Source organism: Nicotiana tomentosiformis, chromosome 12 (assembly GCF_000390325.3).
Source record: "Nicotiana tomentosiformis chromosome 12, ASM39032v3, whole genome shotgun sequence".
Classification (NCBI taxonomy): Eukaryota; Viridiplantae; Streptophyta; class Magnoliopsida; order Solanales; family Solanaceae; genus Nicotiana; species Nicotiana tomentosiformis.
The window spans coordinates 118,719,925-118,791,790 of record NC_090823.1 but is presented as its reverse complement, the minus strand read 5'-3'; the positions used below and the strand labels follow the sequence as shown (position 1 = coordinate 118,791,790).

Sequence of the window (71,866 nt, the reverse complement as noted above, 5' to 3'; positions counted from 1 at the left end):
TTTCAGCAGAGGAGAGGCCATTGGCTTCAGATATTCAGTCCTTGGCCAACAAACTTGTGCGACTGGATATTTCAGAGCCCAGCCGAGTTCTTGCATGTATTGTAGCTCGGTCTTCACTATTTGATCAGCTCAAGGCTCGCCAGTATAATGATCCACACTTAATGGTTCTTCGAGAAACGGTACTACAGGGTGGAGCCTAGGAAGTTACTATTGGAGCGGATGGTGTGCTGCGACTCCAGGATCGTCTATGTCTTCCCTAATGTTGATGGACTAAGGAAAAAGATCCTAGAGGAGGCACATAATTCTCGATATTCTATTCATCCAGGTGCTATAAAGATGTATCGTGATCTGAGACAACATTATTGGTGGCGACGAATGAAAAAGGACATAGTTGAGTATGTGGCTAGGTGTCTAAATTGCCAGCAAGATAAATATGAGCACTAGAGGCCAGGCGGCTTACTTCAGCAGATGACTATACCAGAGTGGAAATTGGAACGCATCACTATGGACTTTGTAGTTGGGTTACCGCGGACCTTGTGGAAGTTTGATGCAGTTTGGGTCATTGTCGACAGGTTGACCAAGTCGGCATACTTCATTCCAGTTGTGACTACGTATACTTCAGAGAGGTTGGCTCAGATATATATTCAGGAGATAGTTCGGTTTCATGGTGTGCCAATTTCTATTATATCAGATAGAGGCCCTCAGTTTACTTCACATTTCTGGAGAGCAGTACAGGGTGAATTGGGACCCGTGTAGAGCTCAGCACATCCTTTCATCCACAGACCAATGGGCAATCAGAGAGGATAATTCAAATTTTAGAGGATATGCTCAGGGCATGTGTGATTGACTTTGGAGGTCAGTGGGATTGTTTCTTGCCTTTGGCCGAGTTTGCTTATAATAACATATACCAATCCAGCATCGAGATGGCTCCATTTGAGGCTTTATATGGTCGGTGATGTCGTTCGCCCATCAGGTGGTTTGATCCCGGTGAGGCTAAGTTATATGGTACTGATTTGGTGAAGGATGCCTTGAAAATGGTTAAGTTGATTCAGGAGCGACTTTGTACAGCGCAGTCCAGACAGAAGAGTTACGTAGATCAGAAAGCACGTGATTTATCCTTTATGATGGGCGAAAAAGTTCTCTTGAAGGTTTCGCCGATGAATGGAATCATGAGATTCGGGAAGAAGGGCAAGTTGAGCCCAAGGTTTATAGGCCCATTTGAGGTGTTGAGTTGAGTTGGGGAGGTTGCTTATGAGCTTGCATTGTCTCCCAGCCTATCGGGAGTTCATCCGATTTTCCATGTATCTATGCTCCGGAAGTATCATGCCGGCCTATCACATGTACTAGACTTCAGCACAGTTCAACAAGATAATAGTTTGGGCTATGAAGAAGAACCAGTTGCCATTGTTGATAAACAAGTTCTCCAGTTGAGTTCCAAGAGGATTTTTGTAGTAAAAGTCCAGTGGAGGGGTCAACCAGTCGAGGAAGCGACTTGGGAGGCCGAGGAAGACATGCGGAGCAGATATCCACACTTATTCAGCACTCCAGGTACAATTCTATACCCGTTCGAGGATGAACGTTTGTTTAAGAGGTGGAGAATGTAATGACCCAAATGGTTGTTTTGACTTTTAGAACCCCGTTCCCTACAATAAAACTTCTCATATGTGCATTTAATGATTTATGACTTGCGGGGATGGTTGGTTCAGGATTTGAAAGTGTTTGGGTTAAAATCGGAACACTTGGTTCTTTAAGTTAGCCTTAAAAGGCGAAGTTTGACTTCGGCCAACATTTTTAGAAAACGACCACGGTGACGGCTTGACGGTTCCAATAGCTCCGTATGGTGATTTTGGACTTAGGAGCGTGTTCGGAATTTTATTTGGAAGTCCGTAGTTAAATTAGGTTTGAAATGGCTAAAACAAGAATTTAAGTTTGGAAGTTTCACCAGGTAGTTGACTTTATGATATCGGGGTCGGAATCCAGTTCCTAAAATTTTCATAGCTCTGTTATGTCATTTATGACTTGTGTGCAAAATTTGAGGTCAATCGGACTTGATTTGATAGGTTTTGACATCGAATGTAGAAGTTGGAAATTCTAAGTTTCATTAAGCTTGAGTTGGAGCGTGATTCATGATTTTAGCTTCGTTTTATGTGATTTGAGGTTTCAAATAAGTTCGTATGATGTTTTAGGACTTGTTGGTATATTTGGCTGAGATCTCGAGGGCTTCGGGTGAGTTTCGGATGGTTAACGCCTCGACAGGATAGATGTATCTATGGATTATGCCGCACGTCCCTCGGCAGTGTACACGACACTCTGGATCGGGCCGTACAACCTCAGCAGAAATCGTGCTTAATAATAATAATTACACGATACTTTGATAGTTTATTGCAGCTTGTGAAGCTAATTGATAAATTAGAAATCTTTGGAATTTAAAGAATTATTATCTCTGCTTGTTAAGGAATTATTGTTATTCCTGTAAATGAGACAAATTGATAAATTGGAAATTTATTAGAATTGAAGGAATTTAATTATTTCTGCTGGTTAAATAAATTATTGTTATATTCTGTGAATCATGCCGATTTAGATATTCTAGTTTTATTTCAATTATTATTATTGACCCATAGTGAGTGTCAAAGTCGGCCATCTCGTCTCTACCACTTCGAGATTAGGCTTGATACTTACTGGGTACACGTTGTTTACGTACTCATACTACACTTGCTAAACTTTTTGTGCAGGACCTGAGGCAAGTACTAGTAGGGGACCTATCATCTTACACCCATGTTATTCAGGAGCATAGTGGTGAGCTGCCTTTCTGAGCCGTTCTGCAGCTACCAGTGTCTCTCCTTGTATTTTCATTCTGTCTATTTTTATTTCAGACAGTATTTGAGGTTTAGTATAATCTACTAGATGCTCATACACTTGTGACACCAGGCCTTGGCACACACTTTTTTAGAATTTTGAATTCGTATTATTTTCTTGAATTTAAATTAATCGGTATCTTAGAAAATTTTTCTGAAAATAATTGATATATGTTTAACTTATTAACTGGCTTGCCTAGCCGTAGTGTTGGGCATCATCACGACCTATAGGTGAAATTAGGTCGTGACACACATCATGAGAGATTGTCCCAGACTTGGGAGGGATGGATTTCATCACAACACTCAAGCTACAAGATTTATTCCAGTTAATACTCCATGTACACAGTCAGTTAGAGGTGGAGGACAGGCGAGTAGAGGGCGCCTAAGAGGTGGAGGCACGACCCGTTGATATAATTGATATGATTTGGCTGAGGCTGATACACTAGATGGTATCGTTACAGGTATGATCCCGATTGGTTATAAAAGAATATTTTCCCTTAGTTCGATTCGGATCTGAATATTGAGGTGAATCCTCCTATTATACTCCACTTATGGGTGAGCTTCGTAATTCTTGCAACCCACTTATATGTTTACCCATGTTGGGAGATTTGAAGATGTGAGTCCGTGTCTATCATTTTATTTTTGTACACCATTGAGGACTATAAGTCCAAAAAGTAATTTTTATTATTAATTACAGTGAGTTTAATGTGTTTCAGAATAATTGATTCCAATTTTTATGAATGATAGGCTCTACCGGTATCAGGGTTCATTATGTGTTGTGAAAACAGTTTATGAAATATATTGAAAAGAAGAAAGAAAGGAAATTGAAATTTCAGTTGCCACAATGTGCAAAATACTTGTGATTCGGAGTTGAGGACGAGATCCTCACATTTTTATATGATGTGAAATATTTAAACCGGACTACAAGCCGCGATGGAAGTTATATAAGGACGAGGTCCTTGTGGTGAAATATTTATGAGTTTAAAATTCTCCCTGTGTGAAATTTAATTTGTACAATAATATTAATAAGGAGTCATGCCTGTTAGGCTTATTTGATAATTCTTGTATATTTTCCGTACATATTCTGCTATTTTTGTGCTATAAACATTGAGTTTTAGCCTATGAGATGAGTGCCCAGGTGGCGTTAAATGTGATTCATTAATCCGAGTAAGTAATCATGAGGTCTTCATGCCTCACTTTCTGTTGTCAGTGTTGTGAAAATTCGAAATGAGGCGGTGGTTAATATGAGATTTATTGATGATGCTGGAATCAATTATGAACGACTTTTAAGACCAGAGATGTGGTGATGGGCATACATATGATGTGCTTCATGTCCTTATATCATTGTCATAATGCAGTGCTTGTAATGCTGAGATTAGTATTATTGATCTATACATTGTGGTGTTTTATTGGGTTGTGGATGTGTTGTTAGGAGTTGTTTTGGTGTTACTCTGGCAGGTGGTTAGGCCCAATTATAGGGGAGACTCTGCCGAAATTTCTGAAAAATTTGGGAGTTAGAAAAATTTGGGAGATTGATATGTGCGAAAGAAGAGATAAATTATGTTATGTGTTTGAGGGCGAATGATCCTAAGCGGGGAAAAATATAACACCCCAGAAAATTTTTGAAGTACTTCAATACTATCAAGAAAGTTGATGTGTGCGTAAGCACGAGTTGCTATAGCCAGTTGAGACTAATACCGTGTGGTGTTGTGAAAAATCAGTCCTTTTGAAAATGTTGGAGTGTAAGAAATTGATCTTAAAGTTTACAAATATGGATAAATGAAATAATCTCAAATGAGATGGTGTTGTCAGGCTTATTTCAAATGCGGTAACGGGAGATCAACTGTGAGTATATGTGTAAAAGTAAAATCATCAATTTGGTAACCTCAGATTATTCTTAGCATGTTCGAGGCCGAACGTTTGTTTAAGAGGTGAAGAATGTAACGACCCGACTTGTCGTTTCAAGAATTTATGTCCCGTTCGGCGGCATAAGGCCCTGATCAACTTCATATTATGTGTATTGACTTGCGTGCGTGATTGAATTCAGTTACCGGATGATTCGGCGTGATTTGGGACACTTGGTGCCTAAAACGGAAGCTTAAGTCTTAGGATTTTGACCGTAGTCGGAACTGTGTGAATACGACTCCGCAATGGAGTTTCGTCGGTTATGTTAGCTCCGCTGGGTGATTTTGTATTTAGGAGCGTGTCCGGACTGTGAATCTGAGGTTTGTAGGTGATTTAGGCTTGAAATGGCAAAAGTTGAATTTTTGGAGTTTTGGACCGGAAAAGGACTTTTTGATATCGGAGTCGGAATGAGATTCCGGGAGTTGGAACAACTCCGTTATATTATTTGGGACTTGCCTGTAAAATTTGACGTCATTCCGGATTGGTTTGCTATGTTTTGGCGCGAGTTTTAGGAGTTGGAAGATTTGAAAGTTCATAAGTTCGATTCATGGTGTGATCCGTAGTTTTGACGTTGTTTGATGTGATTTGAGACCTCGAGCGAGTCTGTGTTAGGTTATGGAACTTGTTTGTGTGTTTAGACGGGGTCCCGGGGGCCTCGGGTGTGTTTCGGATGGGCTACGGGCCAATTTCTTCTATTTTTGGACTGCTGCTTTCTGCCATCTGGTTTTCGCGTTCGCGTAGTGCAATTTGGGGAGAATGAATTATTGTTCTTCGCGTTTGTGTGATTCCATTCGCGATCGCGAAGGCCTCCTTTCCCCTTCTTGGCGTTCGCATTCCCTCCATCACGTTCGCATAGTAGAAACCTGGCCTTGAGCACTGGTACTCATTACTCTTCACGGTTGCATGACCTTGTTCGCGATCGCCGAAGTCTGTCTACTCCTTCTACACGATCGCATCTTCTGCTTCGCGATCGCGAAGTGTGGCTTTGGGCAGCAAATAATTCCTTCACTACGCGATCGCATAAGCCCTTCCGCGATCGCGTAGGACATTTTGGACAGTAACCATTTTCCTTCTACGTGATCGCATCATTTCTTCCATGATCGCGATGTACAAATACCTGGGCAGGCAGAATAAATTGTCAAATCGAGGGTCCCATTTTGTATCACATTTTGACTTGTAGAGCTCGGTTTTGAGCGATTCCTTGTGGGTTTTATCAAGCAAATCGATTGGGTAAGTGTTCTTCACCTAGAATTTATTTATTTCCATGATTCTATCTTTATTTTTATCATTTAATTTGTGTTTTGAGTTGAGAAAAATGGTGATTTTTGAAGAAAATTTCAAAGTGGAAAAAATCACGATTTGAGGGACGAAATTGTATCGTAATTTGATAATTTTAGTATGGTTAAAGTGAATGAGTTATCGTATTTTGTAACTTTTGTCGGGTTCCGAGACGTGGGTCCCATAGGCGATTTTTGGGTTAAATTTAAGATGTTTGTAGAAAATTTGTATTCTTATATGGAATTTATTCCTACAATTTGTATTGATTGAATCGAATTAATTATGCCTAGATTCGAGCAGATCGGAGTCGAAAAATCGAGGAAAGGGCATACTACTTGACTGATTGAGCAAAGTTTGAGATAAGTGTCTTGCCTAACCTCGAGTGAGGGAATTACCCCTTAGGCATCGAGTCTGATGTGCCATATTGTGTAATTGAAAACCATGTACGTGAGGTGACGAGTACGTACTTGGTTTATATGTGCAAATTATATCGGTTGAAATTCGTAGACGCTCTTAAGTATTAAGTTGGAAAATTGTTGTAACTTATTAAATCCCTTATTTGTCATGCCTCATTCCTTGTTTGCCGAGGTTGTTTTTATATGATAATTTGGTGTGATTTCTACTTGACTTTTATGTGAACTCTGTGTTTGTTTGAGTTGCCATTTTTATGGAAAACACTTTCATTATTGATTTTACCTACAAATAATTTAAATGAAAAATTTAATTAATAAGATGAATTACTTTTCAGTTCACGTTGTTGAAAATTTGGTATTGAATTATAAAGGTCGTGAATCATATTGAGGCAAAGTGCCAAATTGTGAAATATTATTCGGTTGAGTTGTTCACTCCCGAACATTTTGTTAAGATATTGTGCACATTATGATCGAGTCGTGGCTCCTTATTGTGGAAAAATAATATGTTATAATATTTGAGCACTTGATGTGGAATTTGTGATATGTTGTAATATTTGAGGACTTGATGTGCAATTTATGATATGTTGTAATATTTGATGGGCAAATTGTGATATGTTGTAATATTTGAGCACTTGATGTGCAATTTGTGATATGTGGTAATATTTGGGTACTTGAGGTGCAAGTTGTATTATGCTGTGATATTTGGGCACTTAAGGTGCGATTTGTGAAATATTGTGATATTGATACGCATGCGGTGAGATAAGGGTGGCTTGAAACACGTGGCTAGTAGGGGAACTACTAGAAGTCATGCGGTGTGATAAGGGTGGCTAAAACGCGGGATGCTATTTCGGGAAAAAAATGATTTCTTTAAAATTTAATGTGAAGGCTCCCGCGGTGATATAAGGAAATGAAAGATTGTGAATTTATTTATGATTTAGGACTACGAGGCGGTACCTCGGGAGTACCCTTTTGTTGATATTTCTCTATGGTTATACTTGCCTTTGGTTATTTTGTTTTTGCGTAGTTTGTAAATTCTTGTGTTCTCCATGATGTATTATTTCACTTAATATTAAGTGATTTATATTTCTTGATGTATTGTGTTGACCTTGACGTTTCGTACGAGACTTTGAGGATTTGTATTTTTGGGTTGTACTTATTTTGATGATTGAGTTGTTTTAAGTGAAAGAAACATTGTAGTATGTTTTAATTTAATAAATTTATATCCAAATCAGTAGTTCATCTGATGTTTTATTTTAATAAAAATGTCATTTTCTTCACTCAAACGATTTCTAAAATAAACTTACCCTTTTGTTGATTTCTTACTTGATTTAAAGATTTTTACCTTACTTTATTGAAAATAAATTGATCCTGCATTTCTTATATGCAATGATGATAATAATATTGGCACGTGAACTGTTCGTGCAGCTGTGATATGAAAAGTGGGCATGAGGTGCCGGAAAAATATGATGATTTATTTATGGGCATGAAGTGCCATGGAAATATGAAAATGGGCTCAGACCCGTATTTACGAAAAATATGAAAATGGACTGAGACCCGTATTTTTATAATTATGAAATGAGGTGTCACATGGTGACTATTTAATTGAAAAAATTATATTCAAAATATTTATTTAGAAGGAATTTGATTCAAAAAGAATTATATTTGTAGAGATTTAGTGAAAATATTTTATATTCGAAAGATGTTTATTTGAGAAAATTATATTTGAAAAAGAGTTTTATTTGTAAGAATTATACGTGAAACTTATTTAATTGAAGAACTTGATTTAACTGGGTGTAATTGTATTTATCAATTGTTGAGCAATATTAATGGTGATTTTATTGTCTTACTGTGCATATCACTGGTTGTTTTATGTTGCCCTTATTGTTATTTGTTTCCTATTATTTTGTATATCATATTGCACATGTTATTAGACTAGTGAGTATCTTGACTGTACCTCGTCTCTACTCCATTGAGGTTAGTCTTGATACCTACTGGGTACCGACCGTGGGGTACTCATACTATACTTCTGCACATTTTTGTGCAGAGCCAGGTATTGGAGATATCGGACTTGGGCAGAGTTTAAGCGGGATCATAAGAATTCAAGGTAGAGTTGCTTGGTCATCGTAGTTCCTTGGAGTCTTTTTATTTCATTGTACTGTTAATTTTTAATCAAACGGTATTGTATATTCGGTCCTCGTGATTATCCCATGTATTCAGTTAGAGTTCGTGACTCAGTACTACCAGTCTTGGGAGGTTGTTACATTCATATTTGTTTCTCTATTAGTATTGATTACCTTTTTAATTTTAAAAAAATGGCTTGAAATGTACTTATAATCGGCTTACCTAGTCTTAGAGACTAGGTGCCATCACGATGCCTGTGGTGGGATTTTGGTTTGTGACACGCGTGGAGCTGTGATATAGCAACAAGTGGTATTCTCAATTAATAGAATTAATTGAGCGAGGAAGGCACGGGAGAAACACCCACGAGACAGTACATAGAAGAGAACCGGACCTGACAGTTGTGAAAGAAGAATCGAGGACAGAATGAATAAGGATAAAAAATAAGGGAAGATACATGAACCAAAAGTAAATAAGGAAGGAGAATCGGAACAGTTATAAGGCATTTATAGCGATATATATGCTAGTTACGACTATCTGTGGTAATGGGAAACTAATACAATTAATGCCCATAAATAATTCAAATTATGAGAGAAAACCGTTATGATTGTACACTCCTATATAAGGATACATAATTTTATTTGTAAGGAGAGATTCCAAGTACTATTGAAATACATTCTATACTTCTCTGCTTTATCGACGTTTTCAGCCTTGATTTTAGACATTGACTATCGTCTCATTCCTTATTTCTCTTTGTCAATTTTCTCTACCGCTTTTATTATTTTCCTAAATATTATTGTGAAAGTGAAGTATAACTTGGTTATCCGTAACTCGTTTTCTTCTAAACATAGACTTTGACTAAGAAATCTATTTTTTTGGTTAAACAAATTGGTTCCGTTACAGGGAAACTGATAATCTTTTCACTTTCCAAATTCTTTTTCTCACAACCGACTATGTCAACTGTTAACGAAAATAACCAGCTGAACCCAGAGGAAGGAGCAACTCCACCACTTCTCTCTCCACAAGGATCTCCTGAACAGTTCCGTGAGGGGTCACCTCAAAGATCTACTTCACACGCGAATGATCAACAAGGAGACGAACAGATTGTCGAACAAGACGCTTTAAGCAATTGATTACATAACACGTGAACAGTGCTCTTCAAGCCTTTGTTAGGGGATTGCCAACTGCGCCACAAACTCCCCCACCAGCCAATACCGCAACCTTGGAAAACCCACGCTCGGGGCTTGACAATTCTGGGAGTGGAGGAACTCCCAATGAATCTCGTGATGGAAGGTCAAGTACGCCAAATAGTTCTGATTTACAAAGTTTGGTACTAACTTTGTAGAAACAGTTGAAAGAGCAAAATGATCGCATAGAGCAAATACCCGGCGTACCTCCTGTGATTAAAGGGGTAGATATTGATAAATATTCACAACAACCCTGGAATCCAAGTGCAACACCTTTGTCGATTCCAAAAAAGTTTAAAATGCCTCATATTCCAAAATATGATGGAACAACTGACCCTCGAGATCACGTAATCGCATTCACAACTGGCGTGAAGGGCAATGATTTAACCAAGCAGGAAATCGAATTAGTTTTGGTTAATAAGATTGGTGAAACACTCATGAAAGGAGCATTAATGTGATAATCTCTTTTACCTGAAAATTCTATTGATTCTTTTGCTGAGCTTGCAGATTCATTCATAAAAGCACATTCGGGAGCTCAGAAAGTTGAAAAACGGATGGAAGACACCTTTAAGGTAAAATAAGAAAACACAGAATTACTCAGGGAGTTTGTGGATAGATTCCAACGGGAGAGGATGATATTACTACGAGTACCTTACAACTGGGCAGCCATGGCATTCGCTAGGAATCTAAACGAGAAAAGTTCAGAAGCCATGAGGAGACTACATGAAAGTTTGCAAGAATTTCCAGCAATAACTTGGAATAACGTGTACAACAGATATAGCACGAAGCTGCGGATAGAAGAAGATACGGTTGCACAGCCAATGGTTGATAAAAGAGCAGGATCGAGACGTTCAGAATCAGAAAAAAGGATTGGAAAAAATTGGTACGAGCCTTACATGGGTCTTACAGGTCGAGATTCTTAGTCCAAATAAGAAAACATACGATCTGAATCGAGATCAAGTAAAAAAGAAGCGAGTTCTTCATCTAGATTCAGAAATGAACGGGATGTACGAGGCAACGACTCCAATACACATGCGAGGGTTGGAGATTACAGTTTTAATGTTAGTACCTCCGAGTTGGTAGCTGTTTTAAGAGGTATAGGATATAAGGTACGGTGGCCTAAAGAAATGAGGCCAGATCCGAGCAAAAGAAATCCAGATTTCTAGTGTGAATTTCACAACGATAATGGCCATAAAACAACAGATTGCAGGTTACTACAGGGAGAAGTCGAGCATTTGTTGAAGCAAGGTTATCTAACTGACCTGTTGAGTGAGAAAGGTAGACAATCATATATGAAGAACAGACAAAAACCCCTGAAACCCCCATCTCCAAAAAGAACAGTTAATGTAATAACCAGGGGAGATGAGGTCAATGGTGTGACATATACAACTTCAAAAAAGACGTCAAAAGTCACAGTCACTAATGGGAAGCGAGTTCGCCAAGTATTGGATAGAAATAGTATAACATTTGATGACGAAGAAGCGGACGACTTGATGATTCCTCATAATGACGCACATGTAATATCTCTACTTATACACGATACTAACGTAAAACTAGTTTTGATTGATCCAGGTAGTTCCGTGAATATAATTTTACTAAGGGTGGTGAATGAAATTGTCACGACCCAAAATCCCACCACAGGCGTCGTGATGGCACATAGTCTCTAAGACTAAGTAAGCCGATTATAATTACTAAGAATACTCCCCCATCACTTCTGGGATCAAACTTACCTAGGGAGTATTTTCCATTATTGTGCACAAAGCACTTGCATCCGAATGCCCTAAGATGGAATATATTTGGTTTTCTCCCTTAAGTTACTCATAGGGAGTCTTCTCAACAAGAGATCTAAGCATGCACCTATTTATGATGTAGCATGTAATGTTCACACCTATTTCCATTTTGGGGTAATTTACTAGCAAGTAGCATAGTCCTATCCATTTTCTCCATTGTCCTATTCTTTCTTTCAACTACTCCATTTTGTTATGGAGTCCTAGAAGTAGAAAAATTATGATATATGCCATGCTCATCACAAAATTCAGCAAATTTAGCATTTTCAAATTCAGTACCATGATCAGACCTAATTGATGCAAGTTGATTACCTAGTTGTTTCTGAGTTTTTCTAACAAATAAAGTGAACATATCAAATGCTTCATCTTAAGATGTTAAAAATAGTGTTCAAGTAAACCTAGAGTAATCATCAACAAGCACCATAACATATCTTTTACCACTTCTGCTCAATGTTCTCATTGGTCCACAAAGATCCATATGGACCAGTTCCATCGTCCTGGTAGTACTTACCATTTTCTTGCTTTTAAAAGAGGATCTTACATGCTTCCCCATTGCACAAGCCTCACAAACTTTATCTTCCTTGAACTTAATATTAGGCATCCTTATCATTGAGTCCTTGGAGACTAGTTTGTTGAGTTGGCTTAGACTGGCATGTCCAAGTCTCTTGTGCCAAAGGGGGGATCATTATCCAACACGCTTAAGCAAGTGAGTTCATTATCTGAAAGTGTAGACAGATCCACAACATATATATTGTTCACTCTTTGTCCTTGCAAAACTATCTTGTCAGTTGTAAGATTAATCACAAAGCATTTTGTAGAGGTGAAGGCTACCATGTTACCTCTATCACACAATTGTGATACACTTATTAGACTATACTTCAGTCTATCTGTCAAGAGGATATTCTCAATATAATGAGAATCAGTCTTGCCTACCTTTCCAACTCCAATGATCTCACCTTTCTTTCCATTTCCAAAGGAGACATTACCTCCTTTAAGGTCCTCAAGTGAAAGGAATTGGTTCTTGCTTCCTGTCATGTGTTTTGAGCAGCCATTATCCATGTACCATATTTGGATGCTCCCCTTCACTTGGACCTACAAAAAGAAATCAGGGATTAGTCTTAGGAACCCAAACTAATTTGGATCATTTCTATAGGCATAAGGTTAAATCACATTCTTTTTATCCTAACTTGGCAGCCTATTTTTCCCTAGAATAAATTTTTTGTTCTTTGACTTGCCTTCTCTTTTGCAATGCATTCACTTTTATAGTGACCATTGTTATCACAGTGTGTGCAAATCTTATTCTCAGGGAGTGTGAGGTACTTTCTTTTGGGATACCACTTAGGTGCAGAGTTCCCAAAGCCAAGTCCTCTTCTGTTGCTACTATGATGTTCTTGTAGCCATGAAAGTGCATCAGAGGATCTGTTCCATTTATAAGTTCTGTCTAGCTCATGCTTGACCTTGTTCAGATCCTCCGTTAGGACTCTTACCTGTTCATCCCTCTTATATAGCTCATCTTTTACCTTTCCTAAATCTTTTTCTAGTGTGAGTTGTGTGACACTAGCTATTTCTTTACTTGTTCCTAACTTCAATTTCAGATTATCAGATCTAAGTTCTAAGACAGTTGTGTCAAGCGCATGAACCTGGTTCTTCAAAATAATATTTTCTTTTTCAGTTTCACAAGCCCTAATTTCCAGGTTTTTGCACTTTACTTTTAAAAATTTACACTCTTTTGACAATTGTTCTTTTTCAGAACTTATATTCTTAGATTCATCAATTAAAGTTAGCAATAGTTCTGATAGTCTATCTTTAGAAAGGAACTTAATTTTATCCTTTTGGTCCAGAAGACTTATCTCAGATTCTTCATCAGGTTCATCTTCTGATTCTTGAATTACTATAAGAGCTCGTTCAGTATCAGCATCATCATCAATGTCCTCATCAGAACATTTTTCCCAGGCAGCAACCATTGCTTTGGATGGACCTTTGTTGTATTTCTTCTTATCATGAACATGTTTCTTCTTTTAGATCTTTCCTTAATCCACTCGACTTCCCACATAGGACAATTCTTGATCATGTGGTTCTTTTACCACATTTGAAAAATCCATTAGTCATCTGCAAGTGATCTATTCTCCTCTCATTCCATAAGCAATAGTAGTGATCATTGGATAGTGGTGGCCTAGTGGTGGATTGCTCTTTACAATTTTCAGGTAGTGCACTCATATTGATCTATTCCTAAGGTATTAGCCTTTTCAAGGATAACCTTCTCTGATACTAATTGATATTTTGTACTTCAATACTACATAAGAGGGGGGGATGATTTGTGTGGTGCCTGATTTTCAAGTGCACTAGATTATCGAAGGACCTAGTTCTTCTATGTATTCCTTACACTACAATTGCGAAATAAATAATGCAGAAACTAAAGAACACAAGGATTTTTACGTGGAAAATACCCGGTTCAAAAGGTAAAAAAATTACGACCTACTACCCAGTAGGATTTTTCCCAAACACTTCACTACAAATCTGAGACAACAACAAAGTTTACAAACTCTTGCAAACCTAAGAATTACCTCTAACCCTTGTAGCAACCACCCAAGGTTGTTGCGACTACTTCAAGTTAACTCTAACTTGAAAGATATAACTCAGGTACCTAGTACAATCTGCTTCTTGGAAAGCTGAAAGTTATAACTCAAAATGCCTACTACAATTTGAAATAGAAATAAATAAAGACACATAAAACTTTTTATGGAGTTGGTTCTTCAATCTGGTTTATGTAGCTTCAGGATCACACTCTTAAATTTCACAAGAATTGCTCACAAAATGCCTTGCTATTTTGCTCTCAATTCGTGCTTAACTTTAGTATGTGTGCATCACCTGTAAAAGAGAACAAAACTGATATTTATAGAGTTAGTAGAATAAGGATTAACTAGAAGTCTAATGCTTTACTCTTTCTTGGTGGAAGAATTCTAGTTATTTTCAACTTCTAACTCTTTCCTTATCTTGGATAGAATTCTCTTCAAGTAAGGAGTCCTGCTCCTTATCAAATATGCAACATTTTCGTTCAGAGATTATCAGAAATAACCACTTATACTTATCTCTTTCACGTACATGCCTTTTGCTTGATTATGCCCGTCACATGTGTACACTGTCTATGGACCTGGTTCATGCATGTGTTCCTTTGTCAATCATCAAAACCAAAACTGTTCAGGACAACAAATTTTCTATTTTTGATGATGACAAACTCAATGCTTTTCATAAGCATGGAACGTGTTTCAACTCAGCTCAACATCAACACAATGTTAGAATACTTTTCATTTAAAGTCACAAATCATCAAAGACCAGGTTCATTAGGTTATAAACATCACAGTCCAAAGCAAAAACACACCTTATATGCTGGAAGTTCATACACAGGTGCTCCAATCTCCAGTATATTATGCTGAAACTTTCCATGTACTATGCATAATATGCTGGAAGTTCATACACACATGCACCAATCTCCAGTATATTATGCTGAAACTTTCCGTTTTGCAGCAAAATAGAGATTATTTTTTAATAATTTTGCAAACGTTGGTTATTTTTCAATTACTAGTCCGAAAACTGGCTACCCGTGCTATTTTCACATGTTGGTCCCATTATATCTTGACCCGAATAGTTCAGTTGTACATCCATTTCAAAGAGAGGTTAAGCGCCGCAAACGGACTGTCCAGTTTGTTCGCAGCCCAGGTACTAGGATCTTGTTTCTGGCTATATCCCCACCGACAATCCCATGTAATGATGTAAACCCAGCCATTTGAATCTTTAAGGAATTTCAGTTTTGTGATAAAGATTTATGTTGTATATATATCAGCGGAGCAAAATAATTTTTCAAATGTCAACATAATTGGCCGGCATTAATATGTAACGTGTTTTCTTCCACTTCTATTTTTCATGCTATTGGACCACATTTACTGTAGACGATTATTTGTTGTTAGTATTTAAGTAACATGATAAACTATTAATATAAAAATATTAAATCCGATAGGTAAATAAGGATCTTCTTTTTTCTAGGACAAGGAGCCATCCTCTGTATATTTCCCGCTTAATGTGGCAACAATGAAAATTTTGTTAGCTGCTTAGTTTGTTATTTAAAAACGTAGTCGCAAGTGGCGGAGTCATGAATTTTAGTAAGGGATTCCAAAATATAAAAGAAGCAAAACTATGAAGAAACCAAGTAGATTCAATAAAATATTTTTGACCTAGTATAATTTTTTGGCGAATATGAATCCCTTCTATCCTTGGCGCCGCCCATGGACGTGGCAACGACTTACGGACACAGTAGCATCAAGGTATATTTATAACTTTAGTATCCCAATTTTTCCTTTGGTCAAGATTATTGATTCGCTCCAAAAGAGAAATACCAGAGAAAATCTAAACTTAAACGCTAGAGATCTACACAATCAAAGAATTCAAAGATATTGTAGTAGTTGAAGAGACTGATGATTGATGCTGCAGTACACGAAAATGGTTTTGTACACATAGAAGTCCATTTCGTGCGTGTGAAACTACTTGTTTCATCAATGTAGCTCGTTCTAACCATTTAGTGATTTCTATGATTACAACTTAGAAAATGATGTACCCAAGTTAAGTTTTTCAATGCTGAAAGATCACCAGTGACGGTGTGAAACCAGAATTTTAAATATGGTTCTTAATTCTAGAAGATGTAGCTTATTGGTTCTTAATAAATTATATATACATATTCGGTAAATTTCTAAATACAAATATAGGATTTTGGACAAAGCTAATGAGCTATGCTGAATCCGTAACTAAAACTCTAGCTCCGTCGTCAATAATATATTATCCTAAATTTGAAACTATGGTGACAGATGACCGCCTAATGGAGGATATGGTCGGTCCGAGAAGTGAACTGCATTGCTATTAGGATTGTGTTTACCCGTACAATGGTACAGTGAATTTATACGTGATTTTTAGAAAAGTGAACTAATTTGATCCTGAAATAATGCAATAATTGAAGAAATGTACAATACTTTGCCTTAAAACGTAGATGAAACAACAGAGATGACAATTCCGGAACAAGGTTTCTGGGCACAACAATGATGAGATCAAAAAGCGAAAAAGTAAGATTGTATTAAGCTTTGTATAGAATGTAGTGTAAGTTTAGCTAGAAAATTCGTATACTTTATAATGATAATTGGGCTCACTATTTATAGTTGTGTCTAGGGAAGGAGGTCCAAGGATCGTGCCCTCATTTAATGTCAATTATGAGGGTCATTGATAAATATGTAACGGTGAACATAAATGTTAAATTCTCTGTAACGGGTTGTCGCTCATAATGCTGCAGAATATTCCTTATTAAATGCTACCGGGCACAGAGCATTTAATACACATTTATGAACGTTATCCCTTCTGGTGACAAGCGGAATGGTTGCGTTCGGTCTTCGGCTATCCCCGTCTTGGGTTCCACATGTCTTTTCTTTAGATGACCACGTGTCATATCATATTTCACCCTATACCGATAGTCCCCCTGCGTTCCGGTGACATAACTTTGTGTTACCGGAAAGTTGGTAGAAATACTCTTTTGGCGGGAATTACTATAACTCCCTCTGAAGGCTTCTGACGGTTGATTAGATGTATGTCTCTCCGTATTTAATGCCCCGAACATGCGTTATCCCACGATTCAGCAAAACTTTTGCCGATTGTCGAGGTAATCATGGCCATGAATTTAGCCGCCAAAATTTTACTTATACGCATCACTCATTTCCTTTGCACTTCATAATTTCTCGAGCTTCTCATTTGCATCTTTGTTCTCCATCCTTTCTCTAATTCTCTTCAAACAAAAACCTTTTACTTCTTCTTATTCAATGTCTTCTTCCTCCAAGCATGCCGGTTCTTCAAAGAACAATAACAAAACCGAGGAATCTGCTCCTCCAACGGTGGGTTCCATCATCCCAAGAAGACTCAGTTACCACAAAGGACTTTGAAGAGAAATTCCCTACTGCTAACCCTCGTACATGGGATGTTAGTAGGTACCCTTCTTCCATTCGTTCTTCCAGTATTCCTGTTGTAAAAGAAGTTTGTCGCTGCCATGAATTGGATATTATTGCTCTTGATCTATCGGAGCGAGTGACCCTTCCCAAGGAAGGCTTTACCTACTTTTACACGTATCCCTTTACTTTAGGTGCGTTTTCTTTAAGTGGAGAGCTTGATTCCATGATTGTGGAGTTTTGCCTTCGCTACCAGGTGTGTTTGGCATAGGTAAGTCCTTCAGTATGGAGGACAATCGCTTGCCTTCGACGCTTGTGCCAGGAGATTGGAGAAGAGCTAACATTCGCTCGTATGATGAATCTCTACTCTCCCAAAACTTTCCGTGGGGGTATGATAAACCTCTGCAAACGTGGTCACTATGCTCTGTTGACTAGCATAGATGATGATAACGACCGTGGGTGGACGGAATGGTTTGTTGCAGTTGCCACCAATAATATCATTCCGACAATAGCTTCATCCTTTCCGGCTGCTTGGAACCGCACTCGTAAGATCTTTATTTAATATATTTTCTTTCACTAAATATTCTTCTATGGCCGTATCGACTCTTCACCCTTCGCATGTTTCAGCAACTCGATGGATCCCACCAGTGGTGGAAAGCTTGGACCGGTGGGTTCAGAAGATCTTGGACGTCATAACGCCCGAAACTTGCTTGTGGAAAGAACTGGCCCTTAAATACGGGTGGAAGGCCAAAAATTATGGTAATTTTAACTTACCTTGCTTCCATTTTTTTGTATATGGAGAACTTGGTCAAACCCTTCTGACTTATTCACGAAATTAGGTCTACCTGTGGGCTCTGTTGTTGTCCCTAAGGAGGACGTCTTGGCTGACCCTGCTGATGCAGCGAGGATGCTTCATTAGGCACTTACTCGAACGTGTATCTCTGGGCCTATTTCGGGCGCTAACACTTCTTTATGGAGTCCCCGGCCAAAGGATAAACAACCGAAGAGAAGACGTTCCTCCGCAGCTGGGGAAAAGAATAAGAGGGCAAAAACCGATGCCCCTGAGTCATCTCCGGTGGCGATGGTGACTGGTCCTCCTTCCAGGTCGGCCATAGACATCGTGATGATTGATGATGATGATGAAGCTAGTGATGAGGGAGCTTTTCTACATATAAGGCGACGATCCCCATCATCTCAATAGGATGCTTGACCTGTTGATGTAGTTACACCAATCGTGGATGATGTCTCGACACTTTGGGGAGAATTTGATTTGGTGGATAATGCCAACTCCCGTTTTCGGGCCCCAAGTGTTGTGTCTGGTACTGCGGGGATGAGTACCGGGCCCATGTCATCTTTGGTTGGCGATCATCCATCCACCAGCACTGCATTTGATGCAACTACTTCTCACCCTTTGACTACATCAACTTCATCTCCACCTTCACCAACACCAGCAACTGCTACATCATCTCTGACGGCCGCACCTAACCATGGAGAGGGTGTTCCTCTTCCCCAGACCCCAATTCATGATAATTTGGGGGAAAATTATGCTGCCCCTTCTGAAGATCCACAAAGAAGGAGGAATGTTACCCTTTCAGTCTCTACCAAGTAACCTACTCTCCTGGCCGGTAGAGCTTGCTAACTATCTGAAGCCTTTGGCTTCAGAAAAAGATTGGGAAAAAATTCAAGCACTTTCGAGGGAGTGTTTGTTGAACAATGCCATGCACAATACCGCAGCGGTGCGTTCCTTTCTTCCTTTGTTATTTCTTCTACTTTTGTATGAATGTATTCTATGTTTTACTTCTTCTTGTTTTGTAGGCCAACTTTCTTACTTCTAAGGGACTTCAAAGGTTGACTCGTGAGAAGGAGGAATTTACTTCTGAACGGAATCAGCTTTTAGTGGAGCGGGACGAAACTGTTCTCCGCCTCTGGGAACTAGAAACCAAAGCTACTGAGGCCGTTGTTTTGGAGGGTCGTTTGTAGCAAAGCAAGCAAGAAGTGGTAACCTTTAGCCAAGAAATTACCCCACTGAGGGTTAGATTTGATGATTCCAAGGCCATATGGGCTGAAGTCCAGGACGTCGTTCTTGCTGCAACCGAGGCGAGGTTGCTACTGCCAAAACAATGACTGACTTAGAAGCAGCCTTGAACTCCAAAATCGAAGAGTTTGCTACTGTGGGGGCTAAACATGCCCAGTTAGAAGAGAAGTACAAGATAACTACCAAGCACAATATTCTCTTAAGTTCTACCGTCTGTGACCTTGATGTTAGCCTTAGATCTGCTAGGTCCGCTTAGGAAAGCCTTTCTGTCGAGGTTATCCAACTCAAAGTATAACTTAAGCGCCGAGCGGCTTCCCTCGTTGTTGAAAAAACTTATGCCATGTACAACATGAGGAGAAACACATTGGAATAGGCCAAAGCTGGTATCATTGACTTTGATGCCGAAATTGCTAAGGCCCGAGAGCTTGAGTTGGCTGCTAAAAATAGACTCCCATCGCAGTTTGATGCTCCTAGTTCTTCTGGTTTCGGTTCTGAGTTTTCGGGAACAGAAGAGGGATCGGAGGGTGACGATGCTAAAGACCAGATTGGGGAAAACATCGAGCCATCAGTGGACCCACCTACTTCTCCCGGGGATGCGGACACTTCTCTTCCTCCTAGTTCCGGAGACACTGCAGTTTAGATTTTCTTTTCTTTTTCCCATTTTTTACTTTTACCGTTTTGGCACGTTCTTGTAAATAAAGACATATTTTTGTTTAAGTAATGTTTGAGTATTACTTTCATTTGAACATCCATGCAAGTCTTTAACCTTTGCATTTGCTTAAGAATTCTACGCACGTTTTTCTGTTTGCGCTTTACTATGTGTAGTTTCGGATGTATTTTCCTCGAAGCACATTGGTTCCCAGCATTATCCCTTTTACGTGAGGGTTTCTATAAGTATTTGTTTAAGTTTACTTTTTGCGTCCTTTCGTGTATGTCTTCGGGTGCATTTTTCTGTCACGATCCAAAATCTCACTTGTCGTGATGGCGCCTATCTCCATACTAGGCAAGCCGACAATCTTAATAAACTCCCATATCTTTTATTTTTAAAAACAAAGTGATTAAATTCAGCGAAAGAAAATTCAAAAATATATATATAAACACTCACAAAACCCGGTGTCACTAAGTACATGAGCATCTAAATGAATACAAAGTCTAACTGGTAAAAATCACTATCTGAAATATAGAACAGTACAATAACTAAACATGAAGGGAATCAAGTCTGCGGTCTTCAAGCAGCTACCTTGAGAGTCTCCAACGGAAAGAACTCTGAATTCTAACAATCGTCGTATCCGGGAGCACCTGGATCTGCACACGAGGTGCAGAGTGTAGTATGAGTACAACTAACTCAATAAGTAACAAGACTAACCTCTGGGCTAAAAGAAATGATGAGCTCCGCAGGTACAGTCCAGTATAACTAATGGTACAGAAATGTAGGCATGCTTTCAAGTTCAACCGTCAAACTCAGTATAAGTGAAATAGATCAATACTGTATGATATGAGGAATATGACATCTCAGTAGAAAGACCTCATGTAAATACTGGTCACAAATTATCCAGTCACTCGGTACGGTTTATGGCCAATCCAGCCCAGAGTGTTCCAGCCCGTATATTAATACACATCGACTGATAGTCAGTCACCCAGTACCGTATAAGGCCAATCCAGCCTTGGGATAATTTTATCCCCAAATATAACTAATATAGACAAGATCCATGTCCAGGTAAACTAATTACAATACAAATAAGTAAGGCAAGTTCATGCCCTGGGAAATCCATCCTGAATATATATAATCAGTAAGTAAGGCAAGTACATGCCCTGGGAAGTCCATCACGAATATATATAATCATCTACGCTCACTGGGGGGTGTACAGACTCCGGAGGGGCTCCTTCAGCCCAAGCGTAATACAAAGCCAATGTGGCCTACTGCAAGCGAGCAATCCCGATCTGTATAATAACAAAGCCTATAAGGCCTGTTACAGGCGGGCAGCCCGGATCCATAAAATAGTAAAGCCAATAAGGCCTGTTGCAGGCGAGCAGCCACGATCCGGAACAATAATAATGTATAAAGCCATTCTGGCATGCTGCAGGTGGGCAGCCCCGATCCATATAATAATGATGTATAAAGCCATTATGGCATGCTGCATTGCGTAGCTCAATCCCATCACAAGACACTATGTGGCCCAAGAATGACACTAAATCAAGCTAGAATTCACACTTAGAAAATTTTGCATACAATTTCTTCTCCCTCAAAGTCTGAAGCACGGTCCTCAGGTGCTGCTCATGATCTTCCCAAGACCGGGAATATACCAGGATGTCGTCAATAAACACAATGAAGAAGGAATCAAGATAAGGACGGAATACACTATGCATCAAATGCATAAAGGTTGCTGGTGCATTGGTCAGCCCAAATGACATGACAAGAAACTCATAGTGACCATATCGTGTCCTGAAAGCAGTCTTCGGAATATCCGGTTCCCGAATCTTCAACTGATGATAGCCAGAACGCAAGTCAATCTTGGAAAACACCCTGGCACCCTGTAACTGGTCAAATAAGTCATCAATACGAGGCAATGGATACATGTTCTTCACTGTAACCTTGTTCAACTGCCGATAATCAATACACATACGCATAGAATCATCCTTCTTCTTCACAAATAAGACAGGAGCACCCCAAGGTGACATACTGGGCCGAATAAAACCCTTATCAAGAAACTCCTGGAACTGCTCATTCAACTCCTTTAATTCAGGAGGAGCCATACGATATGGAGGAATAGAGATGGGCTGAGTGCCCGGCAACAAATCAATGCCAAAATCAATATCTCTATCGGGCGACATGCCTGGAAGATCAGCTGTAAACACATCTGGGAAGTCCCTCGCTACTAGAACTAACTCAACTATAGGGGTATCAATACTGACATCTCTCACATATTCCAAATATGCATCACACCCCTTCTCAACCATTCGATGAGCCTTAAGAAATGAAATGACTCTGCGGGGAGTATACTCTAAGGTACCTCTCCACTCTAATCTCGGCAAGCCTGGCATAGCCAGCGTCACGATCTTAGCGTGACAATCAAGAATAGCTTAATGAGGCAACAACCAGTCTATGCCCAAGATAACATCAAAATCTACCATACTGAGTAATAACAAATTGGCTCTGGTCTCAAAACAACTAAGAGCAATCAAACATGACCGATATACGCGGTCCACAATGAGAGAATCTCCCACAGGAGTAGATACATAAATAGGGGAACTCAAAGAATCCCGAGATATCCCCAAATGTGGAGCAAAATAAGAAGACACATATGAATACGTAGAGTGTGGGTCAAATAATACTGATGCATCCCTATGACAGGCAGGGACGATACCTATGATGACTGAATTTGAAGAAACGGCCTCTGAACGTGCTGGAAGGGCATAGTACCTGGCCTGGCCTCCCCCTCTAGGGCAACCTCGACCTCCCCGACCTCCACCTCGAGCTGGCTGAGGAGGTGGGGTGGCAGCTAGGGCTGAAAGAATGGCCGGAGGACCCGGTGGAGCACGCAGAGGCTGATAAGTCTGTGGAGGTGCACCCCTTCTGGCTCTGGGGAAATCTCTAACCAGGTGACAATGTCACCACACTCAAAACAACCTCTCGGAGGACGCGGCGGCTGAGACTGACTCGGACCTGGCCTGCTGGACTGGCCGGTAATAGCACCTCGAGTAGGAGGCATACTGGATACTGGCGGTTCATAATAGGGCTCCTGAGGTCTAGGAGGAGCTGGGACACCGCTGGCTACTGGAAGAGCTGAATGAATAGAGCGACTCGTAAAACCCCTACCATAGCGTGCTGCTGGTGCACGAGCTCCTGAATAATGACCAGTCTCTCGAGACCACTTGGCCTCTCTCTCCTCTCTGTCCCAGGCGAACATGCCCTCCACTCTCTTGGCAATGCTCATTGCCTACTGATAAGTGATGCCCATCTCCAACTCCATGGCCATACTAGTCTGAATACTGGAGTGGAGGCCCTCAATGAAGCGACAAACCCTCTCTCTGACTGTAGCAACCAGAGCCGGTGCATGGCGGGCTAACTCACTGAAATGAACTGCATACTCCGACACAGTCATAGCACCCTGACACAACTGCTCAAACTCTGCGCGCCAAGCATCCCTAAGGCTCTGAGAAATATACTCACGCAAGAACATCTCTGAAAACTGAGTCCAAGTGAGTGAGGTTGCCTCGTCCGGACTACTCAGCTCATAGGCACGCCACCACTGATATGCTGCTCCCCTCAGTTGGAAAGCGGTGAAAGAAACCCCACTCGTCTCCACAATGCCCATAGTACGGAAAATACGATGACACTCCTCAAGAAAACCCAGAGCATCATCTGAAGCTAGTCCGCTGAAAGTAGGTGGGTGGTACTTCTTGTACCTCTCAAGTCTGAGTTGCTCTGCCTCAGAAGCAGCTACCCTGATCTCATGCTGAACCGGAGCCACTGGGGGAATAGGAATATATTCTGGGGCCTGATTAACCTGAACCCTCTGCTCAGGAGTGCGGCCTGCGGGAGTCTGTGCCCCTCCCTCGGCCTGAGATGTAGCGGGAGCTATCGAAAATAGTCCAGCTTGAGCCAGAGTGCTGAACATGCTCAAGAACTGAACTAAAGTCTCCTGGAGGGCTGGAGTAGCAATAGGGATCTCCAGCGCTGGCCCTCCAGCTAAGCTGCTGGGGGCTCCTCTGACACAGCTCTCGCAGGTGCTCGGGCTGCACCACGTGGTCATCCTCTACCCCGACCCCGGCCTTTGGCGGCTCTGGCAGGGGGCTCGGGTGCCTGATCGTCGGTCCTCCCATTGTGGGTCCTCACCATCTGTGAGAAAGAACAGAATAGAATCTTAGAATTTTTTTGGTGTCAATAACTCATGCGACAAGGAAATCAAAGAAATATGATTGTTCTTAACAGTTACATAGCCTCCCGAAGATAAGTACGGACATCTCCGCACCGATCCGCGAGACTCTAATAAACCAATTTGGGACTCGCGACTCCTATGAACCTAGTGATCTGATACCAACTTGTCACGACCCAAATTAACCCTCTGTAAGGTGTCGTGATGGCACCTAGTCTTTACAACTTAGTAAGCCTAATATTATGAAAAATATTTAAAAAAATATAACATTTTAAAGATAAACAACATATTATAAATAGCCAAGAGTAGCACCACTCGGCATATACAAAATAATTTCCCAAGACCCGGAATATCACTAAGTCACAAGCTGCTATAATCTAAGTAGCTCTATACAAAAGTCTGAATATAATAAAGAAAGTCTCTAGGTGAGGGAGTAGAAGGGGACTCCAAAGATCTGCGGACGCAAGCAGTGGTACCTTGAAGCCTCCTAAAATCAGCAGCACGTACTAACCCCGAGGTTGATAGCTCGCACCTGGATCTGCACACGAAAACATGTGCAGGGAAGGGCATGAGTACACCACAATGGTACCCAGTAAGTGCCAAGCCTAGCCTCGGTCGAGTAGTATCGAGGTCAGGTCAAGGCCTTACCGGAGTAGATATAATAATTTAAACAGTAAAAGATATAAGTAAAATTTATGGTGACACAGTTAAAGAGATTTTAGAAAATTTAACAGTTAAGTGAGCCCTCGGCTCAAAATAAGGTAAACATAGTGGGAAATCTCTTGGGATACTGTCCCGTAGTTCCGAATAAATATGCAGTGCAGGGGAGGATCTCCTGGAATACGTCTGTAGTCCTAAAGTAAATATGCGGTGCTGGAGGATCTCCCGGAATACGTCTGTAGTCCCAAAGTAAATATGCAGTGCTGGGGGATCTCCCGGAATACGTCTGTAGTCCCAAAATAAATATGCAACACAAGATGAAATGGCAGGTATGGCATCGAGTTATATAGTTTAGACTGAACACAGATAAGTAAAATAGGGATTTAACTAAGCATGACACACAGAATGTCAAATAGGCCGTAAAAACACGTAAGCATGCCTTTCTAGTCTAAACTATACAACTAAACATATTAGTACACTTTAATAAGAGAAGCAATTTATGAGTTAAAAGGATAAACAGGATTTTTGCAATAATAGCCTGTGTATGTACTCGTCACCTCACGTACACGGCGCCCACACACCAAATAATATCAAGATATCATAAGGGGGAAGTCCCCAACACAAGGTTAGGCAAGCCACTTACCTCGAACCGTTCAAATCAACTCGATATCACATTCTTGCCACGAGTATCCGACTCCAAATTGCCCGAATCTGTTCAAAACAGTACAATACCATCAATACGCGCTAATGGAATGAATCCCACAAGAAAAACTACAAAATTAGGCCAAAATCCGAAATTGGCTCAAACCCGGCCTCGGGCCCACATCTCGAAACCCGACAAAATTCACGAAACTAGAAAGTTCATTCACTCACGAGTCTAACCATATCAAATTTACTAAAATCCGACACCAAATGGTCCTCCAATCCATAATTCAAACTTCCAAATCTCTAGCCTCCAACTTCCAATTTCCACCTTAAATACACATTAACTAGATGGGAAAATACATGGCAAGGCAAGATTATTGACCAAAAATAAGCACAAGGAACTTACCTCAAGAAATGCCTCAAAATTATCTCAAAAATTTCCCTAACCCGAGTTTGCAAAGCCAAAAAAGATAAAAATCGCGAAGCCCTTTGGTTTTAATCACTGCACAGGTATTTTCGCACCTGCGGAACCTGGGCTCGCACTTGTGGGTGCGCTTGTGCAGAGAACGTGCGCATCTTCGCAATTCACTTTCCCCCCTCTACCTTCGCACCTGCGATAAAAGGGCCGCACTTGCACGCGCGCGCCTGCGGACATCCCTTCCGCTTCTGCTCATCTTGCGCATTTGCGAACAGCCTTGAGCATTTGCGGGCATCGCATATGCGGAACTTCCTCGCACCTGCGACCCCAAGCCAACTCCAGCTCTTCTCGAATCTGCGCCTCCATCTTCGCGTGTGCGGCTCGCGCACCTGTGGTCTCTTTTCCGCAGGTGCAAAACACCAGAACCAGCAAAGACACCAAATTTTCTAAGTCCAAATTTCTTCCCGTTAAGCGTCTGAAATACACCCGAGGCCCCCCGGGACCTCAACCAAACATACCAACCACTCCTAAAATACCCTACGAACTTAGTCGAGCCTTTAAACCACGTCGAACAACACCCAAATCATGAATTAAGCACGGATTCAAGCCTAAGAATTTAAAATTTTCCAAATTCTACAAATGATGCTGAACCACATCAAATCAAGTCCGAATGACCTTAAATTTTACACACAGGTCACAAATGACACTACGAACCTACAGCCACTTTCGGAATTCAATTCCGAGCTCAATATCAAAATTTTCACTATCGGCTGAAATCGCCGAAAAACTAACTTTCGCCAATTCAAGTCTAAATCTACTACAGACCTCCAAAACACATTCCGGACGCGCTCCTAATCCCAAAATCACTCAACGGAGCTAACGGAGTCTACGGAATTCTATTCCGTATCCGTCTTCACACAGTTCCGACTACGGTCCAAACTCTAAGGCTTAAACTCATAACTAGGGACTAAGTGTCCCATAACTCCCCGAATTCCATAACCAAACACTCCGGCAAATCCCAAAAGCAGAAAAAAATATGGGGAAAGTAGATATTAGGGGATCGGGGCTCTAATTCTCAAAACGACCTGCCGGGTCATTATAAAAAATCACTCAGAGTTTCATCATCCTCGATGTTAAACTCAGCATAACAAGCAACCCCTTTGCGGAGTGACAGAATACGGATATCTTCTTGTTACTTTAAGGTTCACCGAACGTTTGCTTGCACTCATTTTTTTTTACATAATAACGATACTAATCTATCATACTCCATTGTAAGTGGAATTTAACATGACACTATGGAGATAAACTATAGCTTACTGAGTTATTCGCCACCACAACCTCACCCCCCCCCTCTCCCCCACACACACAATATAATGAAACCCTAATTCTTCACTCTTCAGACATTATGACAAAATGCAAAACAACTTAACGAAGAAAAATTTAACAAGACTTGAGAATTTTTCTAAATGGATTTTTATAAAATCCTTAACGTTTTTAAATAAGGCAATGCCCAATCCAGGGGTCGCATATTTTGAGGTATAGCGCCTTAAATAAGGGTGCTATACCCATTTGAATTATTGTTATATCAGTTAAGCGCAGAATAATTATTGGTGGGCCCACAAAATATGTATAGCGCCTTAATAAATGGCGCTATACCTGGCCGTCTTTTCATATTCAAATATAGCGCCCTTTAAAAGGGCGCTATATGTATTTTGGTCATTAACTTTTTTTCTATCTATTTTTGTGCCTTGAGTCCAAAAATGCATTATGTTGGTTCCGGACTCCACTCAACGTTCGAAAGAATAGTGCTTAGGTAAATAAATTTTGTGACTTTGATCTCGTTAGCATCTCTTTTATTTAGAGTTCATTTCTTCTTCTTCTTCTGGAAATTACATTTACTAATGTGAATTGTTCTTTCAATCAAAAGCTATTTATCATATATGTACTTGGTTATTTTAATAATGCAATTGTTTACTACAAGAAAAATTTATGGAAAATGTTATTAGTAATACTACAATTATGTTCTAGGTCTAAAGCAATTGAGTATGATTAGTTATAAGTGATCTTGAGTTTATCAGTAGTTATCTTTAAAATGTTCTAAATATGCATAGGTGTGAAGATTAACCTTCTATTTTATATATTTCATATATTTTCTGACCTTTAGTTGTAGATTATAGTATCCGTTAGTTCCTTTATTTTATTTCTTCACCAGTTTTGCGACCTTTAGTGGTAGATTATATTTCGGTAATTCTTTTATTTCTGTCGCTTGTTTTCGGGATAGTGTTGTGTAGTGACTCCTAGATTATAGTGGCTTTGGTGAACGATGGTAGGGTAAGGTCTTGTCCTCGGGGGTGTCAGCGCGGGGGAAGGGGTGCGGGGAGTAAGGGGTAAGAGGACTAAGGGAGATACTAGGCTGAGAGTGGGGTCTTGGAACATAGGAACTTTGACTGAAAAATATGTAGAGTTAGCGAATATTCTCGAGAAAAGGAAGATTAATATAGCTTGTGTACAGGAGACTAGGTGAGTAGGAGATAAGGCGCAGGATGTGGGCAGTTTCAAACTTTGGTATTCTGGGAGTGTGGGGGAAGAAACGGGGTAGGTATCTTGGTTGACAAGGACCTCCGTGAACTAGTGGTGGAGGTTAGGAGTGTGAATGACAGGTTGATGACTATTAAGCTAGTTGTTGGAGGTTTTACTTTGAACATAATCAGTGTGTACGCACCCCAAGCAAGCTTGGATGAGGAAGTCAAGAGGCGTTTCTGGGAGGATTTGGATGAGATGGTGTATGGTATCCCGCATACCGAGAATCTTTTCATATGAGGAGATTTTAATGGCCACATTGGAGCGACGTCTAGGGGGTATGATGATGTGCATGGTGGCTTTGGGTTTGGAGATAGAAACGGAGGAGGAACGTCTCTGTTGGACTTTGCTAGAACATTTGATTTGGTGATAGCAAACTCGAGTTTCCTGAAGAAGAAGGAGCACTTGGTCTCCTTACGGAGTTTGGTGGCCGAGACTCAAATTGATTATTTACTCTGCAGGAAGTCTGATAGAGGTCTTTACAGGGATTGCAAGTCATCCCGAGTGAGAACATCTAAACCCTTCATAGGCTCCTGGTCATGGACCTTGAGATCACAAGGAAGAGGAGGAAGAGGGCGATGTATAGCCAATATAGGATAAAGTGGGGAGCCTTGACGGAAGCTAAAGCGCAGGAGTTAGGGGTCAAGATGGTGACTATGGGGGCTTGGAGGAGTAGTGGTGACACAAACGCTATGTGGAACACGACTGTGCAATGCATTAGGGAAGCCGCGAGAGAGGTATTAGGGGTCTCAAAGGGTTACTCTGGGGGTCATAAGGGAGACTGGTGGTGGAATAGAGAGGTTCAAGAAAAAGTAAAAACCAAGAAAGCAACGTATCTGAAGCTAGTGGAAAGTGTAGACGAGGAGGAGAAGAGGGCAAATGGGGAGCATTATAAGTTTGCTAAGAAAGAGGCAAAACTAGCAGTTACGGAGACTGCAGATTTTAGTCGTATGTATGAGGAACTCGAGGGCTGAGGTGGGGATAAGAGGTTGTTCAGGTTAGCCAAGGCACGAGAAAGGAAGGCGCGTGACTTGGACCAAGTGAAGAACATCAAGGATGAAGAAGGTAGAGTTTTGTTGGATGAGGGACTTATCCATCGGAGATGGTAGACCTACTTATAAAGTCTCTTGAACGAGGAGGGGGACATGAGCATTGTACTGGGTGATTTGGAACTCTTCGGGAGTCGTTGTGACTTTAGGTATTATAGGCGGATTAGAGTTGATGAAGTTGAGGGGGCTATACGTAAGATGAGCAGGGGCAAAGTGACTGGGCCGGATGAAATCCCAGTGGAGTTTTGGAAGAGCACGGGCAAGGCAGGCTTGGAGTAGCTCACTAGGTTATTTAATGTCATTTTTAGAATGAATAAGATGCTCAAAGAGTAGAGGTGGAGAACGATGGTTACTGTATACAAAAACAAGGGTGATATCCGAAATTGCAATAACTATCGGGGTATCAAGCTGCTTAGCCATACTATGAAAGTCTCGGAGAGAATGGTAGAGCTAAGGGTGAGGAGGAGTGTGTCTATTTCCGAGAATCAGCTCGGGTTTATGCCAGGGCGTTCGACTACAGAAGCCATCCACCTTGTTAGGAGATTGATGGAGCAGTATAGGGAGAGAAATAAGGACTTACATATGGTGTTCATCAAATTAGAAAAGGCATACGATAAAGTTTCGAGAGAGGTTTTGTGGAGATGTTTGGAGGCTAGAGGTTTATCGGTTGCCTACGCTAGGTTGATTAGGGACATGTATAATGGAGTAAAAACCCGAGTGAAGACGGTGCGTGGGCACTCGGACCATTTTCCGGTTATGATGGGGTTGCATTAGGGGTCGACACTCGGCCCTTTTTTGTTTGCTCTAGTGATGGACGTACTGACGTGCCACATCCAAGGGGAGGTGTCGTGATGCATGCTATTTGCAGATGATATTGTATTGATTGATGAGACGTGAGACAGTGTGAATGCGCAATTAGAGGTATGGAGGCAGACCTTGTAATCTAAAGGTTTCAAGTTGAGCAGGACCAAGATAGAATACTTGGAGTGTAAGTTCAGTGGAGAGACTCAAGGGGGGAAGGGGAGTTGAGGCTATACTCGCAGGTCATCCCTAGGAGAGGGAGTTTTAAGTACCTTGGGTCTATTATTCAGGGGGATGGGGAGATTGATGAAGATGTCACCCATCATATTGGGGTGCGATGGATGAAATGGAGACTCACTTCCGGTGTTTTGTGTGACAAAAAGGTGCTATCAAAACTTAAGGGTAAGTTTTACAGAATGGTGGTTAGACCAACGATGTTGTATGGGACTGAGTATTGGCCAGTCAAGATCGCTCATGTCCAGAAGATGAAGGTAGCAGAGATGAGGATGTTGAGATGAATGTGCGGGCATACCATGTTAGATAGGATCAGAAATGAGGTTATTCGCGATAAGGTGGGTGTGGCCCTTATTGAGGACAATATGCGGAAAACGCAGCTTAGGTGGTTTGGTCATGTGAGGAGGAGAACACATACGCCCCGGTAAGGAGGTGTGAGAGGTTGACATTGGAGGGCCTACTGAGACGTAGAGGTAGGCCAAAGAAGAGGTGGGGAGAGGTGATTACGCAAGATATGGCGCAGCTTCAGCTGACCGAGGACATGACCCTTGATAGGAAGGTATGGAGGTCAAGGATTAGGGTAGTAGAGTAGGTAGTCTAGAGTGTTCATAACAGTAGTATTGGCACGCAGTCTCGCAATCTGTTGGTAGTACGTTTTTTATGACTAACCGTTGTTTTCTTTCATTATTGATCACCTTACTGTCTTGTTATTTTTATTCTGCTTTTATATATCTTTTTGCTATTGTCTCTTCTTGTCTATATTTTCATTAATGTGGTGCTTATATTTTCCTAAGCTGAGGGTCTATTGGAAATAACCTATATATCCTCACAAGGTAGGGGTAAGGTCTGCGTACACACTACCCTCCCCAGACTCTATGGTGTGGGATAATACTGGGTATGTTATTGTTATTGTAAATAGTTGGAATTCCTAACCTCAAGAATAGAGCAAAAGGGCCATTATCAATTAAAACAATATAATAGACTTTCCATTTGTCCACACATGAAAATCATTCATGAATAGCTCAAAGGTATCGATAGAACAAAAGAATAAAAGTCGAATACCCAAACCCTTAAAATCACAAAAAGAGAAATTGCAACGAGTTTAGGTAATCAATAATGGAAACTCATACCATTATCATCACCTCTGTTTTAAAAGGTGTTTCTGGGGCGAGCCCCGGGGCGAGGCGTACCAAAAATGCTCCGGGGCGATGGTGTGGGGCGAAAGTCTCAAGAGGCGTACGCCCAGCAATTTGGGGCGTACGCCCGGACGTTCGGGGCGCGTTTTTTAGTAAGGAGTAAGCCCCAGAGACTTTTTCAAATTAAAATAAAATTTGTTGAATTAGCCCTTCATATAATACCAAAATTCTCAAAAGTCAGTTTGGTAATTACTCAAAAGGTTTAAAAAGGAACTCAAAAGTATTAAATTTAAAAGTAAAGACCTTTTTTATTGATTTAAGCCCTAATTCATGGGTTTTCCAAATTTTTATCTTGTCTGCTAGTCTGCTAATATCTCTCAAAAGCAACGAATATTTAATTTTTTTTATAAATACAAAGAGAACTACATTTTTCTTCATAGCAGCAAATTCAAAGTTCAAATTGCAGGTTAATCATCCTTTTGTTTCTCCATATAGAAAACTTTATTCTTTTAGACTCAAATTACTTGTGCTTGTAAGTAAGGTATAATAGATTGTTTTGATTAGTTTTTTGTGGGGATGGAGCGCACATATATATAGTTTTCTTCAATTTTTATGTAATTTTACATGTTTATAAATATTAACTGTCATTATATTATTTTATAAAATATTAAAAATTAAATACATATGGGGCTTACGTCCCGCTGAGACATATATAAAATGCCCCGCTTTACACCCTCGCCTTTTAAAACACTGATCATCACTATAAGAATATACAGAACAAAACCTAAATATTCTTTCATTAAAAATCAGTTTGAAAAATGAAAGCAACTACCTAACACGACCTGAGCTCCCTAAAGATTATTCCTTATCTCCATCCAGCAGGCCACATATATCTCATTATTATTAAACCCTAATTTTCCAATATATTAAACAGATATACAGAATTCTAATTAAGTCCACCTCAATTCTTATCCACACATTTTAAATAAATCCAACAAAACGGATCAAACAACCCCATTCTATTTGTCCATGGTCGGCCAGTTCACTTTGTGTGGACCAAACCCCATTAGTGTTTCCCTCGTATTCGCATTTTGAGTTTATGAATTTTCTATTCTAAGAAAAAGCTGCTTATTAGATTTTGAATAATAAGAATTAACTTACATAGTCACTTATTCAAACATTTAAACTTATAATAATCATCGAATATATAATATATTTATAATTCATGTATAATCGAGTATAATCATAATATAATCTATATATAGTAATTAGACAAAATAAACCGTGAATTCCACGACCGTTTGTGTTAAGATCTCTTTGAATAAATTATTTATATATATTATATTAATTTTATAATACGAATATAAATTTAGGACTAAAATTATTGGATTTGGTGAAGGAACTGTAGCTCCGTTTGCACTTATCAACTCCATTTTCTAATTATTATTTTATTCACAAGGGACCTCCCATGACCTACCACAATGTCTTAGTAACGGTCGGCGCACATGGATAGATTGTTGACTATCTTCTAGACATTTCCATAAAGAGCATGTTATTGACAGCTAGGAATGTAAGAAAAAGAATTGATTGGATGTGTATGGCCACATATACACTATTCCCCTTATCTTCTTTGTAAGGAGGAAGATACCCATACAGTGAAAAACACATTATGTGCATTAATTAACTTAACAATATAATATCTGTGTGTTACTATTATATATAACTGACAAAGAAAGGGCTCTTCTTGTCATCAGAAAACATTGTCTCTGTTTCTATTTTCCTTTAATTCTTAGGATCAATTTAATTAGTTTTCTGAAAATGCCTGCCATAGCTTTTGGTCGTTTCGATGATTCATTTAGCTTAGGGTCTATTAAGGCCTACATTGCTGAATTCATCTCTACATTGCTCTTTGTCTTCGCTGGAGTTGGTTCAGCCATTGCTTACAGTTAATAACACTTCCTCTTTTTTCCTTATACTATATAATTACAACATGCACTCGAATAATTTTATTCTCATTTACGTACCATACTTATAAGTAACTAAATGAATTTGCTGCTTACAGTTTCATAATGAAAAAGTTAACCGCAACTGACAGTAATGCATGAATTAATTTACGTACGTAGCTAGTAATCCATGCAAGTAAGTGGAACAACTCGTCTTAAGCAGATCTAGAGTACTGTGTTCAACGGGTTCAACTAAATCCACCACTTTCGGTTAAATCATCATTTATACAATTTAGTTTAAATATATACCGCCGAATACATATATTCTGAACTCGTTGGCTCTAAATTCTAAATTTACCTTTGTGTTCTATTTAGTTTCCGTTGGATTATATATGATTCTAAACTTACTATTGCATTGGATATGCAGACAAGTTGACAGCAGATGCTGCTCTTGATCCGTCGGGGCTTGTAGCGGTTGCAGTTTGCCATGGGTTCGCTCTGTTCGTGGCAGTTTCAGTCGGGGCTAACATCTCCGGTGGTCACGTCAACCCTGCCGTTACTTTCGGATTAGCTCTTGGTGGCCAAATTACTCTTCTTACTGGCCTCTTCTACTGGATTGCTCAACTTTTGGGCGCCACTGTTGCCTCTTACCTCCTCAAAGTTGTCACCGGAGGATTGGTAAGTCCCTATCTCTCAAACGAAAATTAAGTTATATACATTGTCTGGTATAATTTTTTTTATATTGTCGGTATAATTTAAGTTGTTACATGCTATGTCTTACTAATTAACCATGTATATAATTAGTGTAGACACTAACTTACAATTGGATTTTTATGTATTCTAATAATATAAATATTTTTTACATCATAAATACATTAAATTTTATCGAGCTTTCTTATGAAAGTGGAAGCATCCTTCCTAGACTTCTCAATCTACATAAAACAATTTAATTCCCATGGCTATACCTGGGAGCGGATTCAGGATTTAAAAGTTGGATTCAACCAAAATTTGTTTTGTATATAAGATGTCCATTACGTAATATATCACTATTTTTTAAAGACATATATATGTATGTATAAAAAATTTGTCAAATTTTATAGGTGTTGGTGACCCGTCTCGGTCTAACATAGGTCCGCCTCTGGCTATACCAGAGGCGAATCTAGGATTAAAGCCGGTACTTTCAGAATGAGCATGATCTTATTACATTTTTATACATTTTATTTTATATTCTTGCATATGTTTATATAGTTCCAGCTGAAAATAGTAAATCTATATATAGAACTGATTCTAGATCTGCCTCTAACTATAATTCAGTTTTTAGCCATATTTTGACATCTAACTTATTTTCTTTTGTTTTTTTCCTTAGGCTGTTCCAATCCACAGTGTAGCAGCTGGAGTAGGAGCTGTTGAAGGAGTAGTGATGGAAATTATCATCACATTTGCATTGGTTTACACAGTGTACGCCACAGCAGCTGACCCAAAGAAGGGTTCATTGGGCACCATTGCACCCATTGCCATTGGTTTCATTGTTGGTGCCAACATCTTGGCTGCTGGCCCGTTCTCTGGTGGTTCAATGAACCCAGCTCGGTCCTTTGGACCTGCAGTGGCTAGTGGTAACTTCGCCGGTCACTGGATTTACTGGGTTGGACCCCTTGTTGGTGGTGGTTTGGCTGGTCTTATTTACAGTAATGTGTTCATGAACCATGACCATGCCCCTCTATCCACCGATTTTTAAGTTTTAATTAATTTCTATGTTGTTAGAATTTGATTATTGTGTTTGAAAATGTATTTTGCATTATTTTCTTTGTAATAAAAGGAAGAAAAAAGCAATATTTTGCTCTTTCTTTCTTTTGTAGTAGTACCTTTTGTTTTTTGTTTTTTGTTTTTTGTCTCTTTGTAGCTTTTGGTTTGCAGCTGTACACATTTGGTGACATGTTGTTGTCGAATTGATTTTATGGATTTGGTGAGATCGAAGGGCCATCATATTCATTGATGTTGTTGTGCTTTTATCTTTTTGAAATTTCATTGTTCCCCTTTCGCTCTCGTTGGTGGTGGATATTGTGGTTTTCCTTCCTGCCGAATATATATTTGATTTAAAATTGAAAATTAAAAATAATTTTTGGACATATATTTTATTTGAAAAAATTTAAAAGTTTTGTGAGTGCAATAGTAAATTTTATCCAAAAACTGCCATAAACCAGATTTTTGAAAATTTGAAAAAAAAAAAAAATATTTTTAAAAATGATCATATTCCATGAACAAATAATATTTCAAAAAAAAACTGAAAAAAATTTGCCAAAATCTATATCAAAACGGGAGTTTTATCTCTCGTCTCAAAAAGATAAAGTAAATTATCACCACCTCCTCGTTGATTTGGCAATGAAAAGCTAAATGAATGATTAAATTAAGCCGACAAAAAAATAAAAATGCTCACATTTAAAAAGACAGTGCAATCTCATCATGGTTTTTGGATGTAAGACTAGCTACTACTATCATTTTTATCACTAATTACCTTTCACGTGCATCTACTGTTTAATTCGTTAGAGATTAAAATGTCAGTCCAAGTACTAATTACAATTTATATTAGATCAGCAAGTGTAAGTCCAATTAATTTCACCAAAGGCTCCTTTTTCTTCCTTCCATTCCTTTTTAAACTAGCCAAACACTGCCAATAAAGAAAATGGAAAAAAGGAAAAAATAAATAAAAACTGTTGACTTATGGATTAATGATTGATTATCTTGCCAAGAATGCCTTGTCCTAAAGAATATCTCTGTTGTCCCTCATCTTGATGAAAGATGTAGTTTATGGTGCCACGTGTTATTGACGAGTTAAAAATATTTTGTTATTGTTTTGCATCACTTTAATAGGTGTACCTTATATGTACAACTATTAGTTCCCGCTAATTTGTTCTATTCGAATAGTGGGTTGATCTAGTGGTGAACACCCTTCACTTTCATTTAAAAAATTGTAAGTTTGAGTCACCCCAAGAGCAAGATGGGGAGTTCTTGGAGGGAGGGAACCGAGGGTCTATCGGAAACAGGCTCGCTACCTCAAGGTAGGGGTAAGATCTGCGTACACATTATCCTTCTCAGACCCCACTAGTAAAATTATACAGGGTTACTGTTGTTGTTGTTGTAATTTGTTCTAGACATCGTGTAAAAACACTTTGAACTACTATTTTAAAAACAAAATACTAGAAAGAGCTTTTTAAGATCATAGTCCATTCTGCCAAGTCTTTTATGTCCCAAAAAAACTTATAAATAGTTGTGCATGCAGCTTTGCCAAACCGGCTGAAATATAAATAATTTAATAAGATAAGTAGAATAAAGATGACGCGAATTTTTTTTTTCAATCCGATAGAACTTGTGAACAGTTATGCCAAAGTTATGCATACCAGTCGTAACTTGTGAACTAGGCAAGTTTTATTCATCCAAATTTATAATTTGCCTTTAACATAACTTGTGACTAAGTTGTACCAAAGTTCATGTCAGCCATAACTTGTGAACAAAGAAGGTTTTACCTATTTGAATCCAATAAATTTTTTGAACAATTTGTACCAAAGTATGTAACACCAAGCAAGTTGTGAAATTGTAATTTTTTTGCCATACATAAGTCATAACTTGTGAAAAAGTTATGACCCACCAAATTGTTGCAAAAATATCTTAAACGGAAATAAAATTGTTGGGATACCATTAGTTCAATGTTTGGGCCGCTTAAGCCTGTATAAGGTAGTGGCACCCTGAGGAGGAAGCATCTAAGGGAAATGATGTTTGGGCCATGAAAGTTATGTAAACTACAAAAAAAAAAAGAAAACCGCTAGAAGGAGGGGTTGAACCTCCGACCTTGTGGTTAACAGCCACACGCTCTAACCAACTGAGCTATTCCAGCTTCTTGTGAATGCCCGTCAGACGTATTTTATTTAAATGTTGCACGTCTTTTCTTCAACTTTAATACTTCTTGTTTTTAGTAAAACTTATATTTAGAATTAAAATGCTAAAAGAAATTGTATAAGTAGAAGAATACTCTAGTTGACAAACTCAATTAGGTAAAAAGAGTTAATTCAATTACCGTTAATAGTTTCTATATCAGTTACCTCGGTTGAAAAAGTTTTTCAAAACTAAATCAATAAAGCTCGACATGATAATAGAAGAGATATTAAAGTTAGACATTGGCAATAATTAAAACTGATTATAACTTCTTTAGATTTCGATAAATTATAAGAATAAAAAAAAAAATTAAAACCTCACTTTTTATTTTTCGACTTAGGCCCATATTATGTCGAGTAGCCCCTGGGCTAAATCAACAAAAATAGGTATGACATTTGTCAATACATCAACTTAATCAAAATGGCTATTGTCGGGGGTGACTCAAGCACATACAAGGCCTAAAGTCAAAGTTTAATATGAGGCCTAAATTTCTAAAAGAAAGTTATAAGATATGTTTTTATTTGAAGTCGATTTTATCTAATAATGCTTGCTCGGTTGATAATACCTCCAACTTATTTAATCTTTCTTGAGATATTATTGATCTTGGATAAGATTTTACAAAGCAATAGAAGTATAGAACTATTGGAAGTTTAAAAGTATTGCTGAATACTTGAACTAGTGAAATCTTGAAGAAAGAAGGTGGGTAATGAACTATTGGAGAAAGAAGTGAGTAAGAATATCAAAAAGAAACATAAAAAAATATTTAGGGTTTTCTAAAATATGAAGAGATTGGAAGAAAAGAAAGATTGACTTGGACAAATTAAGAAAGATGGAACAATTTTTGTAATGAAAAGTAAAAAATAGAAAACTAAAAGGTATGAAAACTATTCATCTACATATTTTTAAGTAAGTAAAATAATTATTTTATTTATATATCTAGAAAGTTTCTTTCCTTTATATTAAAAACTTTAGTTTTGTATTTAAAATATTAAATATTATTTTTAAAAATACCTATGAACCTATTATTTTTAAAATATGGGCCCATAAATTTGGGGGCCCAAGGCACAAGCCTTGGCCCATATAAAGTTGGAGCCGGCCCTGGCTATTGTAATCGCACCTCTAGTACTAGTTTCACTGTATGTGACATTATTACTCTTTTGAAAGTCAAATAAAATTTTATACCATATATTTTTAAATATTTTAAGTTATTAACTATTACTATCACTTATAATATTTTTTATATAGATTTATTTCAAAAAGTTTGAAAATTTTCACATAGTATTTCATTATAAAAAGTGAAGGTAAGTATTTTTGTTACTTTTTGAGTTCTGCAGTTGCATAGCAGTTCCCAAAACATAGGGAGGTCGCCACTTGCCAATGGGGAAGAAGAAGAACAAAAGAAGGGCCGAGGGTAACGATAATAACGATAGGCCGAAGAAGAACCCTAAACCCAAAGACCAAAACAAGTCCAGTGGTGGTAATGGAAAGGCATACGTACAGGTACTGAAGGGCTTCAGAATATGATGCTCAAAATCATCTAGTTTTTGCTTTCAATCTTAACGTTGTTTTGTAATTTAAAAAGCTCACCTTTTTTTCTTCTTTTGCCTCCTATTATCCCTCTTTTACTATATTAAACTAATTGGGTGTTACTCAAAATAGTTCTCCATTACAATTTGTATGAAATTGGTATTTTGAAGTTCTTTTTCTAATAAAGTTTTCTGCGTTCTAATTCTATTAGAGTATTAGAGTTGTAGGTTAGGAGTTAGTTGAGTTACTTCGTAACATTGTGGGACTAGCGAATACGGGTTTTGTGTGACATAGCTACTAGGTAGTGACAATGTTGTGTCTTACTATTTCGCTTTTTAGTGTAGGTCCTATTTACCATGGTGTTCTTATTTTTACTATGATTGCTGTGGTGATACTAATATTGTCTCCTTGTTGTTGTTGTTGTTGCGTTCTGTTAGTTTTGTGTTTTAACATTATTATTATGTCTTGTATTCCTTATTTGTGTCAAAAGATTCAGTGATTCATAAGAGCATAAACCCTGGCAATCAAAATATAGTACTCCCTTTCGTCCCAATTTATTTGGAGCGTTCGAATTTCGAGAGTCAAACGAGTTTTTCTTTGATGGTTATTTTTTCGTATGCCTTTTAGATATCTTTAGTTGTTAATTATTGTGACTTACACTACTTTTTGCGTAGTTTTCAAATATATAAAATTTGTTTTAAGAAACTTAAAGATTCTATGTCCGAATTCACGGTCAAAATTAAGAAGTTTGACTCTCGAAGCTCGAGCCCCGCCACATAAATTGGGACAGAGGGAGTACTGACAATTATACGCAAGTGGTATTTTGGTGAACTTTTTTTTTTGCCCTGAGAAAAGGCAAAGCACAAAGGTTTCTCCTTTCTATTAATTTTGCATGATAGCATTCTATGATTCTGTCAGAATATTCACGGAGAGAATTAACCTATCACTTTGCACAGTAAAGGCATATGTGCTTATAAAAGCATACGTGTACATTAATCTAATCGAATTTGTCATTTGACTCCCTTGCTTTTTCACACCTCAGAAAAAATTAGCTTATTTTGATTCTTTGAATTTCTCACAGATCCTGGGAAATGGCATGGATACTCAAGATACATCACCCTCTGTCCTCCTCTTTTTTGACAACCGGAGATTTTTATTTAATGTTGGAGAAGTAAGTATTTTTCAAGTTTCCAGATGTAAATCTATGTTGCGCGGACTCTCCAAAATAGCTGTCGCATCTGTGTCGGATCCTCCAAAAATACACTATTTTTGAAGGATCCGACACGCACCCATCGATATTTTTGGAGAGTCCGAACAACATAGATGTAAATAACTCTTAGCGGGTCATTTAGTTCGCGGACTAGTTATGCAACAGTAATATGTGTGTGGACTATTATATTGTGAATTGTTATGCGATGAATAATAATGAGGGAATTAGTAGTCAAAGATTGAGCTAACCAAGTAAGCTTAATCCTGTTATTGCTAAAAACATAATCTTATTCCACATTCTATCTTGTATAAAATAATTCATAAATTTCCATATAAGTTGCATCTGTATTAGTTATGCAGAATTTTATTACGGTAACCTACTGGTTGTATTACTAATGCGGAATTTTTTATCGGACACCAAACATTGTAGTATTAATTATGCAGTGCTTAACTATGATTAGTTTTTCTTATACAACAAAACAGGCGAGCCCCAAGTGTCTAATTGTTCCTGCTGATACTAAAAGGATAGCTTAGTTCTATTGTGATTCCATTTTGTTAGTTTGGCAATACATCTCATGTCTATTTAATTGAGTGTTAGGGTCATTGTCTTGATTGGGTTTGTGAAATATATAGACTAACATGCCCTAAAAAAGGAGATACCTTGTTTGCATTTTAGGTATAGTATATACCACTGTTCCTTTTCAAGTCATTATCCGTGATCTTACCTATTGTCGATTTTCCAGAATAAACGTTTAGTAGATGAGTGAGGACGCATGATGATCCAATAATGTCTTTACCATTGTTCTAGTAGGTTTCCTCTTCATAGAAATGTTCTACAGACTACTTTCCACCTTTGTCCTTCTTGCTCTTTGTTGGTTCTTGTTTCCTTTGTTAAAAAGGGATTTATGAAGATAAATTGGAAAAACAAAAAATGTATATTTGAACTTATTTCTCAGCATGTTTTTATGTTCTTCTGCTCCCAGGGATTGCAACGCTTCTTAACAGAGAATAAACTTACATTGTCAAAGGTATTCAGATACAGAATCTAACTGTTCTAAACCTAGTCTATAGTGTATGTTACTGTGTTCTTGATCTAGGGGAATATACATAAAAGTCTTTTTTTTTCAGATTGATGACATACTTTTATCACGTGTCTGCTCAGAAACCGCTGGTGGACTCCCAGGTTGGTTATTATTGAGCACAATATGAACATTGTTAACTTTTTGAGAGCCTGGATTGAATTAAGCCTCGAGAAGATTCTGCCTTATTTATTGCAGTTGATTAAGAACCACCAAAGAAATTCAATCGTTTTACTTGCAGGTCTCTTATTGACTTTGGCGGGGATGGGAAAAGAACGGATGTCTGTGAGTGTCACATTAGCTTATTTTGCTTGCTATATATTCATCACAAAATTTCTTGAACTATAAATGGTGCTTGAAATCTTGATACAAATTGCAGCATCTGTTTGCAGGTCAATGTATGGGGTCCTCCTGATCTCGATCAGTTGGTTGAAGCAATGAAATCGTTCGTCCCTAATGCTGCCATGGTTCATACGCATAGTGTTCTCTCAACGCATGGATCAAATGAAGTTGCTAGTGCTGATTCAATGAAGTTTGATCATCTTTATGTTCCCATTGTTGATGAAGTTGTCAAAATATGTGCTATTCCCTTGCGACCACGTTGCTCGAAAGTGTGTGACCCAATGAAGGAAGGATCCTCCAAGCTAAATGCTCCACTAGTTGACGACTACCATTTTGCAGAAGACCTTCAAGCTCAAATGAAGAATTCCACAGCTGAAGATGCATTAGATCCAGGTGATATTTCGGTGGTTTATATTTGTGAGTTTCCGGAGATTAAAGGGAAGCTCGATCGAGATAAGGCTGCTGAGCTTGGGTTGGAAAGTGGGCCAAAATATGGTGAATTGAAACGTGGGAATCCAGTGAAGTCAGATCACCTAGATAGAACAGTGAGTTAGAAGAATTCTTTTCAAACTTTACCAAGGAATTTATAGTCTATCTCATGAAGTTCTCAATTCTTTGCTTGCATGGTTATGCTGTGCAGATTCACCCTTGTGATGTTATGGAGCCTTCCTTTCCCGGTCCTATTGTGCTCCTCGTTGACTGCCCAACACTCTCTCATTTGCAAGAGCTGTCATCTTTGCAGTCTCTTACTCTGTATTACTCAAATACATCCGAACAACCTGTTGAAATGTGCAAAAAAGTAAATTGTTTAATACACCTTAGCCCTGCATCTGTAACAAATACAACTGCATATGAGCAATGGATGACCAGATTTGGTGAAGCCCAGCACATAATGGCAGGACACGAGCCGTAAGTAACCTTTTTCTTTTCAAATGCACATCTAGCTTTGTCCAATAAATTTATGTTTTCCTGTTTATGTAGTCACATGTTGATTATTCGTTAGGCATCTGCAGGAAGAATATTGAGATTCCAATTCTGAAGTCCAGTTCAAGAATTGCTGCAAAACTTAACTACCTGTGCCCTCAATTCTTTCCTGCTCCTGGTTTTTTGACCCTTAAGCAGTTGAAGAGCTTACCATCAGTCTCAAGGTTCCCGAGGGAGGTATACCTTATTAAAATTCTGTTTGAATGAACAATAAATTAACTGTGGATAATGACTTGATCTCGGGTGTAATAGAGCAGTTACTTTAATTTTGTTCTTTTCAGTTGTCTCTTCCAACCTCATGTCGATTCATTTATGCGGAGAACCTCCTCAAGGTGAGAGAATCGATATAGTTTGGTTAAAATAGCTCTGGCCCGAAATTAGTACCTGGAATTATTGATGCTCTATATAAATAAAAAAATTCCTTACCTATCCAAAAAAAAAAAAAAATGATTAAGAAAGTACATACCAAGTTTTAAGTCATTTGCTTAGGAATGTACATATATAGATATGTTTTCTATAAAATCCATCGCAATCTATCTTATGCAAGTTATTTTCACTTTAATGCTTGGTTTATTTTGAAAATGAACTTTGTTTTCTGGAACAGTTTAATCTTCTTCCATATAAAGACCTTGGATTAGACAATTCTGGTGTTGCTGATACTTTTTCTCGGACAGAAATCATAGATGAACTAACTTCGGAAATTCCAGAAATTGTAAGTGCTTCTGAACATATTATCCAACTGTGGCATGGGAACAATGGAACAAATGGAGGCACTCCATTACCTAGCTGTTTGGAAGGTATAACAAGAGAGGATATGGAGATTGTTCTTCTTGGAACTGGTTCATCGCAGCCTTCAAAATACCGAAATGTTAGTTCTATATTTATTAATCTTTTCTCAAAGGGAGGTATTCTGTTAGATTGTGGTGAAGGAACACTGGGACAGCTAAAAAGAAGGTAACGTGGAGTTCGTTAATATACACTTATCATAACCCTATGGTTTTAGCCTAAGCTTAATGTGGGATATAATGTGCTCTTTTCAAACAGATTTGGTGTTGAAGGTGCTGATGAAGCTGTGAAGGGTTTAAGGTGTATTTGGATTTCTCATATTCACGCGGATCATCATGCGGGTCTTGCAAGAATTCTTACTCTGAGACGTGATTTACTCAATGAAACTCCCCATGAACCTTTAATTGTTGTAGGTCCTCAGCAACTTGAGATATTTCTTGATAGGTACCAAATGCTCGAGGATCTAGATATGCAGTTCCTCGATAGTAGGGATACTACAAAATCTTCATGGGAGGCTTTTGAGTCGAACGAAGACAATGATGCTAATGGGAGTGCGAGCAGACTAAAGAACACGCTCAGAGAATCAGGACTGATATCATTGAATAGTGTTCCCGTTATTCATTGTCCGCAAGCTTATGGAATCGTCCTGAAGGCTGCTGATAAGACTAATGTTATTGGGAAGATGATACCAGGTTGGAAGATTGTTTACTCTGGTGACACTAGGCCTTGTCCGGAACTGGTTGAAGCCTCTCGTGGAGCAACAGTTTTCATACATGAGGCATGTAACTAAATGATGTTGAAATATTTTCTGTCGATAACAATTCTTCTATCCCAAAATTAATTTACAGTTTTGATTATTCTGGGCCATTTGCTGCAGGCTACGTTTGAAGATGGTATGGTGGAAGAAGCTATAGCGAAAAATCACAGCACAATGGGGGAAGCTGTTGATGCAGGGGACGCTGCTGGAGCATATCGCGTCATCCTCACTCACTTCAGCCAAAGATACCCTAAAATTCCAGTATTTGATGAATCATACATGAATAAAGCGTGCGTAGCTTTTGATCTGATGAGCGTTAACTTAGCTGACCTGCCCATGCTTCCAAGAGTTCTTCCATATCTTAAACTCCTGTTTCGTGATGAAATAGTTGTTCATGAATCTGATGATGTCAATTCTGCTATAGCGGAGGTTTAGATAGCACTATTTATGGCAACCATTTTTTAACCATTTATATATATATACAGGAGCGCCTTCATAGACTTTTCAATTTTTTCCAGTGCAAGTTGCCTTTTTCTTTTCCAGTATAAGTTACTTGACTTCCTTTGTTGTGGTAGTGAAGTTTTGATTATTTATGAAGTTGTTGAAATTTGTCCTTCAATACTGTTGATTTTAATGGAGAAGTTAAGAGTCAATCACAAAGTAATAAATCAATAAATTAGGTGAGTGGAGCAAAAAATTTATAGAAATTGAGCTCATGACCGCAAATTTTCTCCCTTAAATACTTAGTTCTTGTTTGATGAAACTTAACCTTCTTACTGGAAATGGTCTTTTAAAGAGAATGGTACTGTGACTTTCACGAGCTCAATTCACAATAAATTACAGACATTAAAAATGCCAACAGGTTAATTACAGTCAATTGATTTCTCGCACTTCTTAGCTCCCAATACTCTTTCAGGACTATATTGTAGAGTTGAACTTTTGGTAGCGGAATAAGTGATTTTATTCAACCTTGTAATTAATTAGTCCATGACCAATACCCCTTTGATCTAACTAGTGTCTAACTGAAACATACTTAAGTTAAATATCGATGATCAAAATGAAAATTGTGCACAAGTAAATTCACTTAATAAAGTTCAAAGTTGCTCTCTCGAAAGCTTGGCAGGAATCTGTTACAAACTTGCAGCTGCTTGCACTGGTGGTGTTGGAATTTCCTAATATTCCAGGTTGATCAAGAGAAGGAAAGAATGCAAGGCATTGCAGATGTAAAAGAGATTAGGAAGAAACATAATGATCATTAGCCTGAATGTGCATACATTTCCTCGTTTTATCGTTTTCCTTCTCCTTCTCTATTGCTATACATTTTTGCCTTCAGGTACACATAATCACAAGAAGAAAAGGAAAAAGGAGGTAACAAAATGAAGTATGTGAGATAATGAGCAATGATTTGGGGTAGAAAAGAATACACATGGAAAAAGATGATCTCCTGTATGCAACTGTGAAAGTTGTCAAAGTGACAATAGTAAAGCTTCTACCCAGGCTTCTGAAAAAATCCCAGAAAATACTTAACAAGTTTAAGGATTATTTTCTTCATTCTTCATTTTTCTATTGTTCCATTGGTCATTTCATCTGAAGAATCTTCTGCATCATAGTTCTTGCCAAAGCCAAGTTCTGACATGTCTTGCTTTGCCATCAGGTTCCTGCAAAATGCTCATAAAATAAACATTCTCTTACTGCCTAAATTCCTATGATAATAAAATGATAATAGCTGTAAACGTAGAGGAAAAGATAAACTTCTTTTTCCCACAAGAGGAACTAATACTTATAAGGAAATAACAAAGACACATTTGATGAAACAATTTCACCAGAAAGGCATTACTGTGCATTTACTTAACTATGAATGCCAATATATTGTAGGAACTGAAGTTCTATTTAGACAGGTGTATGAATTTCCCTTTAAAGAAAAGATTCGAAGCTCTGCTGAGATAAAAGGTCCCGAAGAAACATAGTATACAGGAAAAAGGAAAAAATGAGAAAGAACGAAAGTTTCTTCTCCTAACTTCATAAATGCAGGAAATAAGTTTGCTCTTATGTGATCTCTTTTCACTCTGCTCGGGAAAGTATCCTATTACTCTAGCATACATTGTTTGAGTCCACAAAGAGGTGAAATTAAGTGAGAGAGAATTGAAGCGGTTTGAAGATACGGGAAGCTTTTGTTCCTGTTCCTAATCCTAGATAGTTTCATAGGTTCAGTATATAACTAATTGATCTAGATCAAAAGAATTATCCTTTTTGTTTCTGTATTTCCACTAGTCAAAGAAGAGAAAGTTAAATCCTTTGCTTCTAGTATTTTTTCACAAGGTAGTGTATATTGTAGTGTGCCAACAAAATGCTGGAAGAGAAATACAAGCAAAAGCTGCAAAACATTACAAAGAATGTAATGCAAAAGGAAAATCAAGCATGGCTTCAGGCTCTAACACATTTGCCATTGCCATGTTGCACCAAAAACTAAGCAAGAATATACAATTCTGTTTGATCTTAAGTATACTGTAATTCTTGACTTCAAAAGTTCTAGCATTCCTTTCCCTCAATATTCTGGATCGTCTTCAAAAACCCTTTGCTTCTACTTTCTGTGTTTCTTTCTAAATGCTAGGATGTTTTAGGCTTTTCTAGGAACAATTGGTGCTGGCATACATTACTTACCATCCAGAATATACCAAAAGTTGGCAAAAAGGATACTCATGCAAAAGGTAACTGGTCTGTTTACCCTCTCTCAAATATGCAGGGGATTACTTATAAGACATTAAATCAAGCAACAATATTGCATTTGTTCATCCACTTTGGTACAGATGCATTCCTGAGATATTTGATGGAACATGCAGCAGGGAAAACCAGAATAAATTATGAATTTGCACCAATAGGTAACATTTGATAGAAAGATGTGACCTGATTTCAAGTGATCTGTCATCACCCTCCACAAGGGGCTTAATCCTTTCTTTTTTTTTTTGGGATAAGGACAAGAGGCATAATGATACTAATCAATTGAAGAGATCAAATCAACATTGGTAATTGATCATACTCGACAACATTAGGTAACTTTTAATTTCAGTACCCACAGAAAAGGAAGGAAAAAAAAAAGAGGAAACGAAGAAGCTTATAGGCATATTCTTTACAGTTTTGAACATATTGAAATGTAGAGAATGACATCAATTAAGATTTATGTCTAAAAGTAATAACAGACAAGCCTTGGCCAGACCTCTCATTCTAGGAAATTGTATGAACTCATGAACAAAGTAAGCCGCTTCACACTGCAGTGGCAAGAAGATGAGTACTTTGTTGACTATAGGAAGCTACACCTTAAATATAGTTCACATGCTATAAACTAAACAGTGAAAGCGTTGGCCAAATCATACCAATGGACTTACTTCTCCATACGGCACTCCAGGTACTTCTTAGAGAGGTGTCGACAGTTGTCAGATTTATGCCCAGAGGATTTAAGACAATTGAGGTACTCTTTCTTCTCCTAAAATAGACCAAAAGGAATAGTAAGTAAGAAGAAAGAATGAACCTTGCAAAGGATAAATATGCTCCATCAACAACCATCCGTTATCTTAAAAGAACGGGAGAAAAAGGAAACACCAAAACCAACAAACTATGAGATCTGTGAAAAGGATTATACCAGGTCACATAAATGCATATGGTCCAGCGGAAAAACTCCTTTTTCAGGCGGCACTGGTCTCAGTCCTCTATTTCCACCAAATGCTCCCCCTTCAAACAAACAAGCGTAGTATAACAAGAAATAGAAATAGGTAACCCAGAAAAAGAGAAGATAATTTAGAGAGAGGACGAAGATAAAGGACAAAAGCAAATTAACTGTTCGTTTTATCAAGGATAATTTAATTATCCATGATTCTGTAAATAGCATATGAGAGTAAAGCCATTCCACTCTGTCACAAAGTACAAATATCCCCCAGTTACATAAAACAAACACTAAGCGCGGAAATAATTATCAATTGCATATCTATGGTTAAGATCATAAAAGTACAAATAAGAACATGCAATGCTGATACCCATGAACTCAAGCCATTAATTTTCATGTTCCAAGCTATATTCTAATGGCATGGGAGACAAGGGCTGACCTACATTAGAGGTAGGGGGTCACCGGAACCCGTTGGCCTCGGCAAAATCACTGTATGTATGTCTTGTGTATATAAGTATATACATCGAGGACCACTTAAACATATTACTGGTGCCCCCAAAAATCACAAAAGGCCGCATCGTAATGTTGGTTGAGTGTACCGCGGAAGCCCCCTACTCACGCTTTGTTGTTTGGAATACAAACCCAACTCCTGCATTTTAGGTTTCCGTTTTACTGTACTGGTCTCAATGATTGTTTATACTTAGTAGTCAACTGGTTTATTAAATTTTATCTTTTTTAAATTCTTGAGGATGTTGAGATGGATGTGTGGGCATACAAGGAAGAACATGATTAGGAATGAAGTTATTAGGGGCAAGTTAGGAGTGGCATCTGTGGAGGACAAGTAGCGGGAATCTAGGTTGAGATGGTTCGGGCATGTGAAGAGGAGAGACATAGATGCACCGGTCGGGAGGTGTGAGGGGTTGTCCATGGAGGGTCTGCGGAAGGGAAGGGGAAGGCCTAAAAAGTATTGGGGAGAGGTTATTAGGCATGACATGTCATTGCTTGAGCTTACAGAGGATATGACCCATGATAGGAAGATGTGGAGGTCGAGGATTAGGGTTGTAGGTTGACAGTCACTAGTGTGTTCCTCCTAGGCCTACCACTAGAACTAAGACTATTTTTGTATTATCTTAGTCGTGGTTCTTTATTATTACATGTTGTGTTTGTTGTTGTTGTTGTTCACGCCCATCACCATAATGCATTGTTGTCACCTTTGTTTACTACTTGGTTGCTTTATCTTATCTCTACTGTTCCTTGAGTCGAGGGTCTATCGGAAACCCCTCTATCTTTATAAAGTAGGGGTAAGGTCTGCGTACACACTACCCTCCCCAGACCTTATTTATGGGATTACACTGGATTTGTTGTTGTTGTTTTGTTTTTTAAAATTCAATCGTCGTTTAATACTTGTACATAATAATCAACTTAATTAATGCTATTCTTTTTCAAGTCCCTCCCTCAAAATCAAATGCTCCAAAACCTTGCCCCTCTCTCTGCAAATAGAAATTACGAACCCTTCTCCCTCCCTTTAACAATCACTTCGACAAAGTAGCATCATATTTTTAAAGAGTTGTAAGCTAAATTTTGTTGCTAGTAAGCGACATATTAAAAGATAGTGTGCCCCCGTCATTGAAATCCTCGGTTCGCCTCTGATGGGAGAGACACTAAAATTAACCTTTGTGGGTAAAAATTTGGTGATCTTCTAGTAGATGGTTGATCATTTGCCTAAACATTGTACCTTGATCAAATTGTTTCATGAGGTCAAAGTATGAGTTTTAAAGTACAAAGTAAAATCAAAAAGTTAAAATAACAGCTCCTGTGCAATCCCATATACAATTATTCCATTTCAAATCAAGTAAACACTGAATATGTATAATCAGCTTCCTCCAGACTAATCTATCAGTTAAATAAATCATCTGTATCTATTTTTAACCTTAAAAAGTTACATAGACAGAACCATAATCTAAATTATCTAAAGAAAAAAAAATTATGCTTCTTTAAGATTTATTTTAAGTTAAAGAATCTACTATTGTGACTTATATTTACAAAATTGAGAGCATAAACCGTAAAGAAATGACACAAAAAAGTAAATTTACCTGCACTCATTCCCGGAGACGTTGATTGTCGTAACCTTCCTTTTGCAGTTCACAAGCTTCGTTTCGCCGGTAGTCTGATAGTGGACCGAACAAAGAAGATTTACCGACTGGACTTCAGTTGAAAAGCCCAATCCTTGAAAGATAAAAATGGGCTGGACTGAAAGGAGTTGGGTTAGAAGTTATAGACCCCTTTTTTCAAAAACAAAAAATATGCTTTTTGCAATGGTCTTTAATTTTTAGTCCAAGCTCGCCCGTGAGCAGAATTTAAGGTCAAAAGTTAAAAGTGTTAAGTAAGTGAGGGACAACACTTGTTAAAATTGAATTTCTACATATGGAACAAGCGGGGACAAAAATTCAAGTTCATCCAATTAGAGGGCTATTTCATCTTTAGTTTCATATATATCAGTTTTAGACTCGGCTTTTAGATTTAGTTTCAGTTATCGGTTGTTGGCTCAGTTTTCAATTTTAGTTTCGATTTCATCTTTCAGTTATAAGTTTTAAATTCAGGTTTCAAAATCAGTTACAGCGTATTAGTATTTATTATGTGAATTGCATGCTCTACTTGTTGTATTTTATTATATGTATATACACTCTCGACTAGTTTTGTTCTCCATTTATGGGGTTGTCAATTTGACTTTATGGATATATTTTAATGGTACTTATCAAGTTTGGATATGCCACGCCGTGTGACGTAAAAATAGTACGGGCTAGTCAGTTTTCCGATTGGTAATTCAAAAATAGTCAGCTTTTGCAAAGTCATTAAAAATAGCCATTATTTTTGTTGCAACACAGATCGGTCCAGCAAAATATACTGGAGATTGGTTCACCTATATGAACTTCCAGCATATTATGCTGGAACTCCAACATGCGGAAAGTTCCAGCATAATACACTCGAGATTGGAGCATATGTGTATAAACTTCTAGCATATTATGCTGGACCGGTATATTATACTGGAACTCCAGTATATTATGCTGGAATATTTTCTGGATTTTGAACAGTGTTTTCGATCAGATTTATCTTTACATGAAAAGTAGCTAAATTTCGATTACTTTTGAAACAGTGGCTATTTTTCAATTACCACTTGTAAATCTTGTTATTTTTGAATTTCTCCCCCCAACCCCCGTGTGACAGATGTTAAGTGTGCAGGTAACAAAGCACATGGCCAGGGAAGGGCATTTCAAACTTATAGCCTGTTTGGCCAAGTGTTTTTCTTGGCCAAAAGTGTTTTTTTTTTTTTTTTTGTCAAACGTATTTTTTTCTCAAAATTAAGATATTTGCCAAGCTTGTTGAAGGAAAAAAAGTGCTTTTGAGTAGAAGCAGAAGCAGTAGCAGCTTTTAAGAAACAGAAAAAAGTAACTTATTCCGAGAAGCACTTTTTTGAAAATTACTTTTGAGAAAAATACGCTTAGAAGCACTTTTTAAAAGCTTGGTCAAACACTAATTGTTCCTCAAAAGTATTTTTCAAATTAATTAGCTAAAAATAAATTATTTCTCCCAAAAAGTACTTTTTTGAAAAATATTTTTTTAAAAAATATTTTTCAAAATAAGAAGATTTTAGAAGTTTGGCGAAACAAGCTATTAGTTACGGGACTCGTTGATTTATCTCCAATGGTAGCACTTCTTTTCATACACTTTTATTATTCCCGAAAAAATGCCCCAAAATTTTATGTATTCAAACATAAATTAGAGGCTCGTGACCTGATAATGCGTTTTAGCTACAAGCTATTATTGATTTCGTATTCAGCTTTCTAGCTACTATTATCTAAAGACCTTGTTATTAATTGAGTATGGCGTATGGTTCAGAGCTTTAGTTAGTTAGAACGGGGTTAACTTGACGAGCTAGTTCAGGTTGGGTGCCACTCACGTCCCAACTCAGTTTGGGGCATGACAATCGATCTCTGCTCTAGTTAACTAAGATATATCAATCAGTGGTAATATTAGAGCACAAGTACTGGATTAATCTAAATGTAGTGTTTTCGACACATGTGCAATATAAATATATATGTAAAAGTTTTACCAAAATTTTAACAATTTAAATTAAAAATTATAGTTTCAGAAATATAATGAGTTTGATTGTAATAGCGTAAATAATGAATTCATCGAATTAAAATCTTGGATGAGCCTCGCATATCAATGTCAACACCTACAAACACGACATTACGAGTCAATTCCTTGGATGGTCATCCAAGTTATAGGAATATCCTATCAAAATCACTTTTATTTTATTAGGGATAAAAAGATCACACAACATTTGCCTTTTGACTCAAAAAAAAAAACATATATTTAATATATCATGTCATATTAAAATCCTATTTTTTAATAATAAAACGCATTTAATGCATGACCCAAGTACCCATAAAATCTACTCAACAAGAAATTAGGTGGTCTATCTTAAAAGTTCCTAACCTACTCATATTCCCACATATTCCTTCATGAAATCAGACGAGATAAAATATAAAATTCTAGGGATCTAAAGTAGAATTCAGATATGAACTTTTCAAAGAAATGCATTCCTCCCGTTCTTCGAGCAGTAATTTAATAAATTTATAGAGAGAATTATCCCCTCAACCGCTACATACCTTTGATGTCAACCAAAAGGACTGCCACGAGGTAAAATCCAAAGGTCTTTAAGTTTTTCTGTCTTTAAAGTGTAGAAGATAAAATAGTTTCGAATACCTAACGAGATATTAAAGTAATTTTCTTAAAAGTTAGGTTTTTTTTACTTATTTGTGTTTGAATCGAGTTTTTCTATTTGTGTCTATGGTTTGTGTGTTTTTCTGTATATTTTCTTATATATGTCTCCGCAAACGAAATGCTTTGTTGTTTTAATTTTTATTCAAAGAAATTTCAGTACAAAACTTCATGGAAAAAAGTTCTCTGGAATACTTTTTTTTGGAGTACTTTTTTAGATTTTTTTTGGCTCGCAAGACTACTTAAAATAAGATGCAATTTTTCTGAAAAAAATAAAAAAGAAAGCCGATGCATGTGATTTTCGTCTCTAATTACATACTTATATATATTTTATCAATATCATCTGTCTATTGTAAGTATCTTATTGGACCATTGGCCAAAAGTTAACATTAATATATTGATTAATATATTGACCACTTAACATGGACCATTGGTCAAAAGTTAAGAAACAATAGTCATAATCGTGTTAGATTTGCTTGTAGTTTGAAAACAAAGAGTTCTTCACATTAATATATTGATAGTAAACTCATTTTCTTGTTACGGGTTAGACGTGTACTTGGATCATGTATTAAATGAGCTTTATCATTTAAAAATAAGATTTTAATATGACATGGGATGTTAAATATGTATTTGTTTTTTTTGAGTCTAAATGCAATTGTTGGGTAATTGTTTTGTCTTAAGTAAAACATAAGTGACTTTGGCACCATATTTCAATAACTTGTGACTACCCAAGAAATTGACTCCAACATTACATAGCGGCAATACACCTCTGTCCCTCATATTTTTTTATTCTAAATAGATCCAAAATGAGATTTTCTAAATGCAAAAACTTTAACTATTTTACAACAATTTTTGCTATTATACTGTGCAAAGTATCATTAACTTTTATAATACAAAAGTTATAAAGTTAGTTTAAATAAATTAGTTGTTTAAATAAATCTAACTCTTAGTTTAAAAAATGCAGCTCATCACTGGTATGTATAGTATTTGTTTAAATTTTTTATTTTATTTTAAAGCAAAAATTGTGTAGGGGTAAAATTGGGGGCAAAAGTTTTCCGCGGTTTCTCAATGAGAGAACGAAGGGGAAGCACGGCTCGATGTAATTATGATCGAGGCCAGGAACCCCTTGTATCGAGCCCAGGAAGAATGAACGATGTATCTGAGATCGGACACGGCAAAGCGACGTACCCCGAACCAAGTATGACTTCTGGACCTCGGGAGACGCGGTAAACAGTTATGCATGACAGATATGGGGGCATAATATTTGCCCTCAGCCAGATTTTACGGCACGAATCCAGTTCGGTTTTAATTATAGATCAACAATTACCGATTTTTTTTTTTTTTATCTTTTTTAGACTTGTGCTGGGACTGAAATTCCCCTACTATATAAAGGGGAATTTTTTCTTTAGTTTGACACATTATAACCCGCATTTCAAAGTAATAAAAGTTTGCTTTTATCTTCTAAATATTGTTCAAGGCAGTACTCATTTGTTCTTCTCTTCACTCGCGACCGAGCTTGTACCGAGGGTCCAATCGAGGACGAGTTTCACTGTTCAATCTAAGATCAGGCTTGGACATTACATTGCGCTTGGTTTGATCGTCTATTTTGTCTTCAATTCATTTATCTATTATTCTTAAATATTCGTGTTGAATTAAACCACGTATCTTTTAAACCGCGTACAAATTTAATTGTTACTCATTTTTGGGGTAAACAGTTTGGCGTCCACTGTGGGGCTAAGGATAATAGTGGTGATTTGGTATGAATCTCCATAACACACCCTATTTTATGCTTGTTCTTTGAAATCTTAATTCCAGGTCAGCCTAAGAATGTCAACCGAGAGAGATGTTTCACCCGGTCCTATCTCCATGGCCGTTTATGAATTGAGAAATGGATATCATCGGTCCCCTGCTATGGGCGCCCGGTAAGTCCCAATATATACTACTCATGATTGATTATTTTTCAAAATAGGTCGAAGCTCAGGTGTTCGAGAAGGTCCGGGAGAAGGAAGTCATCGACTTCATCTGGGATCAATAATATATCGATTTGGGATTTCGATCGAGATCGTTTGTGACCACGGAAAACAATTCGTCGGCAACAAGGTAAATAAGTTCTTCGAAGACCATAAGATCAATAAGATATTATCAACTCCTTACCACCCTAGTGGGAACAGACAAGCAAAATCGACGAACAAAACAATACTCCAAAATCTGAAAAAGAGATTGATCGATCCAAAGGGAAAGTGTAAGGGAATCTTGCCCAAAGTCTTGTGGGCATACCGTACGACTTCGAAGTCGAGTACCGGAGTGACCCAATTCTCTCTAGTCTATGGAGCGGAAGCCTTAATTCCAGTCGAGGTAGAGAAACCGAGCCTCAGGTTCCAATACACTACTGAAGTGTCAAATGGAGAGGCCATGACCACGAGCCTGGAATTATTGGATGAAAGGCGGTAAGACGCCCTGCTCTGGTTGACCGCTCAGAAGCAGCGAGTAGGGAGGTACTACAACCGAAGAGCCAACCTTCGACATTTTTAAATCGGGGACTTGGTATTGAGAAAAGTAACGCTACACACTAGGAACCTGTCACAACTTAAAATCTCACCCGTCGTGATGACGCCTATCTCAATACTAGGCAAGCCAACAATCTCAATAAACCATATATCTTTTAAATTTGAAAACATAATAATTAAATTCAGCGGAAGAAATCTCACAAGTACAAATATAAACACTCCCAAAAATCGGTGTTACTGAGTACATGAGCATCTAATATGAATACAAGCCCGGAAAATACGGTCTATAATAGTCTGAGACCAAATACAGTAAACAAGGAGATAGGGAAGGAAAGACAAGGTCTGCGAAATACGGCAGCTACCTATGAATTTCCGAAAAATCAACTGTGCGAAAGAATCAACACCCACTATGTCCGAAAATACCTGGATTTGCACACGAAGTGCATGGTGTAGTATGAGTACAACTAACTCAGTAAGTAACAATACTAAATAAAGAACTGAAAGTAGTGACGAGCTTCACAGCTGAGTCCAATTACAGTAATTTCAAACATAATAAGGAAGGCATGCTTTCAAGTTCAACATTTAAGGCCAAAACAATAATTTTATGTTAAGTTCAACTGAAACATAAGATAATATCATCTCAGAAATTTTCAAAACAGTGATATATGACAGCTGAAGTGCAACAGTAATGAAATCAAATGCATCCTCTCAGGACAACAGTCACTTAGCCATTCCATTAACTCAACACTCAACACTCAGTAGGTACATGCGCTCACTAGGGGTGTGTACAGACTCCAGAGGGGCTCCTTCAGCCCAAGCGCTATAATCTGCACGGATAACTCACGTGATATAGTATCAATATCTGGATTCGCACAGACAACTCACGTGTTGCACGGACAACTCACGTGCTATAATATAATATCTGAATCTGACGGTCAACTCACGTGTTGCACTGTCAACTCACGTGCTATAATATAATATCTCACAATCACGCCCTCGGCCTCACTCAGTCATAAATCTCTCTAGTCTCTCGGGCTCTAAATAATCATGAAAAATTAGCCCAAACAATAATGATATGATGCATCAATAATGAACAATAGAGATTGAGATAAAATAAATAAGTAAACTGTGACTGAGTACAAAATAATAATTTAGCACATAATTCAACATGTACACGACCTCTGTGGGTCCTTACAGTACCAACACATAATCTAAACATGATTTGTGGTTCAATTTCTCTACTACATGGAAAATGTACAGATAACAACAAATTATTCAACTACAAAATTCCATGAAATTTGACCAAGTCACAATTCCTACGGTGCAAGCCCACACGTCCGTCACCTAGCATTTGCGTCACCTCAAAAACAATCATATAACACATAATTCGGAGTTTCATACCCTCAGGACCAAATTTAGAACTGTTACTTACCTCAAACCATGTAATTCTTTATTCCGCTATGCCTTTGCCTCGTGAATTGGCCTACAAACGCCTCGAATCTACCCGCAAATAATTTGATTCAGTCAATAAAATTTATTGGGATTAATTGCATAAGAAAATACTAATTTTCTAGTAAAATCTGAAATTTAGCTAAAAACTCGCCCGTGGGGCCCACGTCTCGGAACTCGACAAAAGTTACAAAATCCGAAAGCCCATTCAACCACGAGTCTAATCATACCAATTTTACCAAAATCCGACCTCAACTCGACCTCCAAATCTTCAAATCTTATTTTCAAATCACCTGATTTACACCTCAAAAACATGTAATCTAGTCGGATTATTCGATGATAATTCAATATTATGGAGTAAAAATGATCACAAGTGACTTACCTAAATATTTTTCGTAATTTCTGGCTCAAAAATCGCCTCACCCGCTTTTGGAAATGTCAAAAATGACAAAATTTCTCGGACCCTTCTGTTTTGTACATTGCCCAGTGCTTTCGCACTTGCGGCCATATTTCCGCATCTACGGTCCCGCTTCTGCGGTGAAAACACCGCATCTGCGGAAGTCACTTAGCCCCGCTTCCTCCACTTCTGCGAGCCTTGGACCGCATCTGCGCCTTCGCATGTGCGGAAAATTCCATCGCACATGCGCCTGTCCTCCCGCTTCTGCGCAAGCGCTTCTGTGCCCACAAGTACGCATCTGCGGCCCTTGCCCAAATCTTCCTGGCCACTTTAGCAGCTCCCTCCCCAGTTCTGCAGGCTCGCACCTGCGGTTCCCACTCCGCAGGTGCGATTACACCAGCAGCCGCAAAACTTCAACTACTTCTTCAACTTACTTCCAAGTCCGTTAACCACCCGAATTTAACCCGAGGCCCCCGGGACCTCAACCAAACATACCAACAAGTTTTATAACCCGATACGAACTTAGTCGGACCCTCAAATTACCTCAAACAACATCAAAACAGGAATTCCACACGGATTCAAGCCAACTGAACTTTGAAACTTTTAATTTTTACAAACGACGCCGGAACCTATCAAATCATGTCCGATTGACCTCAAATTTTGTACACAAGTCATAAATGACATAAAGGACCTATTCAAATTTCCAGAATTGGATTCCGACCCCGATATCAAAATGTCAACCCCCCGATCAAACTTTCCAAAAATTCGACTTTCGCCATTTCAAGCCTAATTCCACTACGGACCTCCAAATTATTTTTCGGACACGCTTCTAAGTCCAAAATCATCATACGGAGCTATTGGAATCATCCGAATTCAAATCCGAGGTCATTTACACATAAGTCAATATCCTGTCAACTTTTTCAACATAAATTTTTAATTATGAGACTAAGTGTCTCATTTTACTCTGAAATCCTTCCGAACCCGAACCAATTAACCCGGTAAGTTATAAAATAAATATAAAGCATAACTTGAGTAGTAAATGGGGGAACGAGATTATAATAGTCAAAACGATCGGCCGGGTCGTTACAGAACCTAAATGACGGGAAACTAGGTCCGAATTAGGAAGGACCATATAGAGTTGACGGAATAACCAGCAAAGGCTCGTATAAACTCGAGTCAGGAAACGGTATACAACTACCGAATAACTGAAATGTGGCACACTTAAAGTGGTACTACTGCTAAGGTATGAACTCAATTCTCTTTTTAATTTCGTTATATTACGGACCAACTTATGGAGGTATTCAGCCAATGGCAAATTTGATTATTAGGTGAAAGCACATGTTGTACTCTTTTTCACTTGAACCGTTTTTATCCCAAAGTGAGTTTTTCGGCAAGGTTTTTAACGAGGCAACAGTAAAACGTGCTACCTTAGTTTTGAAGACCGACCTTAAACAAGAATTATTGATCGTTTTCACCAAACCAACAGTATCCGAGCCCTCACAAGTTTGACCTCAAATACTGGGGGTCATTACCCCTAGGTTAAGATCTTCAGAAATGGCAAATTTTACATGTCAAAAGCCAAGGCTTGCTGGTTAGGATTCATTGTAAGGGTCAAACGGTCAAACAAATCGTACCCATGTAGCCTACTCTAGCCACGGCACAAGGCTTATGCGCCTCCGGTTATGTACTTTACATATAAAGCAATAAAAGAAATTTTTACTTCCTCCATACTTTATTACTACACATTTCGCTTCGTCGATGCTTCACAACGGATCCTAAATCCTGAAGCCCACGGGCTACCCCGACTCGGGGACTATCACCCGATAAAAAATCGGATGAATCGGATGGCCGACTTAAATTAGCTCGGAGACGTCCGAAGTCTGTACTCATAAAGTAAGGCCCCTTACATGTAATCAAAACCTATTAAAGGGTTAGCCTCTATAAAAATATCGTCGTATATGACTAAAACACTTAAGTATCTTAAAGACCTTAGATTTTATCGAAATGTTGAAGCCACGAGTAATCCAGAGTTGCCATCGAAATTGAGCCTTATTCGGACTTCCGGAGAACGGATGCTCCAAATTACATTTGATTCTATGCTAAGGCATTAGGGATGATACACAAATAAAAGATTGTAAATAGATGCTCAAAAGTAAAAACATGGTATTTCCAAAGGGAAAATTTTATATCATTTCAAAAATATATATAAAAAGGCACGCTAAAATAGCCTCAGAATAAACAAAAAAGAAAACATACAAAAAGGAAACCAAAAAAGAGCTAAGGCATATCCACCTCATCTTCACTAGAGCTCGACTCGGCACCAGAACCATCAGAACCTTTGGAGCATTCGGGACCTTCGGGCTCATAAAGTTCTTTCGCCTCGGCCTCAAGCCTTTTGGCCTCTTCAATATCGACCGACAGGTTGAAACCCCGAGCATGAATCTCCTCGAGCCCCCCTCCCCCCGGGATAACTGCTTTACATACTCGATTTTTGTTCTTAAACGGGCCTCCTCTATCTCCACATATGCTTTATACTGGGCCAGCATTTGTTCAACCTCGGAGGAATCAACCAAGATTTTTTCTAATTTGGACTTCAGTGCAGTGTATTCCCAGCCAAGATCGTCCTATTCGGAAATGACTGAATCCAATTGTGCCCAGAGTTTATTGTGTAACCGAGACCACTTGTCAGCTTTGTCTTTTGCCACCCGGATCTAGTCCTTGATTGATGCTAGATCCTATTTTGTAGCCTCCTTTTCTGAGGCCAGCAAGTCCATCCCACTCTTCAGTGCCTCGGTCATAGTTAGGACCTCGTTCATCTCGGCCCGGAGCTGGTCAATCAAGTCTATCTTCTCTTGGACCTGCGAGGTTGCATCGTTAGTCATCACGAGTAGCTTCTCATTTTTAGCCTCAAATATCCTTACCTTCTCGACCAAATCGGCATGATCCCGTTTTACGGACGAGGCCTCCTCCTGTGCCTTTTCCAATTTGGCTCAGAGAATTGGGAGGTCTTTGAGAGCCTCGTCTTGTTGTTCGCTGAGTGTCCTGTGCATGTACTTTCTTCTGGGCCTGCTCTTTGAGCTCGAACTCGAGCTGGCTGACTTCCATTCGAGACCGAAGAAAGATTTCATGATAGAGCACCGAAGCCTGCAAAATAAAATGATAAGACCATTAGACCATGCTGAAACTATGTAAGATTCCCAAAAGGCACAAGAAAAAGGGAGCTTACCCGGTTCAGTCCATGTTGTGCCTCACTGAAGAAGCTCGATGTACCTACTTCATTCATTTTTGCCTGGTCCTCCTCGGTCACTGGGCAGAGAAGATAGCTGGCCATACCCACCGGAGCGGACGTCATCCGAGCGTCCGCCGGTATAGTAAGCATGTCCGTTCTTTTACGGTTGGGATCCACACTTAGAGTAGGGAACTGCCTTACCAACTTCGGGCTCGAGCTCGGCTCGCCTGCTCCCGACGACATGTCCTTTTTTGGGATCTCCAAGTGACCAAGCCTGGAGTAATCCTCCAATGCTCCCATGTCCATACCATCGAAAAATATGTTGAGGGCCTCATCTGCGCCCCGTGCCGTCTCACTTGATTTTTCTTTGTCGGCTTGAGCCCCTTCGAACATAGACTTTGTGTGAGATGGTGACTCAGCGATGTCGATGACACCAGACATTTCCCTCAGAGCAGGGATAGCCTCTCGGGAGGATGTAGCCTCTGGTTCTCCATCCGGTATCTGAGTTGAAGAAAGATCGGCCCATCGGCGCTATCTCCGGTAGCCGCATGTTGCTCCTTATTAGTGATCGACCCACGGACGCCGAATTCCAGGTCGTTATCTTCAGGGTAATCCCTAAACCAGAAGAGAGATTTGGAGCCCAGTGCCTTGGCACGAGTACTCCTCTTGGTGATTTTTTGGGCCTGAATTGCTACCCTCTTCCTGAGGATTTCCTCTTTTTCTTTTCTCCTCCCATGCGGCAAGCCCCGGGCTATCCCGGAGCAGAAGGTTCAGTGAGTGAGGACGGAGCCACATCCCCATCCAATGGCCGAAGCTCAATGGTCTTGGGCAAACATAAAAAAAAATACTTAGTAGGAACGAATGCCAGGTGTGCGAGTGGAATTGTTCGGAAAAAGAACTCACCATGGGAACGGGCCTCCCACACGCCCTTTGAAAGACTGCGCTATTCACGCTCAAAATATGACATCTGTTTGCAGATCTCCTCGATCCACTCCTTGAAGCGGGGGACTGCATTGGGAACTCGGGCGACCGCTGCACAACGATAGGCACAAGCAATTAGAAAAAGAACGAAGAAAGCAACAATATACTAAGGGAGGAAAGAAAACTTACGGGCCAAGTTCCACTTTTCAGGAAACGGTAAAAAATCAGGAGGGACGAGATCTTCGGTCTTCACCCAAACGAACCTCCCCTGCCAACCCCAATCTCGATCTTCATCGATGCTCGAGAATGGAGCTTTGCTCGCTCCGCGGACGAGCTTGATAAAAACCCCTCGGATAACTCGGGGATTGTAGAGACGAAGCAGGTGGTCGAGGGTAAACCGAGGTACTTCGGTGCTGTTGACGAAATAATGGAGGAGGATTACGATCCTCCAAAGGGACGTGTGAATTTGCCCAAGGCAGATCTTGTACCTCTTGTAGAAGTTGAGGATTATAGGGTCTATCGGGGGAAGCGTAAAGGGGTAAGTGTAAACACTTAGGTACCCCTCCACGTGGGTAGTAATGTTCTCATTGGGCCCGGGGACAACCACATCCTTACCCTCCAGTTACAGTCCACCCCGGCTGTGAGGAGTATATCTTCGGTAATGGAGGACATGTACCTCCATACCACATCGCCTCAGTCTAGCTTACTAGAAGCCTTCTCAACTTTGAAGTCATTTTCAATTGAACAACCCCCAGGAACGAAACTCTTCAAAGGAGGTTCCGGGACCACCTCAAGAACGGTCACCTCGGCATCTGTGTCCGGGTTGAAAGTTGAAGGGGCGGTTTGTTGGGGTACGAATTTGATAGTTTTTGCCATCGAATTATGAAAAATATGAAGGTTTGAAGAAATATATGAAGGCTTGAAGAAAAATATGAAGGTTTGAAAATGAGGATGAAGATTTGAAAATAAAGATGAAGATATGAAGATCTAGAAAGCAATGTATACAAATTTGAAGGGGTTAGAGTTAAGTGGAGAATTCGAGGGTAAATCAAAGAGTTATGGAATCGAAAGTAAAAAATGGGCCGGAGCTTGTATAGAGGAAGGATAATCAATGCATGACATTTCTCATTCGAGAACAGTCAACCGTTGGCTAACACATGCCCGAAATTAGAACGACGCGGCTGATGGGATATTTCGCGGACTCATCGGCTCGGTTGAAGGAACCGGTCGCTTCTCGTCGCTTCGATAAATCTACTCTCCAAAAAATGAGGGGACAATCTATGTACGGATAAAATTGGGGGTAAATTTGTCTCCGATTTCCCGATGAGAGAACGAAGGAGAAGCACGGCATAATTATAATCGAGGCCAAGAACCCCTGGTATCGAGACCCAGGAAGAATGAACGATGTATCTGAGATCGTATATGGCAAAGCGACGTACCCCGGACCAAGTATGACTTCTGCACCTCGGGAGATGCGGTAAACAGTTATGCATGACGGATAGAGGGCCGTAATATTCGCCCTCAGCCGAATTTTACCGCGCGAACCCCGTTCGGTATCAATTATAGATCAACAGTTACCGAAAAAGAAGATTTTTACCTTTTTTAGACTTGTGCTAGGGTTGAAATTCTCCGACTACATAAGGGAAAAATTTTCTTTAGTTGGACACATTGTAACACACATTTCAAAGTAATAAAAGTTTACTTTTATTTTTTAGCTATTGTTCAAGGCAGTATTCATTAGTTCTTTTCTTCACTCGCGACTGAGCATGTACTGGGGGTTCAATCGAGGACGAGTTTCACTGTTCAATCTAAGATTAGGCTTGGTCATTACATTACGCTTGGTTTGATCGTTTATTTTGTCTTCAATTCATTTATCTGTTATTCTTAATTATTCGTATTGAATTAAATCATTAAATCGCACAAATTTAATTGTTACTTTTTTGGGTTAACAAAAACAACACATGTCTCTTTTTTGTACTATCATATAGAAATAGATTGAGAATGCGTCAATCAATTACTGTCTAGCGAAACCGATATTAAAATGTAAAGAGGTTATTCTTTAATAAGGTAAGTGATGCTAACTACTCTAAAATTAATCAGTTTGAGAATCGTTAAATTTTTTCGGTGTAACCAGTAGGGATGATAATGGGGCGGTGCGGGTACGGGGCGTGGCAGGTTTAGACATATGCGGGGCGGTGGGGATTTATACATATGCGGGTGCGGGGCGGGTTAAACTAAAAAAAAAAAAAAAAATTCGCAAGTGCTGTGCGGGTGCGGGTGTGAGTTTAAATACTCATTTTTCACACAACTGAAAAGGGGTAGAAAATATTTAATTTTAACAAATCTAATCTCATACACTATAAATTAATGTTCTTCCATTATGACAAAAATAATTAGGTCACTTGACGAATAAGTATAATACAAATCTCTACGGTAACTATATGAAAACAGAAACTAAAAACTTGAACAATTACAGAAAATGAAAAAATTACTCGCTACTTCTGATTGAAATAAATTAAGATGGTAAAATATTTATTCTGATTATGCGTGTGTACATGCTGATTCCGCGTTCATTGATCGCAAAAATAAAATAAGACAAATTAAAAAGGAAAAAAACGTTGCGGGACGGGACGAGTGGACGCGGGTGTGGTGCGGGGCGGGTGGATGCGGGTTAAAAGAGCTATGCGGGACGGGACGGATTGAAATTTTACGGGTTAAGAGAGAACCCGCCCCGCACTCGCACCGCCCCGCACCGCTTGCCATCCCTAGTAACCAACAGTATATATTGATTTATTTTAAAATTTAGATACCTTTGGAATAGATTTAGTAATACCAACTCTATTTGGTCTCCACCTTATAGAAATCATGAGAGAAATAAAAGAAACAAAGAATGATTTATAGTCTGTTTAGTCAAGTTTCTCCAATCTTAAAAGTAATTTTTTTCTTTCAAAAAAGTAATTTTTTCAAAGTTGAAGTGTTTGGTCAAGATTATTGTCACGACCCAAAATCCTAACCTGTCGTGATGACGTCTATCTCGATACTATGCAAGCCGATAACCTCAATAAATCATAATTTCTTTTAAGTTTGACAATATAATATTTTAACACAATCCACAAGTCTCACAAATACAGATACACACACTCTCAAAACCTGGTGTCAATGAGTACATGAGCATATATACATTACAAGTCTGAAAAATATGGTCTATAATAATCTGAGACCAAATACAATAAACAAAAAGGATAGGGAAGGAGAGACAAGGTCTGCGAAATATGGCAGCTACCTCTGAATCTCCGGAAAATCGACTGTGTGAAAGAATCAACACCCACTGTATCCGGGATCACCTGGATCTGCACACAAAATGCAGGGTGTAATATGAGTACAACCAACTTAGTAAGTAACAATAATAAATAAAGAACTGAAAGTAGTGACGAGCTTCTCAGCTAAGTCCAAACACAGTACTTTCCAATATAAATGAGTACGCATACTCTCAAGTTCAACATTTAAGATTTCACTGAATTTTCATATCAAGTTTGACTGAAACAGAAAATAATATTTTTTCAAAATTTCCAAAAATAGTGATATATGACAGCTGAAATGCAGCAAATAATGAAATCAATGCATCCTCTCAGAGTAACAGTCACTCAGTCCTCCCATTCACTCCAACCTCACAGTCACTCATCACTCGGTACTCGCACTCGGCACTCGCACTCAGTAGGTACATGCGCTCATCAGGGGTGTGTACAGACTCCGGAGGGGCTTCTTCAGCCCAAGCGCTATATCAAGCCAATCATGGCATAAATCAATGAAACATGCTGCGGAGTGCAGCCCGATCCATAAATATTCTTACAATTAGGCCTTCGGCCTCACTCAATCATCAACCTCTCCAGTCTTTCGGGCTCTCAAAAATCATGATAAGTAGCCCAACAACAATGATATGATGCATCAATAATGAATAAGAGAGACTGAGGTAAAAATGTGCAAATAGAATTGTGACTGAGTGCAAAACAGCAATTTAGCAAATAATTTTACAAGTACACGACCTCTGTGGGTCCCAACAGTATAGACATATGATTTAAACATGATTTATAGATCAATTTCTCTAATACGGGAAAAAATGTACGATATCAACACATTTTTCAACTACACAGTTCCATGGAATTGACCAAGTCATAATTCCTACGGTGCACGCCCACACGCCTGTCACCTAGCATGCCGTCACCTCAAAACCAATTACATAATACATATTCTTGGGTTTCATACCCTCAAGACCAAATTTAGAACTATTACTTACCTCAAACTGTGTAATTCTTTATTCCTCTATGCCATTGCCACGAGAATTGATCTCTGAAATCCTCTTATCTAGCCACAATTAATTCGATTCAGTCAATACCAATTATTATAATTAATTCCACAAGGAAATACTAATTTTGTAATAAAAATCCGAAATTCACTCAAAAATCGTCCGTGGGGCCCACGTCTCAGAATTCGACGAAACCTATAAAATACGACAACCCATTCAATTATAAGTCCACCCATACCAATTTTATCAAATTCCGATAACAACTTGGTCTCCAAATCTAAACTTTTCGTTTTTGAAAGATTTTGCAAAACTTCCAATTTCTTCCATTTAAATCCGAATTAAATGATGAATATATCCATGGATTTATGAAATATAATCACTTTTGAATATAGGACACTTACCCAAGTTGAAATCTTGAAGAAATCCTCAAAATCGCCCAAGAACCGTGCTCCAAAAATTCAAAACGAAATGAATGAAATGACCATTTTTGGTCCTTAAGTTTCTGCCCAAAAAATACTATTTTGGTCGCTAAAAGCCCAATCCCGTCACTAAAAGTGTCAAATCTGGTCGCTAAAGGTGCGCACCAGAACTGTTTACACTATCAGTTTTATTTTTACTAAAAAGGCTCTAACTCCATCATACGAACTCGGAATTCAACGATTCTTATTCTTATGAGTCACAAATAATAATACGAACCTACTCGTTCAATTAAAACTCAATTCGGAGTTCATTTGCTCAATGCGATACCAATTTCGCTCGTTAAACAATTAATTCATGGTTCGCGCTAAAAACCCAACCGCGACTTGATGGAATTAGACCAAACTTTTCAGATCACTCCTATAATTCATTATCAAAATCTCGAATATCTCGAAATCAAATTTCGATCTCTAGAAGTAAAAATGAATTTTTGGATCATTACATGCGTATGCTGAAAACATCAAACTCTTCTAAAACTCTTCCCCGACAATCTGTAGTATATCAACCATAACTTCTTGTATTCAACTCCAACTGCCAAACGATTTAAATTTCTGCAAACTAGATATAAAGGGCAATAACTTTCATGTTTTGCTTATCGCCCAGCTCCTTATAGATTGCGAGATATAAGCTCCCAAAATCGGCTCCACGCATCAGAAATTTCTGGCAAAACTGCTTTACCAGTTTTCATTCAGTCGACCATAACTTTCTTTACAAATGTCCAAATGATGAATGATTTAACTTTCTGGAAACTAGAATCAAAGAGCTACAACTTTTATGTTTCGAAACTTTTCAGATTCCTTATAGATTTCAAGATATAAGCTTCCAAATCAGCTATGCGATTGTACCAGTTGCAGGCCAAAAACAACTTCTGCATCATAAAGATTCCAGCAGCTCCTTTTGTCCGAAATTCATTCCGTTAACAGTCTGAAATCCACCCGAGACCCTTGGGACCTTTACCAAATATACCAACATGTCCCAAAACACAATACGAACTTAGTTGAGGCTTCAAACCATGCCAAACAACCCCGAAATTACGAATCGTGCATCGAATCGAAATATGAGTTTTCAAATCTTCCAACTTCTATATTTTGCGCCGAAACATATTAAATCAATTCCGATTGACATCAAATTTTGCACACAAGTCATAAATGACATAACGGACCTATTAAAAGTTTCAGAATCGGATTTTGACCCCGATATTAAAAAATCAACCCCCCGGTCAAACTTCCCAAAAATCCGACTTTCGCTATTTCAAGCCTAATTCCACTACGGACCTCCCAAAATTTTTTCGGACACGCTCCTAAGTCCAAAATCACCATACAGAGCTATTGAAATTATCAAAATTCAAATCCGAGGTCGTTTACACATAAGTCAATATTCGATCAACTTTTTCAACTTAAGTTTTCAATTATGAGACTAAGTGTTTCATTTCACTGCGAAATCCTTACGAACCCGAACCAACTAACCCGGTAAGTCATAAAATAACTGTAAAGAATAACTTGAGCAGTAAATGGGAGAATGGGGTTATAATACTCAAAACAACCGGACGGGTCGTTACAATTATGGAAGAAAAAAAGTATTTTTAGGAGAAACAAAAGCAATTATGGAGAAACAGAAAAAAATAATTTCTCCAAAAGCACTTTTTTGAAAAACACTTTTGAGAAAAATAGACTTAGAAGCAGTTTTTAAAAGGTTGGCAAAATACTAATTGATGCTCAGAAGTATTTTTTAAATTAATTAGCCAAACACAAATTGCTTCTTACCAAAATTACTTAGAGCATAAGGAAATTAGAAATTGGGAGACGGTTATAAAAGTAATTTGGATTATATCAGTAGAATATAGACTCGCCACGTGGATTATTTTATGATGACAAGTGCCATTAGAGTTACTACGACAATGAAGAATGACATGTACAAAAGATGTGAATAACACTCTCAGAATAGTCACGCATATACCGTGCATGTTAGCTTCGAAGTTAAACATAAGAGTATAGCTACGAGACTGCTAATCACAATCATTAATAGGTTCGAATATGGAAAGGATCAGTCAATCCCTGATTACACGTGATTTATCATCATTATCTCAACCGTTATAAATCAGTCACATAACAAATATTTAATGCAATAAATGACAGTAACTGCAAGAGCTAAGCAAGGCAAACTGTAAGGAATGATAATATTATTTTAACCCCCCTTCCTTATCTTGTATCCATCGAAAAATTATTGAGTTATACTATCAATTACAGAATTCGATTATAGTTCTCTATTGTTGGAAGATTGTTACTTTCATACGAAGAAAGGATGCAATCATCAATAAGATTTATTTTTCATTTATTATCTCAATTTATTTTCTTATTATTATTTGTTCCTATTTCGTATCAGTTATACTTGAAAAAGTGAATTAAATCGGTTGTTAAAAATTTGAATTATTTATTTAATTATTTTGATCTCAAAAATAATTTTTGGGTTAAACACCGATAGACCATGAACATACACCTCATGTGTTTTTATGGAAAATTTTATGGTCTTTTCTAGTCTAGAAGAAAAAAGAGGTTGCGAACGTACACCTAATATAACAGACAAAATAGGGGCACTATGCAATCTCTAACGAACGCATGACTAAAAAATACGTGGATGATTATGATATTGATCAAAGAACACCTACAGTAACACGTATATATTCAAAAGAAAAAAAGGGAACAACTAATTAATTAGCTTTTGATAGATGATGGTGGGATCACATTTGATTTTAGAATTATTATAATCGATGTGAAATATTATTATACTAATTACTCTCTGAATGTCGGAACACACGATGATCAGAGACGGAGGTAGAATTTGAAGTGTGTGGGTCCTAAATTTTAAAATAAAACCCTACCTTCAGCGGGAATCAAACCCCCATCTTTCCTAGCAAACCCACATACCTTACCATTGAACCAAGACCCCTTTTGTTATTGGGTTCGGCAGTGTATACTTATATAGATTTAGTAAATATTTCAATACAAATACAGAGTTTCGAAAAAAGTCACTGGGTTCACCCGAACCCGCACCCACTATTGTAGCTCCGCCCATGACAATGACGGTACATAAAATTTTGTGCAAATAAATAGACATAGGAGTATTATCATAATTTACCTTGTAGGTAGATTTAAGTTTGAGTCATATTATTTTAATGCTTTACTTGATTCTAAATTATGTTTTATTGTATATTATTTTCAAATAATATCAATTTATCTATATACTTCTTTCATCTCAAATTATCTATCGTGTTTCTCTTTTACATGCTTCTTAAAAAAATATTAAATAGATTTTTTTTGACTATATATCTTAAGATATAATCTCTATTTATTTAATACTTACTTATAATTAAGGTATTTGTAATCTTCAAGAACAATTAATATTAAGAGTAGAATAAGAAACAAATAATTAATTTACTCTTGAACTTTTAAAATGAAAAATCATTTGAGATAATTATTTTTGAAAATCACAGTATATAATTTGAGATGGAGAAAGTATATTCTCTAAATTCTTTAAGTGGTATTTATACACAAATTTAAAATCGAGAAATTTCTGATAGGAAGTAGTATATGGTCTTTCCTTAAATAAATCTTCTTCTCTTGTTACTCTATAGAAAACACTTGTTCCTTCTGTGACACTATCTGAATCCACAGACACTTGATCTTTTTATCTCTCTTTCATTCTCATTTCACCCTACTTATGGAAAGTTCAATTACACTTTGACTTTGTCACTCCTCTTTTGGCATTCCATATATACTCACCCCCACAAGGCAATTTCCACTTCCCTCTCTACTTCGTTGCATTAATTAATGGCTGAATTTGGAGTTGAACCACCATATTCGGAGACCCGAAGCAATAGCAATTCGTCCTATTTTCCATCCTCATTCTCTTCCAATTTCACAAAGAACATGGTGTCGGACACGTCCAACAAGTCAAAAACAGAGGAACCAGAAGAGAAACGTAGGATAAAGCGAATAAGCGATCAGTACTTCAACAGTACTGAAAACAGAGCATACCCAGTTTATAGAGGAGTTCGAATGCGAAGTTGGGGCAAATGGGTGTCTGAAATTCGACAACCTCGTAGGAAATCTCGTATTTGGCTCGGCACTTATCCAACCCCAGAAATGGCTGCTAGAGCACATGATGTTGCCGCGCTTAGTATTAAAGGAGAATCAGCAATTCTTAACTTCCCTCAACTTGTTGAGTCACTTCCTCGTCCAGCTTCAGTTTCCCCTAGAGATGTTCAAGCTGCTGCTGCAAAAGCAGCTGCAATGGAAGATGTCCTAAATTCTGCTTCGTCTTCGGTCAGTACGTCGATGGAAACAACAGCAGCATCAGAAGAACTGCTAGGCCAGATTATAGAGTTACCGAGTTTGGAGGGGACTTTTGACTCGGACGAGTTGAAGTTGAGTGACTCGGCTGAGAGGTGGGTGTATCCGCCATCGCCGTGGGGGGCATTCGATGGCGAATTTTGTGGGTATTTATTTGAGCAGACTGTCATTGGAGAGAGTTTAATATCTAGCACAGATTGGAGATGTTGAAATGGATTGAATCCTGATAATGTTGATCAAAGCGCTAGCAGTGTGACCATTATAGTTTTTTTTTTCTTTGTGAGTTAAAAAAATAATTGTTTCTTTGCCTTTGGATGATACGGTATGCTCTGTTCATAATCATAATCATAATTCTTCTTCGTACACGTTTGTGAATAAAAGAACTCTCTTTTCTTTACTTTATTATAACAAGCATTAAAGTTGTTAGGCATTGTGCAATATGGACGAACCCGATATTGGGATTAAGTTTCAGTTACGTTAATACATTTAAGGTACACTAGTTTCGACTAATAAATTTTTAATCTTGTTAGATATTCATATACTGTACTATATTAATTTCTTATAAGATGAAATTAATGAGCATAAATGGAACAGACATGAACTCATGTAATTGTTGTTATTAGTCATGCATTGTGCTAAAATGTTTGTCCTAGTAAAACTTGTACCATCTTAGTTTTATCTTCAAACATAATTGCATTGCTTTTGAATTGACAGCTTAATAGTTTTGCAACATAGTGAAAGGTTAACCTCAGCATATGTTGTCTTCTCACGTCCAAAGTTTCAATGATCTTGATTGGCCACGGGTTCCTTGCGCCCCTATTTCTATAAGAGTCGATCTTTATGTAATTTTAAGCCCCTGTTGAGATACCTATGCACCATCCAAGAGTAGGATGTTTCATATATTATACTTTTTTTTCATTTTAATTTATATGACATATTTTTTTATTAGTTTGTTCAAAAAAGTATAAAATATTTATATATTAAGAAATAAATTTTTTATTTTACCAATTTTTTCCTTAATGATACGTTATTATAGCCACACATATTGAAGGTCCTTTAAAAGCTTTTATCCTCTAAACATTTAAAAATTTCTTTTTTTTTAAAACTTCTAACCGAATCAAACAATCTCAAGTAAATTAAAACTAGAACCATTTGCCTTTTGTGTTATCTTTTAGGTACCCACAAATTAAAGTACAGTAGCGTGGTTCTTTTGTATAAATAATGCTAATTACGTGACCTAGTCTGTAACTTGTTATTGGGGCCGTTTGTTCACTCCTCATTGGC

The 71,866-nt window shown here is 38.2% G+C and overlaps 5 protein-coding genes, 1 long non-coding RNA gene and 1 other non-coding gene across 10 annotated transcripts; 5 read left to right on the top strand and 2 right to left on the bottom strand.

The window, feature by feature from the left end:
- The first annotated feature begins 29,272 nt into the window (after positions 1-29,272).
- LOC138903290 (uncharacterized) lies at positions 29,273-29,707 on the top strand. Its single transcript, XM_070191232.1, has one exon. It carries the CDS (start codon positions 29,273-29,275, stop codon positions 29,705-29,707), a length of 435 nt encoding a protein of 144 aa, XP_070047333.1.
- Positions 29,708-33,640: 3,933 nt separating this feature from the next.
- On the top strand, positions 33,641-35,889 carry LOC104109696 (aquaporin TIP2-1). The gene is made up of 3 exons (XM_009619042.3): positions 33,641-33,898; positions 34,324-34,574; positions 35,263-35,889. The coding sequence occupies exons 1-3, from the start codon at positions 33,772-33,774 to the stop codon at positions 35,629-35,631; spliced, it is 747 nt and encodes a 248-aa protein (XP_009617337.1). The 5' UTR covers positions 33,641-33,771; the 3' UTR covers positions 35,632-35,889.
- A 1,822-nt stretch (positions 35,890-37,711) lies between these two features.
- On the bottom strand, positions 37,712-37,785 carry TRNAN-GUU (transfer RNA asparagine (anticodon GUU)). The gene has a single exon. It is a non-coding gene; the product is annotated as a tRNA-Asn (tRNA).
- A 1,340-nt stretch (positions 37,786-39,125) lies between these two features.
- Positions 39,126-45,015, top strand: LOC104109695 (tRNAse Z TRZ4, mitochondrial). 4 transcript variants are annotated; one of them, XM_009619040.3, is made up of 12 exons: positions 39,126-39,323; positions 40,432-40,521; positions 41,543-41,587; positions 41,688-41,742; positions 41,880-41,923; positions 42,031-42,525; positions 42,621-42,889; positions 42,994-43,141; positions 43,246-43,296; positions 43,569-43,918; positions 44,009-44,528; positions 44,628-45,015. In XM_009619040.3, exons 1-12 carry the CDS (start codon positions 39,201-39,203, stop codon positions 44,940-44,942), a joined length of 2,505 nt encoding a protein of 834 aa, XP_009617335.1. In that variant the 5' UTR covers positions 39,126-39,200; the 3' UTR covers positions 44,943-45,015. The 4 variants fall into 4 exon arrangements, with proteins under 4 accessions (XP_009617335.1, XP_033515467.1, XP_070047958.1 ...); XM_070191857.1 differs by lacking the exon at positions 39,126-39,323 and adding an exon at positions 41,303-41,366; XM_009619041.4 differs by lacking the exon at positions 39,126-39,323 and adding an exon at positions 41,303-41,366 and having other exon boundaries at positions 42,018-42,525.
- Positions 45,016-45,740: 725 nt separating this feature from the next.
- On the bottom strand, positions 45,741-50,395 carry LOC104109694 (uncharacterized). Its single transcript, XM_009619039.4, has 4 exons — positions 50,259-50,395; positions 48,145-48,233; positions 47,891-47,988; positions 45,741-46,165 (listed from the first exon to the last, which is right to left on the bottom strand). Exons 1-4 carry the CDS (start codon positions 50,266-50,268, stop codon positions 46,063-46,065), a joined length of 300 nt encoding a protein of 99 aa, XP_009617334.1. The 5' UTR covers positions 50,269-50,395; the 3' UTR covers positions 45,741-46,062.
- A 2,274-nt stretch (positions 50,396-52,669) lies between these two features.
- On the top strand, positions 52,670-54,416 carry LOC138903512 (uncharacterized). The gene is made up of 2 exons (XR_011412697.1): positions 52,670-52,869; positions 53,981-54,416. It is a non-coding gene; the product is annotated as an uncharacterized lncRNA (long non-coding RNA).
- A 15,389-nt stretch (positions 54,417-69,805) lies between these two features.
- On the top strand, positions 69,806-70,979 carry LOC104109693 (ethylene-responsive transcription factor TINY). Its single transcript, XM_009619038.4, has one exon. The coding sequence runs from the start codon at positions 70,061-70,063 to the stop codon at positions 70,790-70,792; it is 732 nt and encodes a 243-aa protein (XP_009617333.1). The 5' UTR covers positions 69,806-70,060; the 3' UTR covers positions 70,793-70,979.
- The last annotated feature ends 887 nt before the right edge of the window (positions 70,980-71,866 follow it).

Excerpts from the sequence above, each read along its gene's own strand:
- LOC138903290 (XM_070191232.1), top strand. The coding sequence starts at position 29,273 with ATGGACCTTGAGATCACAAGGAAGAGGAGGAAGAGGGCGATGTATAGC.
- LOC104109696 (XM_009619042.3), top strand. The coding sequence starts at position 33,772 with ATGCCTGCCATAGCTTTTGGTCGTTTCGATGATTCATTTAGCTTAGGG. Across the intron at positions 33,899-34,323 it reads TGGTTCAGCCATTGCTTACA|ACAAGTTGACAGCAGATGCT; the intron begins GTTAATAACACT and ends TTGGATATGCAG. Across the intron at positions 34,575-35,262 it reads AAGTTGTCACCGGAGGATTG|GCTGTTCCAATCCACAGTGT; the intron begins GTAAGTCCCTAT and ends TTTTTTCCTTAG.
- LOC104109695 (XM_009619040.3), top strand. The coding sequence starts at position 39,201 with ATGGGGAAGAAGAAGAACAAAAGAAGGGCCGAGGGTAACGATAATAAC. Across the intron at positions 42,890-42,993 it reads ATAATGGCAGGACACGAGCC|GAAGAATATTGAGATTCCAA; the intron begins GTAAGTAACCTT and ends AGGCATCTGCAG. Across the intron at positions 43,297-43,568 it reads ATGCGGAGAACCTCCTCAAG|TTTAATCTTCTTCCATATAA; the intron begins GTGAGAGAATCG and ends TTTCTGGAACAG.
- LOC104109694 (XM_009619039.4), bottom strand. Across the intron at positions 47,989-48,144 it reads ATATGCATTTATGTGACCTG|GAGAAGAAAGAGTACCTCAA; the intron begins GTATAATCCTTT and ends GGTCTATTTTAG. Across the intron at positions 46,166-47,890 it reads CTGGAGTGCCGTATGGAGAA|GAACCTGATGGCAAAGCAAG; the intron begins GTAAGTCCATTG and ends AGCATTTTGCAG.
- LOC104109693 (XM_009619038.4), top strand. The coding sequence starts at position 70,061 with ATGGCTGAATTTGGAGTTGAACCACCATATTCGGAGACCCGAAGCAAT.